The 72,089-nt window shown below is 46.6% G+C and overlaps 1 protein-coding gene across 1 annotated transcript; it reads right to left on the reverse strand.

The window, feature by feature from the left end:
- Window positions 1-23,609: 23,609 nt before the first annotated feature.
- LOC134983838 (gastrula zinc finger protein XlCGF26.1-like) lies at window positions 23,610-42,858 on the reverse strand. Its single transcript, XM_063949461.1, has 4 exons — window positions 42,713-42,858; window positions 40,804-40,995; window positions 38,589-38,799; window positions 23,610-25,072 (listed from the first exon to the last, which is right to left on the reverse strand). Exons 1-4 carry the CDS (start codon window positions 42,818-42,820, stop codon window positions 23,694-23,696), a joined length of 1,890 nt encoding a protein of 629 aa, XP_063805531.1. The 5' UTR covers window positions 42,821-42,858; the 3' UTR covers window positions 23,610-23,693.
- Window positions 42,859-72,089: the final 29,231 nt, after the last annotated feature.

Below are 72,089 nucleotides of genomic sequence, written 5' to 3' on the forward strand. Positions count from 1 at the left end.
GTTTTTGGGTAAGGTGGAACTGGAACAATGACATATGTTCGTTCCAATTTTTGAATAGCTTCCTGTAGGATAGCACTTTCTGTCAGCGAAGCTGGTAAGCCTGATTTGAAGAATCTGTGAGGTGGGAGTTCCTGAAACTCCAGTCTGTACCCCTGGGTATCAGTATCCGTCACCCAGGGATTAGGCATGATGACGCCCAGACGTGACTGAAATCTTTTAGTCTCGCTCCCACCTGCCTGATCTCCAGGTTGAGAGGTCCACCATCATGCTGAATATTTAGAGGAAGCAGAACCTAGTTTCTGGGAACCTGTTGGTGCACGTTTTTTGGATCTTCCCCGACCTTCTCTAAAGAAGGTGGGAGGGGGTTTGGATTTTTTTTTATTTTGCGGTCCAAAAGGACTGCAGTGTAGATTAAGGATAAGATTCCTAGCTGGGGCTGCTGCAGAGGGAAAAAATGTCGACTTACTCGCAGTCGCCGTGGAAATCCACACATCCAATGCGTCCCCAAATAGTGGCTGACCTGTGAATGGCAGGTTCTCCACACTTTTCTTGGATTCTGAATCCGCAATCCATTGGCGTATCCAGAGTCCTCTGCGTGCTGAGACAGCCATGGAAGTAGCAGGCCAATGTCCTTCATGGCCTCCACCATGAAACCTGCAGAATCCTGTATGTGACGTAAAAACAAGTCAATGTCACTCCTATCCATAGTATATAAGTCCTCTAGTAAGGTGCCTGACCACTTTACTATGGCTTTAGAGATCCACGCACAACCAATAGTGGGCCTTAAAGCCATGCCTGTAGCAGTGTATAGTGATTTGAGCGTAGTCTCAATCTTGCAGTCAGCCGGCTCCTTTATGGCGGTTGAACCAGGAACAGGTAAAACCATCTTTTTAGACAGCCTAGATACAGAAGCGTATCAGAGTCGGTATCAGTGTCAGCTTGCATTATCTGGGCAAGTGTACGTTTTTGGGGTATGTAGGTGGGGTTTTAGATGAAGTAGTGGGAGCTGAATACTTCAAACCCACTACAGATTGTCTCAAAACCTGCGTCTCTTCTCAGTATGTGACATCCTTGTTGAAATCTGGGATATCATTCCCCTTAAAGAATCCACCCATGGGGGTTCGGATTCAGAAGGCTGAGACAGCACATTGCAGTCCTGAGTACATGGAATAGACTCCTCAGGAGAAGATACACACTCTGCAGCACAGGACTCAGAGTCCTTAGACATGGTAATGTGGATGTGGATATACACACACACACACACACACACACACACAGGAAAATGTCAGACACAGTTTCCCCCAGAGTACCTTCAGAGAGTCACAGAGTATAAGGAGCAGCCACACTGCGCCCCTGTAGGCAGTTATTATGATAAAAGCCCGGCACTGACTAACTAACCTTAATAGGGAGGGCAGCGCTCCCTGTCAATGTCCTAGTTCCTAAGATCTGCAGGGAGAAAATGGCGCTGGTGAGTGCTGAATCCGCTCTGAGAGGAAGCCCCACCCATTGTAATGGCGAGTGGCTTCCCGCACTAATTGTTTATAGCGGCCTGAGGATTTTAGTGATAACAGGGTATTAGCCCCTGTTATCTGCGTGACCAGTGTAGGGTTTATCCGCGCTGGCTCAGGACGCCCCTCAAAGCGCCTACACTGTGTGTTGCTGAGCCTTCCTGGAGCGCAGCCTGTGAGAGCTGCGCTCCCACCCTTGTGCCGCCATACCCGCTGGTGACCCGCTAACCAGGCCGCCGGCGCTATACTATCCACTTTTCTTTCTTCTGCCTTTGCTAGGTAGTGGCGGACGTGCTGCGGAAGTGAACAGTCACCTCATGGGCTTGCGATCAGCACCCTCTGGAGCTCAGTGCCCTGTCAGTGGAGTAGAGAACCATTAACTCTTCAAGACGTTGGTTCCTTCCCCCTCCCTAAGTCCCACGAATCAGGGAGACTGTTGCCAGCAGCCTTCCTGTAACCTACCTATCTCTAGAAAATAAAAAACTAAGAAAACTCCTAGGAGCTCCCCTAGCTGTGACCGGCTCCTCCGGGCACATTTTCTAAACTGAGTCTGGTAGGAGGGGCATAGAGGGAGGAGCCAGCCCACACTATTAAACTCTTAAAGTGCTAGTGGCTCCCAAAGGACCAGTCTATACCCCATGGTACTAAACGGACCCCAGCATCCTCTAGGACGTTAGAGAATGTAGATTATAACCTAGCAGATGATAATAATAATTACAGGGTATCAAATGGTGTATTGCATGTAAAGTACCTTGTTCCACACGTACTCTGCTGTAGCAATATACCTTATATAAGGGTGAGTAACACATGTACAGGCTTACCAGCGTATGAGCACACACATAAAGGAATGCTACCTTACCAATGCTTCCAGGAGTAACGTTAGGAGACATTTCTCTGATCCATCAGCTCATATGACTGATGTTATTGTTCATCTAGAATCTCCAATTCATACGATATGTTCCCCATCCATTGTTTTACATCGGTGCTGACATAGGACTTGGCGAGTGACTACATCTCCATTTATACTTCATGGTTAGTTACCAGTACAAGAGAGAGATATATCTAAGTCTTATAATAATATTACATTTGTTATTGTGAGTGTTCTCAGGAGGGTGGACACAATGATCATCTGAGACACAATAGTATAAAGCCTTCATTAAAAGTTATGTTTTATTATACACACACATTTACAATTAAGTGTCCCAGAGAGTCATCTCCTCCTATTGTTTACAAGATTAATATTGTTACAGAAAATGTCACGTTTCCGTAATGTATTTTATTTCCAGCAGATGGACACACAAGCAGGAATATCTCAGAAGGACATCTAATGTTATCCCTGGATTGTGACATAAGAGATAATGACAGTAGACAGGATTCTCCAGGAGATAACCCCATTACCCCAATTATACATCCAGCTCTATCAGCTGAGCCCTGTGATCCTGGGAAATGTTCTCCTGATCACTCTGATATTGGTGCATCTGTTCCAGCTCTGACAGTAGATACAGTGTTTCCGTGTTCTATAGATGCCAAATGTTTTACAGGTGAAAGGCCACTGATATGTTCTGAGTGTGGGAAATGTTTTACATATAAATCAGATCTTGTTATACATCAGAGAAGTCACACAGGTGAGAAGCCATTTCTATGCTCTGAGTGTAGGAAATGTTTTGCAAACAAATCAGATCTTGTTATACATCACAGAAGTCACACAGGTGAGAAGCCATTTCCATGTTCTGAGTGTGGGAAATGTTTTACACGGAAATCATATCTTATTATACATCACAGAAGTCACACAGGTGAGAAGCCATTTCTATGCTTTGAGTGTAGGAAATGTTTTGCAAACAAATCAGATCTTGTTAAACATCAGAGAAGTCACACAGGTGAGAAGCCATTTCCATGTTCTGAGTGTGGGAAATGTTTTACACGGAAATCACATCTTGTTACACATCAGCGAACTCACACAGGTGATATATGCTCTGAGTGTGGGAAATGTTTTGCCAACAAACCAGATCTTGTTAAACATCAGAGAAGTCACACAGGTGAGAAACTATTTCCATGTTCTGAGTGTGGGAAATGTTTTACACGGAAATCATATCTTGTTATACATCACAGAAGTCACACAGGTGAGAAGCCATTTCTATGCTCTGAGTGTAGGAAATGTTTTGCAAACAAATCAAATCTTGTTAAACATCACAGAATTCACACAGGTGAGAAGCCATTTCCATGTTCTGAGTGTGGGAAAGGTTTTGCCCATAAATCACATCTTGTTAGACATCAGCAAAGTCACACAGGTGAGAGGCCATTTCTATACTCTGAGAACTAAATCAGCTATTGTTGCACACATTAGACATCACTCAGGTGAGGAACCATTTTAATCTTCTGGAGTATACTTATCATTGCCATACGTTGTTCTTCAATGTTCTTATCTTCTCTTCTATGCTTTTTGCAATATACATGCTACCACAGGGTGAAATAATCAGATGTCATGCCCTCATCTACTACTGCTATGCAAATGACCTGTTTTTTGCTCCGGGTATTGAGAACCCAGTACCGATCCTAAATGGTTGTCTAGCTGAGCTCCAGGTATGGGTGATGCCAGTTGGCTTTGACTCAGTCCTGGTGAAACAGGTCTATGTGGTAAAAGCTCACCAACAAAGGGCAGGGTTACAGCTCAGCTTTGCAAACCAAACTTAACGCTTGGGGGTTCAGAGTTACAATATGCTGATCATGTGCGGAATCTTGGTGTCATGGATGGTGGAGTGACACTTACACATCAGGTACAGCCACAATCAGATCCTCATCTGAGGAACATAGCCAGACTCCAGCACTTATTTCCCTCAGAAGATCTACCTACAGTCATACATGCACTTGTATCGTCACACATAAACTACTGCAATGTCCTCTACCTGGGTCTTCCAGCAAAAGAATTGCACCGCTTGTAGCTTGTACAGAATGCAGCAACCAGGCTGTTACCTAACCTGCCCGTTCCTGCCACATAACACCCATTCTCTGCTCCCTCCACCGGCTGCCTGCCTTGGGCAATATTGTCCACAAGCAGTGCTAAGGTGTCAGAGGGGGAGACAGGGCAGTGGCAGTAGTGGGGGGAATTGGGGCGGTGGCAGTAGTGGGGGGAGACAGGGAGGGTGGCAGCTGTGGGGGAGGACAAGGAGGGTGGCAGTAGGGGGAGGCAGGGTGGGTGGCAGTAGTGGGGGGAGACAGGGCAGGCGACAGTAGTGGGGGAGACGACAGTGGCAGTAGTTGGGGGAGTCAGGGTGGTGTCAGTACTGGGAGGAGACAGGGCGAGTGGCAGTAGTGGGAGGAGACAGGGCAGGTGGCAGTAGTGGGGGGAGACAGGGCAGATGGTCACAGTGCAGTACCAGGGGCTGCTGGAGGCAGTAAAGAGGTGTATGGGTTCCGCACAGAACCAGTTGATAATTAGACTTAATGATGATTATGCTTCCATATTTCTAAATAATCCCTTGTATGTGTTACTGTTATTTGCTGTGATAGTCTTTATGTGTGTTCTGTGTAATAATCCTGAAAGTAGTGCTGCTACCGATCTCATATCATTTGTAGTAACTTGGAAAAGATGACATATGAGGTGCACTCTGGAAGCTTATAGGGGGTTAATCAGAGATGAACGCAGATGTGACATCATGCAGCCCTTGGAAAATGGTCCCGGCCCACCCGCGTTCACCCCTCAGGGATGCGGCCGCAATGTGTGTGTCTGCGCGGCCGCTGCGCATGTGCATATTGCCACCACCAGCAAACTGTTGCGGGCCGCTGTTGCGGCTCGGTCTGATTGACCTCCATAGTGTTTTGGCTCTCCTGCTATGTATCTGTTTTACTTGCCTGCAATACTATAATGTAACTTGAATTGTTTCTGTGATTTAAAGGATATTTTATCCATGTTGTGCAGATTAAAGTATTTTTTAAGTTTAAAATATAGAGAAAAATCTGATCTGTGTATTAAAGATATGAAATAAAGTCGTTTAAAACCAAAAGATTTCCGTTGAGTCTTTTTATGTGTCTGTGTATTATCTTATTGCCAGATAATTGTCGCTATGGTGACAGAAACAATTTCCTGTTAATGTGTCACTTGTATTGTTACTTTTGTGTCCAGTGGGTGGGCTCGGAAATGTTATCCTTTTCCTCGCAGCCCCAGTTGCTGGAGAAAATGAAGGAGGAGCTGTTGACGAGTCACGTTCTGCTTGAGTTAACAATTTTCTCACCAGCAGGTCTTTCCACCTCTGCAGACTTGTGTCTGAAAGAGAGCTACAACGTAGGCTTTAAACCTAGGATCGAGCAAGGTGGCCAAAATGTAGTGCTCTGATTTCAACAGATTGACCACCCTTGAATCCTGGCAAAGCGAATGAAGGGCTCCATCCACAAGTATTTCCAGGGAAGACGATAGGTCCGAGGGACTATGCACAGGCCCAAATGATAATTGTTTTATGATCCTTCTATGTATGAACCAACCGATAGAGGGAATAATCCGATAGTGTTAATACCAAAGATTAGCTAATCTGGTTGGAGGTGCGCCATTAAGCAAATTGCAATGACTGGTTAGGGGGTTTAGAAAAAACGCTAGTGGGCTTATATCTAAAGAAGCCTTAATGTGTAGCGCACTCTTTTTTCTTTATGTTTCATGAATAAATTAAAACATAACTTTAATTATGTTTATTTAAGATAGATTTCTCTTATGTCCTAGACGATGCTGGGGACTCCGTAATGACCATGTGGATAGACGGGCTCCGCAGGAGACATGGGCACTAAGAAAGAACTTTAGGTATGGGTGTGCACTGGCTCCTCCCTCTATGCCCCTCCTCCAGACCTCAGTTTATTACTGTGCCCAGAGGAGACTGGGTGCATTACAGGGAGCTCTCCTGAGTTTTCCCGAAAAAGAAAGTATTTGTTAGATTTTTTATTTTCTGGGAGCCTGCTGGCAACAGACCTACTTTAACGTCAGGCTCTGTTTCTTAGGCTACTGGACACCATTAGCTCCAGAGGGAACAGAACGCAGGTCTCACCCCGCAGTTCGTCCCAGAGCCGCGCCGCCGTCCTCCTTACAGAGCCAGAAGATAGAAGCCGGGTGAGTATGGGAAGAAAGAAGACTTCAAAGGCGGCAGAAGACTTCAGATCTTCACTGAGGTAACGCACAGCGGTACAGCTGTACGCCATTGCTCCCACACAGCACACACAAACGGCAGTCACTGTAAGGGTGCAGGGGGGACGCCCTGGGCAGCAATAAGGAACTCTAATGGTGGCAATAACTTATATACAGGCTCGGCACTGTATATAAGAGAGATCCCCCCGCCATATTTTGAAATTTTAAGCGGGACCGAAGCCCGCCGCTGAGGGGGCGGAGCATGTTCCTCAGCACTCACCAGCGCCATTTTCTCCACAGCACAGCACTAAGAGGAAGCTCCCTGGACTCTCCCCTGCTTATCCATGGTGAAAGAGGGTTTGAAAGAAGGGGGGCACATAATTTGGCGCAAATAAGATATACAAGCGCTATCTGGGTAAACATATAGTGTGTTTTTTCCTGGGTCATTGGCGCTGGGTGTGTGCTGGCATACTCTCTCTGTCTCTCCAAAGGGCCTTGTGGGGGAACTGTCTTCAGATAAGAGGATTCCCTGAGTGTGTGGTGTGTCGGTACGTGTGTCGACATGTCTGAGGTAGAAGGCTCTCCTAGGGAGGAGGTGGAGCAAATGAGTGTGGTGTCTCCGTCGACATCGCCAACACCTGACTGGATGGATATGTGGAATGTTTTAAGTGCAAATGTTAATTTATTGCACAAAAGGTTAGACAAAGCTGAAGCCAGGGAACATGCAGGGAGTCAACCCCTGCCTGCCCCTATGTCGCAGGGACCTTCGGGGTCTCAGAAGCGCCCACTATCCCAAATAGTAGACACTAATACCGACACGGATTCTGACTCCAGTGTTGACTACGATGATGCAAAGTTACAGACAAAATTAGCTAAAAGTATTCAATATATGATTACTGCAATAAAATATGTACTGCATATCACAGAAGACCCCCCTGTCCTTGACACAAGGGTACACATGTATAAGGGAAAGAAAGCTGAGGTAACCTTTCCCCCCTCTCAGGAGCTTAACGAGTTATGTGAAAAAGCTTGGGAATCTCCAGACAAGAAACTGCAGATTCCCAAAAGGATACTTATGTCGCATCCTTTCCCGGCTAAGGACAGGATATGGTGGGAATCCTCCCCTAGGGTGGACAAAGCATTGACACGCTTATCCAAAAAGGTAGCGCTGCCATCCCAAGATGCGGCTACCCTCAGGGATCCTGCGGATCGCAAGCAGGAGGCTACCTGGAAAGTCCATATACACACATTCTGGTACTTTACTCAGACCGGCGATAGCGTCGGCTTAGGTTTGTAGCGCTATAGCAGCGTGGACAGATACCTTATCGACGTAAATTGTTACCCTGGATAAGGATACCATTTTATTAACCCTCGGTCATATTAAAGATGCCTCTTATATATGAGAGATGCTCAAAGAGACATTGTCCTACTGGGTTCTAGAGTCAACGCTATGTCGATCTCGGCTAGACGAGTTCTTGGAGCCGACAGTGGACAGGTGATGCCGACTCAAAAAGGCATATGGAGGTTTTACCTTACAGGGGTGAGGAATTGTTTGGGGAAGGTCTCCCGGACCTGGTCTCCACTGCTACGGCAGGTAAATCTAATTTTTTGCCTTATATTCCCTCACAGCCTAAGACAGCGCCACATTATCAAATGCAGTCCTTTCGATCAAATAGAAATAAGAGAGTACGAGGATCGTCCTTTCTTGCCAGAGGTAAGGGCAGAGGGGAAAAGCTGCAAACCACAGCTAGTTCCCAGGAGCAGAAGTCCTCCCCGGCCTGTAGAAAATCTACCGCATGACGCTGGGGCTCCGCTGAGGGAGTCCGCCCCAGTGGGGGCACGTCTTCGACTTTTAAGCCACATCTGGGTTCACTCACAGGTGGATCCCTGGGCAATAGAAATTGTTTCCCAGGGTTACAAGCTGGAGTTCGAAGAGGTGCCCCCTCGCCGGTTTTTCAAATCGCCCCTACCGACTTCTCCCCCAGAAAGGGAGATAGTTTTAAATGCAATTCAGAAATTGTGTCTTCAGCAGGTGGTGGTCAAGGTTCCCCTGTTTCAACAAGGGAGGGGATATTACTCAACCCTATTTGTAGTCCCGAAACCGGACGGTTCGGTCAGACCCATTTTAAATTTAAAATCCCTGAACCTATACTTGAAAAGGTTCAAGTTAAAGATGGAATCGCTCAGAGCGGTCATCGCCAGCCTAGAAGGGGGGATTTTATGGTATCCCTGGACATAAAGGATGCATACCTTCATGTTCCCATATATCCATCTCATCAGGCGTACCTTAGATTTGCGGTACAAGATTGTCATTACCAATTTCAGACTTTGCCGTTTGGGCTTTCCACGGCCCCGAGGATTTTCACCAAGGTAATGGCGGAAATGATGGTGCTCCTGCGCAAGCAGGGTGTCACAATTATCCCGTACTTGGATGATCTCCTCATAAGGGCGAGATCACGAGAGCAGTTGTTAAACAGCGTGTCACTTTCTCTGAAGGTGTTACAGCAACACGGCTGGATTCTCAATATCCCGAAGTCACAGTTGGTTCCTACGACTCGTTTGACCTTCTTAGGCATGATTCTGGATACGGACCAGAAAAGGGTTTATCTTCCAACAGAGGGACCTATTGAAGCCAAAACAGGTGTCAGTGCATCACTGAACTCGAGTCCTGGGAAAGATGGTGGCGTCTTACAAGGCCATTCCCTTCGGCAGGTTCCATGCGAGGACTTTCCAATGGGACCTATTGGAAAAGTGGTCCGGGTCTCATCTACAGATGCATCAGTTGATCACCCTGTCCCCCAGGGCCAGGGTATCTTTCCTGTGGTGGCTGCAGAGTGCTTACCTTCTAGAGGGTCACAGATTCGACATTCGGGACTGGGTTCTGGTGACCACGGACGCAAGCCTCCGAGGTTGGGGAGCAGTCACACAGGGAAGAAACTTTCAAGGTCTTTGGTCAAGTCAAGAAACTTGTCTTCGCATCAATGTCCTGGAGCTGAGGGCCATATACAATGCCCTTCGTCAAGCGGAGACTTTGCTTCGCGACCTACCGGTTCTGATCCAGTCAGACATCACCGCAGTAGCTCATGTAAACCGCCAAGGCGGCACAAGGAGCAGAGTGGCAATGGCGGAAGCCACCAGGATTCTGCGCTGGGCGGAAAATCATGTAGGCGCACTGTCAGCAGTGTTCATTCCGGGAGTGGACAACTGGGAAGCGGACTTCCTCAGCAGACACGATCTACATCCAGGAGAGTGGGGACTTCATCAGGAAGTCTTCGCACAGATTGCAAGTCAGTGGGGCCTGCCCCAGATAGACATGATGGCATCCCGCCTAAACAAAAAACTACAGAGGTATTGCGCCAGGTCAAGAGACCCACAGGCGGTGGCAGTGGACGCCCTAGTGACACCGTGGGTGTTCAGGTCGGTCTATGTGTTTCCTCCTCTTCCTCTCATCCACAAGGTGTTGAGAAGAATAAGAAAAAGAGGAGTACAGACAATTCTCATTGTTCCAGATTGGCCGCGAAGGGCCTGGTATCCGGATCTGCAGGAAATGCTCACAGAAGATCCGTGGCCTCTTCCTCTATGACAGGACCTGTTACAACAGGGGCCCTGTGTGTTCCAAGACTTACCGCGGCTGCGTTTGACGTCATGGCGGTTGAACGCCGGATCCTAGCGGAACAGGGCATTCCGGATGAGGTCATTCCTACTCTGATAAAGGCTAGGAAGGATGTGACAGCTAAACATTATCACCGTATATGGCGAAAGTATGTTTCTTGGTGTGAGGCCAGGAATGCTCCTATGGAAGAATTCCATCTGGGCCGTTTCCTTCACTTCCTACTAACTGGAGTGAATTTGGGCCTAAAATTAGGCTCCATTAAGGTTCAGATTTCGTTCCTATCCATTTTCTTTCAGAAGGAATTGGCTTCTCTCCCAGAAGTACAGACTTTTGTGAAGGGAGTGCTGCATATTCAGCCTCCTTTTGTACCTCCGGTGGCGCCTTGGGACCTTAACGTGGTGTTGAGTTTCCTTAAGTTGCACTGGTTTAAACCACTTAAAACAGTGGAATTAACATATCTCACTTGGAAATTGGTCATGTTGTTAGCCTTGGCTTCGGCTAGGCGAGTGTCGGAATTGGCGGTTTTGTCTCATAAAAGCCCCTATCTAGTTTTCCATATGGATAGAGCGGAATTGCGGACCCGTCCTCAATTCTTGCCTAAGGTTGTTTCATCTTTTCATATGAACCAACCTATTGTGGTGCCTGTGGCCACGCGAGACTTGGAGGATTCCGAGTCCCTTGATGTGGTCAGGGCTTTGAAAATTTCCGTAGCCAGAACGGCTAGGGTCAGAAAAACAGAAGCACTGTTTGTCCTGTATGCTGCCAACAAGCTTGGCGGCCCTGCTTCAAAGCAGACTATTGCTCGCTGGATCTGTAACACGATTCAGCAGGCTCATTCAACGGCTGGATTGCCATTACCAAAATCAGTTAAGGCCCATTCCACTAGGAAGGTGGGCTCTTCTTGGACGGCTGCCCGAGGGGTCTCGGCATTGCAATTGTGCCGAGCTGCTACTTGGTCGGGTTCAAACACCTTTGCCAAGTTCTACAAGTTTGATACCCTGGCTGAGGAGGACCTCCTGTTTGCTCAGTCGGTGCTGCAGAGTCATCAGCACTCTCCCGCCCGTTTGGGAGCTTTGGTATAATCCCCATGGTCCTTACGGAGTCCCCAGCATCCTCTAGGACGTAAGAGAAAATAAGATTTTAAACCTACCGGTAAATATTTTTCTCCTAGTCGGTAGAGGATGCTGGGCGCCTGTCCCAAGTGCGGACTACTTCTGCAAGACTTGTATATAGTTTTTGCTTACATAAGGGTTATGTTACAGTTTTCATCAGTCTTGGTCTGATGCTGTGTTGTTTCATACTGTTTTCTGGTTCGTATATCCCTAGTTATACGGTGTGAATGGTGTGGGCTGGTATGAATCTTGCCCTTAGATTAACAAATCCTTTCCTCGTACTGTCCAGTCTCCTCTGGGCTCAGTTTCTCTAACTGAGGTCTGGAGGAGGGGCATAGAGGGAGGAGCCAGTGCACACGGTCCTTACGGAGTCCCCAGCATCCTCTACGGACTAGGAGAAAAAGATTTACCGGTAGGTTTAAAATCTTATTTTTTCAATAGACATGACATAAGGCAATTGATTGTCAGCCTGGACAGACAAAAAATGAGTGAAAGATATAAAATAATTTATATACCAGCGCTACCTATGTATAGGTATATGTGTAGAGCAATAATTGATATAAGCAAGTGAAATATAAAAGGGATTTAAACACAGGTTTTATTTATTAAATGTATGAGATCCTTTCACAGCGGGATTGTGATCTCAGAAAAAAAACTCTTTTACAGCTGCGCCCTGCAGAGCGTTACTACTGCATACAACCTAAGTGCTCCCTGCAGAGCGTTACTACTGCATACAACCTAAGTGCTCCCTGCAGAGCATTACTACTGCATACAACCTAAGTGCTCCCTGCAGAGCGTTACTACTGCATACAACCTAAGTGCTCCCTGCAGAGCGTTACTACTGCATACAACCTAAGTGCTCCCTGCAGAGCGTTACTACTGCATACAACCTAATTGCTCCCTGCAGAGCGTTACTACTGCATACAACCTAAGTGCTCCCTGCAGAGCGTTACTACTGCATACAACCTAAGTGCTCCCTGCAGAGCATTACTACTGCATACAACCTAAGTGCTCCCTGCAGAGTGTCACTACTGCATACAACCTAAGTGCTCCCTGCAGAGCGTTAATACTGCATACAATCTAAGTGCTCCCTGCAGAGCGTTACTACTGCATACAACCTAAGTGCTTCCTGTAGAGCGTTACTACTGCATACAATCTAAGTGCTCCCTGCAGAGCGTTACTACTGCATACAACCTAAGTGCTCCCTGTAGAGCGATACTACTGCATACAACCTAAGAGTGCTCCCTGCAGAGCGTTACTACTGCATACAATCTAAGTGCTCCCTGTAGAGCGTTACTACTGCATACAACCTAAGTGCTCCCTGCAGAGCGTTACTACTGCATACAACCTAAGTGCTCCCTGCAGAGCGTTACTACTGCATATAACCTAAGCGCTCCCTGCAGAGTGTTACTACTGCATACAACCTTAGTGCTCCCTGCAGAGCGTTACTACTGCATACAACCTAAGCGCTCCCTGCAGAGCGTTACTACTGCATACACCCTAAGTGCTCCCTGCAGAGCATTACTACTGCATACAACCTAAGTGCTCCCTGCAGAGCATTACTACTGCATACACCCTAAGTGCTCCCTGCAGAGCGTTACTACTGCATACAACCTTAGTGCTCCCTGCAGAGCGTTACTACTGCATACAACCTAAGCGCTCCCTGCAGAGCGTTACTACTGCATACAATCTAAGTGCTCCCTGCAGAGCGTTACTACTGCATACAATCTAAGTGCTCCCTGCAGAGCGTTACTACTGCATACAACCTAAGCGCTCCCTGCAGAGCGTTACTACTGCATACACCCTAAGTGCTCCCTGCAGAGCATTACTACTGCATACAACCTAAGTGCTCCCTGCAGAGCATTACTACTGCATACACCCTAAGTGCTCCCTGCAGAGCGTTACTACTGCATACAACCTTAGTGCTCCCTGCAGAGCGTTACTACTGCATACAACCTAAGCGCTCCCTGCAGAGCGTTACTACTGCATACAACCTAAGTGCTTCCTGTAGAGCGTTACTACTGCATACAATCTAAGTGCTCCCTGCAGAGCGGTACTACTGCATACAACCTAAGTGCTCCCTGCAGAGCGTTACTACTGCATATAACCTAAGCGCTCCCTGCAGAGTGTTACTACTGCATACAACCTTAGTGCTCCCTGCAGAGCGTTACTACTGCATACAACCTAAGTGCTCCCTGCAGAGCATTACTACTGCATACAACCTAAGTGCTCCCTGTAGAGCGATACTACTGCATACAACCTAAGAGTGCTCCCTGCAGAGCGTTACTACTGCATACAACCTAAGTGCTCCCTGCAGAGCATTACTACTGCATACAACCTAAGTGCTCCCTGTAGAGCGATACTACTGCATACAACCTAAGAGTGCTCCCTGCAGAGCGTTACTACTGCATACAACCTAAGTGCTCCCTGTAGAGCGATACTACTGCATACAACCTAAGAGTGCTCCCTGCAGAGCATTACTACTGCATACAACCTAAGTGCTCCCTGCAGAGCGTTACTACTGCATACAACCTAAGTGCTCCCTGCAGAGCGTTACTACTGCATATAACCTAAGCGCTCCCTGCAGAGTGTTACTACTGCATACAACCTAAGTGCTCCCTGCAGAGCGTTACTACTGCATACAACCTAAGCGCTCCCTGCAGAGCGTTACTACTGCATACACCCTAAGTGCTCCCTGCAGAGCATTACTACTGCATACAACCTAAGTGCTCCCTGCAGAGCATTACTACTGCATACAACCTAAGTGCTCCCTGCAGAGCATTACTACTGCATACACCCTAAGTGCTCCCTGCAGAGCGTTACTACTGCATACAACCTTAGTGCTCCCTGCAGAGCGTTACTACTGCATACAACCTAAGCGCTCCCTGCAGAGCGTTACTACTGCATACAATCTAAGTGCTCCCTGCAGAGCGTTACTACTGCATACAATCTAAGTGCTCCCTGCAGAGCGTTACTACTGCATACAACCTAAGCGCTCCCTGCAGAGCGTTACTACTGCATACACCCTAAGTGCTCCCTGCAGAGCATTACTACTGCATACAACCTAAGTGCTCCCTGCAGAGCATTACTACTGCATACACCCTAAGTGCTCCCTGCAGAGCGTTACTACTGCATACAACCTTAGTGCTCCCTGCAGAGCGTTACTACTGCATACAACCTAAGCGCTCCCTGCAGAGCGTTACTACTGCATACAATCTAAGTGCTCCCTGCAGAGCGTTACTACTGCATACAATCTAAGTGCTCCCTGCAGAGCGTTACTACTGCATACAATCTAAGTGCTCCCTGCAGAGCGTTACTACTGCATACAACCTTAGTGCTCCCTGCAGAGCGTTACTACTGCATACAATCTAAGTGCTCCCTGCAGAGCGTTACTACTGCATACAATCTAAGTGCTCCCTGCAGAGCGTTACTACTGCATACAATCTAAGTGCTCCCTGCAGAGTGTTACTACTGCATACAATCTAAGTGCTCCCTGCAGAGCGTTACTACTGCATACAACCTAAGTGCTCCCTACAGAGCGTTACTACTGCATACAATCTAAGTGCTCCCTGCAGAGCGTTACTACTGCATACAATCTAAGTGCTCCCTGCAGAGCGTTACTACTGCATACAACCTAAGCGCTCCCTGCAGAGCGTTACTACTGCATACACCCTAAGTGCTCCCTGCAGAGCATTACTACTGCATACAACCTAAGTGCTCCCTGCAGAGCATTACTACTGCATACACCCTAAGTGCTCCCTGCAGAGCGTTACTACTGCATACAACCTTAGTGCTCCCTGCAGAGCGTTACTACTGCATACACCCTAAGTGCTCCCTGCAGAGCATTACTACTGCATACAACCTAAGTGCTCCCTGCAGAGCATTACTACTGCATACACCCTAAGTGCTCCCTGCAGAGCGTTACTACTGCATACAACCTTAGTGCTCCCTGCAGAGCGTTACTACTGCATACAACCTAAGCGCTCCCTGCAGAGCGTTACTACTGCATACAACCTTAGTGCTCCCTGCAGAGCGTTACTACTGCATACAACCTTAGTGCTCCCTGCAGAGCATTACTACTGCACAGTGCCGTAACTAGGTGTGTGCTGAGTGTGCCTGGCACACAGCGCACTTGCGGTGGGAGCGCATCTTGCGTTGTGTGCTCCCGATTGGCCGCTCTGGCAGATGTAGAGCTGTTCCGCAGTGCAGGCGCGGTGGTGCATGACTTTCTAATTACTATTCTCCCACGCGGCGTTTGTGATGTGCGCGGTTATGTTGACTCACACATGCAGTCACGTACATCCCGGTAACGGCAGGGATACAGAAGCAGGATGCAAAGTGTTAAGCAGGACTGGACGTCCCCGCCTCCAGGCTGCAGCAACTATCTGGTCCCTCCTCGTTCTGCACCCGAGCCGCCCGTACTCACAGCCAACCAGGCAGGTATCAGCAGCACCACAGCAGCGGAGCTTGGGGGCAGAGGCCGCTTTTGCAGGGAAGCAGATCCCGGCTCTAGTGCCTCCTCCTCCTCTCCTCCCAAGACAGCTTTCATTATTTATTTTTTATGAAAGGGGCGTGGTCACGGAGGTCCGTGGTTAGGCCCCGCCTCCGACTTTGCCTGGGCCTCGGTGGGTGTCTGTGTGGCTCAGCCCTGCCTGCTACCTCTGCAGGACCTGGAGGTAACATGAATGCATGTGTGTGTGTTTGGGGGGTGGGAGACTGTAGGGAACATGGTGTGTGTGTGGTGACTGTAGGGACATGCTGTGTGTGGTGACTGTAGGGACATGCTGTGTGTGGTGACTGTAGGGACATGCTGTGTGTGTGTGTGGTGACTGGTGGGGGGGTAACAGGCTGTGTGTGTGTGTGTGTGTGTGTGTGTGTGTGTGTGTGTTTGTGGTGACTGTAGGGACATGCTGTGTGTGTGTGTGGTGACTGGTGGGGGGGTAACAGGCTGTGTGTGTGTGTGTGTGTGTGTGTGTTTGTGGTGACTGTAGGGACATGCTGTGTGTGTGTGTGGTGACTGGTGGGGGGGTAACAGGCTGTGTGTGTGTGTGTGTGTGTGTGTTTGTGGTGACTGTAGGGACATGCTGTGTGTGTGTGTGGTGACTGGTGGGGGGGTAACAGGCTGTGTGTGTGTGTGTGTGTGTGTGTGTGTGTTGTGGTGACTGTAGGGACATGCTGTGTGTGTGTGTGGTGACTGGTGGGGGGGTAACAGGCTGTGTGTGTGTGTGTGTGTTTGTGGTGACTGTAGGGACATGCTGTGTGTGTGTGTGGTGACTGGTGGGGGGGTAACAGGCTGTGTGTGTGTGTGTGTGTGTGTTTGTGGTGACTGTAGGGACATGCTGTGTGTGAGGTGACTGTAGGGACATGCTGTGTGTGTGTGGTGACTGGGGGGGAGTAACAGGCTGTGTGTGTGTGTGTGTGTGTGTGTGTGTGTGTGTGTGTGGTGACTGTAGGGACATGCTGTGTGTGTGGTGACTGTAGGGACATGCTGTGTGTGTGAGGTGACTGTAGGGACATGCTGTGTGTGTGGTGACTGTAGGGACATGCTGTGTGTGTGTGGTGACTGGGGGGAGTAACAGGCTGTGTGTGTGTGTGTGTGTTTGTGGTGACTGTAGGGACATGCTGTGTGTGTGTGTGGTGACTGGTGGGGGGGTAACAGGCTGTGTGTGTGTGTGTTTGTGGTGACTGTAGGGACATGCTGTGTGTGTGTGTGGTGACTGGTGGGGGGGTAACAGGCTGTGTGTGTGTGTGTGTGTGTTTGTGGTGACTGTAGGGACATGCTGTGTGTGAGGTGACTGTAGGGACATGCTGTGTGTGTGTGGTGACTGGGGGGGAGTAACAGGCTGTGTGTGTGTGTGTGTGTGTGTGTGTGTGTGTGTGTGTGTGGTGACTGTAGGGACATGCTGTGTGTGTGGTGACTGTAGGGACATGCTGTGTGTGTGTGGTGACTGTAGGGACATGCTGTGTGTGTGGTGACTGTAGGGACATGCTGTGTGTGTGTGGTGACTGTAGGGACATGCTGTGTGTGTGAGGTGACTGTAGGGACATGCTGTGTGTGTGTGGTGACTGGGGGGAGTAACAGGCTGTGTGTGTGTGTGTGTGTTTGTGGTGACTGTAGGGACCATGCTGTGTGAGGTGACTGTAGAGACATGCTGTGTGTGTGTGTGTGTGTGTGTGGTAATCGGGGGTAACAGTCTGTGTGTATGTCAGTGGCGGATTTAATGGGGTGAGAAAAGGGCGATGTCCCCCCTACACCTGCCTCGCAGATTTGAGAAGCTAGGGTCCACTCCCATACCTTACTTCCGCCCACTGCAACGATCAACCGCTGACCGCAAAGTTCCCACCATTGGTTACAATGGAGCGCAGAGGCGCTACATTGTATCACTGCCGTGTGCCGCCTGTCAGTCACTACAGGAGCACACAGCCAATCAGGAGGGTGCCACAACATGGCGCTCCCTGATTGGCTGAAGGGACCCCCTTAGACAGGAGTCAGGGGGGGGTCCTGGCAGTTGGGGAAAGGGGTCCCATGTGTAAACATGGGGCCCCTTTCAGTGCGTGGTCGGGTGTTCGTTTTTTTATTTTGCCAAGTACGTGGATTTTACAAAGAACAGAAGAGGACCGATGTACACTGGATTATGTGAGTATAACTTTTTCAACAGGTACACCATGGATTCTACATGTAGAAGAGGACCGACCCTCGTGTGAACATAGGTAAGTATGTATGTATGAAGGTGTGCATGTATGTATTAAACTTTTACTTTCAAGGTGTGTGTCTCCTGTTTATATTGGGGTATTTTTTTAGTAGTAGTACTACAGGTACCAGCGGGCCCGGTTTTCCTCCGCATGCTGGTACTTGTGGTTCTCTAAGTACCAGCTTGCGGGGGAGGCTTGCTGGGACTTGTAGTACTGCTACTAAAAACAATATTCAAAATTTTTCAACAAGGCTATCAGCCCCCCATCCGCAGCCCTTGGATGGGGGGACAGCCTCAGGCTTCACCACTGGCCCTTGGGTGGCTGGAGGGGGGGACCACTTGATTTAAGGGGTTCCCACTCCTCCAGGGTACCCCAGCCAGGGGTGACTAGTTAGGTATGTAATGCCAGGGCCGGAGGAACCAAGATGAAAGTGTCCCCCGGCTGTGGCATTATGTACCTGGCTAGTGGAGCCCGGTGCTGGTTTCAAAAATACGGGGGACCCCTACGCTTTTTGTCCCCCATATTTTGTGAACCAGGACCGGCTCAAAGAGCCCGGGGCTGGTTTTGCTTAGGAGGGGGGACCCCACGTATTTTTTTTTAACTAATTTAACACTTTCCCACCCCTTCCCACTGATAAACATGCACGGATCTCATGGATCCGTGCATGCCTATCAGAACACGGTAAAAAAAAGCAGGTCTGTTTTATTTTAGCACTTTTTCACGATCTGTATTTTTTCACGGCAGTGTTTGGCTATTGTCGGCAGTGTTTTACTATTCACTCCCGTAAAACACTGCCAAAAAATACGAATGACATTGACATCGGAAAACACGAAAATGCAGAATACGACAGCTTAGTAAATTAGTCGGAAAAAATTCCAAAAGTTGCACATTTACACTTTCGATGTCATTCGTGATGAATCTCCCTCAAAATCGGTACAAATACGAATTTTAGTAAATATACCCCAATGAGTCCAGACCAGAATTGGTGATTTTCTTCTATTTTTTTATATATAAAGTTTTTGGGTAATTTTTTTTTCTGTTTTTCTTGTTTAATTAATGGTTGTTAATGCAAATGTCATTTTGTGTAACATGTTTGTAAGAATCAGAGGGTCAGCGAGACGTTATGGAGTCAATGTATCATTTACTAATTGCTACTAATTCCCTCAAAACAACTGGACCTCCCAAATGTAAGTAGAAGGGACTGCAGCAGGTATCTCCTGTCGAAGTCAAAAATATTATACCCACACCCAACACGTGCAAACACCACACAGAGTGGCCTCTGGGCGTGTGCGTGTTCTGCCGTGCGTGCGCATACCCGCACGCTGTGTACACTGGCTCGTGAAGCCCTGCGTATTAGCGCGTGGTATGAGTAATTACGGTAGCATACGCATTCGCATGGAAAAGCCACAAAGACATATCTGATATTTAATCCACATAGTACATCATTTACACACAGTCTACACGCACCACACCAGCGAGTTACATTTACTTCAGATATAGAACAATAGAGATATTCAACTTTACAGGATATGAGGGGACAGAACTAGGTTAGGACATGGTGTTTGGTATCCAGATGTACAGTATTTCAAGGGCAATATTCCGATCGCAGTTTGCAGAATGTAGCACGCTCCTGCGCATATTTATGCGCAGGAATACAATATTAATATCTCCCTGTATTTACTGTACTCCTGATATTCGGCGGGAACAAGTGGAGGACATCTGCAAGTACACCTGGACCAGGCATCGCCCACCTATTCAAACTGACCTATGACCCCTCACATACTGTAAATGACCTGCCCTCTGACCTATGAAAGAAGAGCTTATAGTTTCCTTTGTTTCATGCTTTGGACTATTGTATAAAAGCCGGGCCTCCTGGCTGGTCCCAGTCTAATTCTCTGAAGGTCATCTTGCTAGACTGACCGAGGACCGGATCCGGGTGGCGCAGGCGAACAAACGTATGTATCCATTGGTTGTAGCTGTTCTCTTGTATTGTTGTTGCATTTCTGTTGTATCCCATTTTAAGTAAATATTTGTTGCTACGTTGGACCACAACATAACATATACAATTGGTGTTGCATTCCTTTCCTGTTAGGGGTTTAAATGGTATTCAGCCCCATGTGTAGCTACATTGTGCTCACATCGTGTCGGCGTGCTTACGCCATGTGTACGCATTCACAGAGGTTTATCTCACACACTTAGCGGTCACAGAGGCCCGAACACTTGTGTATTAAGGTATTGCTGATTCCTGAAAGTTAAGCGAACTTAACATAAGCATGGTGGTGGTAGTGTCATGGGGTGGGCATGTATGGATGCCAATGGAACTGGTTCCTTGTATTTATTGATAATGTGACTGCTGATAAAAGCAGCAGGATGAATTCTGAAGTGTTTCGAGCAATATTATCTGCTCATATTCAGTCAAATGCTTCGGAACTCACTGGAAGGCGCTTCACAGTGCAGATGGACAATGACCCGACGCATACTGCGAAAGCAACCAAAGCGTTTAAGGCAAATAAGTGGAATGTTATGCAATGGCCAAGTCAATCACCTGACCTGAATCCGATTGAGCATGCATTTCACTTGATGAAGATAAAACTGAAGGGAAAATGCCCCAAGAACAAGCAGGAACTGAAGACATTTGCAGTCGAGGTCTGGCAGAGCATCACCAGGGATGAAACCCAGCGTCTGGTGATGTCTATGCGTTCCAGACTTCAGGCTGTAACTGACAAAAGGATTTGCAACAAAGTATTAAAAAGTGAAAGTTTGATTTAGGATTGTTTAGTTTGTCCCATTACTTTTGGTCCCTTAAAAAGTGGGAGGCACATATAGAAACCGTTTTTAATTCCTACACCGTTCACCTGATTTGGATGTAAATACCCTCAAATTAAAGCGGAAAGTCTGCAGTTAAAGCACATCTTGTTCGTTTCATTTCAAATCCATTGTGATGGTGTATAGAGGCCAAAATATGAGAATTGTGTCGATGTCCTAATATTTATGGACCTGACTTGTGTGTGTATATATGTGTGAACTTGAGCAATCTTTTATATCTCCAAAGATACTTTTTAATATTCTTTGGTTCTTTATATATGTGGTTTTGTGTTATACTTTTTACTGGTGCAAATCTTATTTGATTAAAACATTTTTTTTAATAAGAGCCTCCTTTTAAAACTTAATGACACCATTGGTCGCTTTGAAGCATCTTATCCCCTGCATTTTTTAGATTGTTTTTAAAGCACCTTACCAATGCTTTTTATTTAAGATGTAGCTGACGCCCTAACGTAAGAAAGGGAGTGTCTTTTAAGGAGGATATATTTCAGTTTATTGCACTAGCACTTTGGTCTACATACCAGTACTATTAGTTATCGCTAATTGGCGCTGTTCAGCTTCTTCCTTTTCACACATATATATATATATATATATATATATATATATATACACACACACACACACACGTACACACACAGCAGAAGGGAATATGGAAATGAGAGGAAGTCACATGATGTAATTGCAGCTTCCTGCCAGGCCACTGCCCCCACTCCACATATTCACACTGATATAAAATGTCTGCCACTATTTAGTTACACAGAGACCCCCCTGTAATGTCACCCACTATTCACATGATATGTCACAATCACACATAGCCACAATCACAGGTACATACAGTCACTATTGCTGGTTCTGGGCTCCGCCCAGTTCAAGGGAAATCGCACAGTCACAATGGCAGCGTGTGTACTCACCTTTACACACCAGACGGGATATTAATACACAGCAACACTGATATTATGTGGACACAAAAGTAACAATACAAGTGACACATTAACAGGAAATTGTTTCTGTCACCATAGCGACAATTATCTGGAAATAAGATAATACACAGACACGTAAAAAGACTCTAAACGCCTTTATTTCATATCTTTAATACACAGATTTTTCTCTAAATTTTAAGCTTAAAAAATACTTTACTCTGCACAACATGGATAAAATATCCTTAAAGCACAGAAACAATTCAAGTTACATTATAGTATTGCAGATAAGTAAAACAGATCAGGAGAGCCAAAACCCTATGGGGGTCATTCAGACCCAGCCACAATAGCGGCCCGCTGCCCAGTTTGCTGGTGGTGGCAAAATGCACATGCGCAGCGGCCACGTGGACACACATATTGCGGTCACATTCCTGAGGGGAAAAACGGGCGGGCCAGGACCATTTTCCGGGAGCTGCGTGATGTCACATCTGCGTTCATCTCTGATTAACCCCCTATAAGCTTCCAGAGTGCACCTCATATCTCATCTATTCCAAGTTACTACAAATGATATGAGATCGGTAGCAGCACTACTTTCAGGATTATTACACAGAACACACATAAAGGCTGACACAGCAAATAACAGTAACACACATAAGGGATTAATTAGAAATAAGGAAGCAAAATCATCATTAAGTCTAATTATCAACTGATTCTGTGCGGGACCCATACACCTCTTTACTGCCTCCAGCAGCCCCTGGTACTGCACGGTGACCATCCGCCCTTTCTCCCCTCAATACTGCCACCCACCCTGTCTCCTTCACTACCGCCACCCACCCTGTCTCCTTCACTACTGCCACCCACCCTGTCTCCTCTCCACTACTGTCACCACCTGCCCCACAACTGCCACTGCCCTGTCTCCCCCCACTACTGCCACCCGCCCTGTCCTCTCCCACTACTGCCACCTCCCTGTCTCCCCCAATACTGTCACTGCCCTGTCTCCCCCTCTGACACCTTAGCACTGCTTGGGGACAATATTACCCAAAGACAGTGCCTCCAGCAGCCCCCGCTACAGCACTAGTACCACAACCCTGTCTCATCCCTGGCATCTCAGAACTTCTTGGGGATTTTTGGTACTGCTGGTAATAGTCCATCTGCAGATGGATGCAAGCAGGGCAGTAAGGAGGTAGAAGCTGCTTCTGGTACCATGGTCCCTGGTCATGTAGGGCTGGGAGAGTCAGTAAGATTATGTAATAGTCACCATTTTACAGGCAGCCGCTGAAGGGAGTAGAGAATGGGTGTTATGTGGCAGGAACGGGCTGGTTAGGTAACAGTCTGGCTGCTGCATTCAGTACAAGCTACAAGCGGTGCAATTCTTTTGCTGAGAGACCCAGGTAGAGGACATTGCAGTAGTCTTTTTGTGATGATACAAGTGCATGTATGACTGTAGGTAGATCTTCTGAGGGAATTAAGTGCTGGAGTCTGGCTATGTTCCTCAGATGAGGATCTGATTGTAGCTGATACTTGATGTTTAAGTGTCACTCCAACATCCAGGACACCAAGATTCCGCACAGGATCAGCATTTTGTAACTCTGAACCCCCAAGCATAAGTCTGGTTGGTTTGCAAAGCTGAGCTGTAGCCCTGCCCTTTGTTGGTGAGCTTCTATCATAAGAACCTGTTTCACCAGGACTGAGTCACAGCCAACTGGCATCACCCACACCTGGAGCTCAGCTAGACAACCATTTAGGAATGGTACTGGGTTCTCAGTACCCGGAGCAAAAGACAGGTCATCTGTATAGCAGTGGTATATGAGGGCATGACATCTGATTATTTCACACTGCGGTAACATGTATATTGCAAAAAGCATAGAAAATAGGATAAAAACCTTGAAGAATGCATGGCAATGATGAGTATACTCCAGAAGATTAAAATGGTTCCTCACCTGAGTGATGTCTATTGTGTGCAATAAGAGCTGATTTCTCAGAACATGGAAATGGCTTCTCACCTGTGTGACTTCTGTGATGTATAACAAGATCTGCTTTGTTTGCAAAACATTTCCCACACTCAGAGCAAGAAAATGGCTTCTCACCTGTGTGACTTTGCTGATGTGTAACAAGTTGTGATTTCCGTGTAAAATATTTCCCACAATCAGAGCAAGAAAATGGCTTCTCACCTGTGTGACTTCTCTGATGTGTAACAAGACTTGATTTCTGGGTAAAACATTTCCCACACTCAGAACATGGAAATGGATTCTCACCTGTGTGACTTCCCTGATGTATATTAAGATCTGATTTGTGTGCAAAACATTTCCCACATTCAGAACATGGAAATGGCTGCTCACCTGTGTGACTTCTCTGATGTGTAACAAGTTGTGATTTCCGTGTAAAATATTTCCCACAATCAGAGCAAGTAAACGGCTTCACACCTGTGTGACATCGCTGATGTGTAACAAGTTGTGATTTAGATGTAAAACATTTCCCACACTCAGAGCAAGAAAATGGCTTCTCACCTGTGTGACGATGCTGATGTGTAACAAAATGTGATTTTTGTGTAAAACATTTCCCACACTCAGAACAAGAAAATGGCTTCTCACCTGTGTGACTTCTGTTGTGTCTAACTAGAGCTGATTTGTGTGCAAAACATTTCCCACACTCAGAGCAAGAAAATGGCTTCTCACCTGTGTGACTTCGCTGATGTATAACAAGACGTGATTCAAATAAACAACATTTCCCACACTCAGAGCAAGAAAATGGCCTTTCACCTGTGTGACTTCTTTGATGTGTAACAAGATATGATTTGTGTGCAAAACATTTCCCACACTCAGAACATAGAAATGGCTTCTCACCTGTGTGACTTCGCTGATGTGTAACAAGATCTGATTTGTGTGCAAAACATTTTCCACACTCAGAACACGGAAATGGCTTCTCGCCTGTGTGACTTCGCTGATGTGCAACAAGTTGTGATTTCCATGCAAAACATTTCTCACACTCAGAACATGGAAATGGCCTCTCACCTGCCTTAGCTGGCTGATGGGTAATAAGCTTTGCCTTCTGTGTAAAACATTTGGCATCTATAGAACAGGGAAACTCTGTATCTACTCTCAGAGCTGTAACAGATGCACCAATATCAGAGTGATCAGGAGAACATTTCCCAGGATCAGGGGGATCAGCTGATAGAGCCGGATGTATAATTGGGGTAATGGGGTTATCTCCTGGAGAATCCTGTCTACTGTCATTATCTTTTATGTCACAATCCGGTGATAACATTAGATGTCCTTCTGAGATATTCCTGCTTGTGTGTCCATCTGCCGGAAATAAAACACATTATGGAAATGAGACATTTTCTGTAACAATATTAATCTTGTAAACAATAGGAGAAGACGACTCTCTGGGACACTTAATTGTAAATGTGTGTGTATAATAAAACATAATTTTTACTGAAGGCTTTATAATATTGTGTCTCAGACTATCATTGTGTCCACCCTCCTGAGAACACTCACAATAACAAATGTAATATTATAATAAGACTTAGATATATCTCTCTCTTGTACTGGTAACTAACCATGAAGTATAAATGGAGATGTAGTCACTCGCCAAGTCCTATGTCAGCACCAATGTAAAACAATGGATGGGGAACATATCGTATGAATTGGAGATTCTAGATGAACTATAACATCAGTCATATGAGCTGATGGATCAGAGAAATGTCTCCTAACGTTACTCCTGGAAGCATTGGTAAGGTAGCATTCCTTTATGTGTGTGCCCATATGCTGGTTAGCCTGTACATGTGTTACTCACCCTTATATAAGGTATATTGCTACAGCAGAGTAGGTGTGGAAGAAGGTACTTTACATGCAATACACCATATGATATCCTGTAATCATCATTATCATCTGCTACGTTATAATCTACTTTTACACCCCCATCATCAGTGTCTTACCTCTATTCTCTCAATAGTAATAAGGATGATGTGTGTACGGTTAGTATGAAACAGAGAATTATATATCAGAATCTATACAGCTGCTGCCATACTTCTGCTTCTCATACGTGTGCTACTGGCAGCAGTGAACATCTGAGTGAGAGTGCAGGGAAGACAGCAGAGTCTGATGAGAAAGAGATTGGATCTGCCTTTGCAGGGATGTACCACACCTGTCACCCCTGTGAGTATATAAAATAAGAGGGGCGTGGTCCATCCAGATGTGTTTTCTGAGGTCTCCTCACTAAGTGGCCTCTTATCTACCCTACCTGATAGCTCTCAGCCGCCGCTGGGACTAAGATCCAATCTATTAGGGGGGCGTGGCTTTACAGACATGGAGTAAGCAGCCTTTGATCAGCGCTCTCCATACCAACTATCCTGATTCCATATCCTGGTGTCCCTGCTGTGCCCTGTGCGGCATCTGTGGTGTGGGGGAACTTGCGCTGACCCCGCTGATCCTGCTCCGGACTGTGTACTGCGGCCGCCATGCTAGTGAGGACCCAGAGAGTACTGCGGGGATTGGCGCGCGGGAAGACGCCGCGCCATCAAAGATGGAAGAAGCTGGAGCTGCAGCTGTGGCTCATGCACAGGACAGCGCCGGGTGCAGAAGACGGTGGAGACAGCGGATCAGCGGGGTAAGGTCTGCTATACGCTTGTGCCCTGCTGTTCCTGTTCTCCTGAGCCCCAGCCATGACGCCATTGCCACACATACACCCACCCTGCGGGGGGAGATGAGCGCCTGCTGAGAGCGGGAAGAATACATCTGCCTGAGCCCTATTACTGCCTGCTCTAGCCCCAGTAACTCCCTGCTGATATGTGAACTGCTCTACTGTTTATATCTGCTGGGACCCCTGGATGCTTGTGATCCCCATGCTCTACAGTGATTGCAATGTGAGACATACAGAGGTGGGAAATGCGGCCATTTTACCTCTACAGTGCCTGTGTTTTTTGGAAGTGTGGGCATTTGCTTTTCTATGACCGATGCTTGGTCTGATTTATACCCTGCACAGTATCTCTGCTATTTTATTCTATACTATTGTCCTCTGCCTGAGCACCTCTCCTTGTACTACAGCAAAATGGTGAAACCGCAGCAATCAGCTGCTGCTAAGCTGAAGAAATACTCCCAGTCGTCTAATCCTACCTGTAAAGAGGTGACCCCTGACCGTGACTCCTCTCCTCCGCCTAAATCTCTGCGTGGCTCGGCCGCCTTGGATGCTTCTCCTGATGCTGCCCTACAGAAGGACCTGGAGGTTGTGGCAGCTAGCGAGGCTAGGCTGCCAGATAAAATTGGTCAGTTTCAATCTGACCTGTCTATTATACATCATGACCTTCAGAGGGTCCGGGAACGTGTGGGTGAGGTGGAGGCCCGTACGTCCACCCTTGAGGACTCAGTGAAGCTGCTGGGGGCCAAGGTCACTACCATTATTGCCCAATTAACGGGTGTACAACACAAACTGCTGGATATGGAGGGGCGTTTGAGGAGATGTAATGTGCGATTCGTAGGTCTCCCGCAACGTGAGGAGGGCCAGTCTCCTGAGAAATTTGTGGAAAAATGGCTCACTGACAGTTACGGAATGGAATCCTTCTCGCCCTTTTTCCCCGTGGAAAGAGCTCATAGAGTCCCCTTCCATCCTCCTCCACCTGGGCCGCCTCCTCGTACCTTGATAGCTAAGCTCCTTAATTACTGCGACAGAGATGTTTTGCGACTGAATTGTACTAAGAGCCCGCTGTTGTGGAATGGCTCCCGCGTATCCGTATTGCCTGATTTTGCGGTGGAAGTCCAAAAGAGTAGGGCCCAATTTACCCGTTAAGAGACGTCTTCGTGAGCTGAACATATCTTATGCCATGCTATTCCCCTTCTAAGTTGAGAATTGTGGTGGATGGAGGCGAAATTCTTTTCCACTCCTCGGGAGGCCTCTGTGTGGCTGGACACTGCCAGGCCAGCGAGACGGGCTATGGCTGAGGATTAAGGACGCGTGGCTAACCTTCTGCTGTGGACGCTCTCTTTTACATTTAGACCTAATTTTTTGCTATTTGTAGAGGTGCTAGGGGGAATATATTGAAAGTCGGCCACCTATTTCCACTTTGTGTAACTACTAAGTTCATTGGCTCTGGGTGGTCTCTACAGTGTGTTCCCTTGCTGGCTGGTAGCTGGGTAGGGGTAGTCAGGGGGTCTGACTTAGTCAGTTAGGCATTGAATAGGTTCCACTTAGGGGAATCTCGGGGTTTGGGGCCTTTTAGAGTTTGCTTCATGCCACAATGTTATGTTATATAGAATGTTCTTGCAGTTTCCCTGTGGGGGGATGCCTTAAATGTATGGAGGGCGCTGAGACATGTCTAGTCGCCACTGTATTTTTAGCTCGCCAGTTTGCCATTGGGTATTTAGGATTTTGATACTTTTTTTTCGGTAGAAGGGGGGAGAGGGGCTAGTTTTTGTTGTAGGGATCCAAGTATGCCAATGTTTGGGGTGGTATACAGGGAGGAGGGTGTGGGATTTGGGAGTAAAGGTTTGGGGCGGTAACTGGGGGAGTAGGTACCAGGACTGTTTTTACAACTGTTGAGATGTGTTTTTTTTTCTTCTTCAACTGCATTGTGGTATGTGGGAAATGTGTATTTCTGTGATATTGGGAGTGCAATGTGTTACATGCTGGATGATGTGTGGGCTGGCGGAGTCTCGGTTCTACGACACACTATGGTACTATGACAACTAATTTAATTAAATTTCTCTCCTGGAATATACGAGGCCTCAATGACAAGGTTAAAAGGATGCTGGTCCTTAGACAGCTCAAGCAATTTGGGGCGGGCATCATTTGTCTGATGGAGACCCACCTAGTTGGGGCTAGAGTTCTGTCTTTGAAAAAACCGTGGGAGAGTTGGACTTACCACTCAACCAATACCTCCTCTTCTCGAGGGGTCTCCATCTTGGTCAGGAAACATATTCCGTTCACGATAGAGCAGGTGCAAATTGACCCCTGGGGTAGATCAGTTTTTATGAAGTGCCAGATTCACTCCGTATCTCTTGTGCTGATAGCACTGTTAGGGTCTCCTGCCCTGTGCTGCCACATCGTCAAGGCAACCAGGAGACAAGTGCTAGCAGAGTAACCTGAGCGCAGCTGATACTCCGGTTCGGGTCTTTTGCTGTGCAGTGGTTACAGGCTCTGTGCACGGCAGGGGATCCGGTGCTGGTTTTTGTGCTCACAGTCTGTGAGGTCTGAGTGGGGCGTGGACAGCACCTGCTTTATAAGGCCTCTTCTCAGGTTAAGCAGATGCTGCTGAATCTTTGTTGGTTAGTCAGTTCCTGAAAGTTAGCCAGTACTGTGTAGCTTTTGTATTTGTTGTTGCTTACTGCAAATAGGCCTGGGGATTTGGTACTACACTATGCCAATCCAGACCTAGCAGTAAGACTGGAGTCAGTCATTTAACTTGCTGGGGTTCTTTTGCTAATCTGTGAATTTAGCAAGTTTGTTTAAAAAAGACATTAAAGAGTTTGTTTTTTCGTGTCAGGTCTGTGCACAGCATAAAGTTCCCCGTTCTTTGCCTATTGGTCAACTTATGCCCTTGAATGTTCCTCTTAGGCCATGGTCGCATATCTCCATGGATTTTGTGGTGGATCTTCCTCTGTCAGCTGGATGCCGAGTCATATGGGTGGTAGTGGACCGTTTTAGTAAGATGGCCCATTTTATTGCTCTTCCCCGATTGCCATCTGCCCAGGGATTGGCAGTCTTGTTCCTCCGTCATGTTTTCAGACTCCATGGGTTACCCACTGATATTGTTTCTGACAGGGGTCCACAATTCATTGCACAATTTTGGAAGTCTTTTTGTGCTTCGTTAAAGATGAAATTGTCATTAACCTCCGGTTATCATCCACAATCCAATGGACAGACGGAGCGAGTGAATCAATCCCTAAAACAATATTTGCGTTTGTACTCGGCCAAACTCCAAAATGACTGGTCTGAGTTTCTTCCATTGGCGGAGTTTGCTTATAATAATGCCTGTCATTCCTCCACCAATGTGTCCCCATTTTTTGCAGTTTTTGGTTTCCACCCCAGAGCTAATTCATTTTTTCAACATTCCTCTGTCTCCTCTCTGGCCCTGACCTCTCATCTTAAACTTATTTGGAAAAAAGTGCACCTGGCTCTCAGAAAAGCAGCTTTCAGGGAAAAAAAAATTTCTGACAGGCTCCGGCGGCCGTGCACTTTTAAAGTAGGAGACAGGGTGTGGTTGTCGACTCGCAATATCAAACTTCGACAAACCTCTGCCAGATTGGGTCCTAGATTTATTGGACCATTTCTCATTATCAAAAAAGTCAATCCAGTTGCTTTCCGGTTACAGTTACCAAAAACTTTACGGATCGGAAATACCTTCCATTGCTCTTTGCTCAAACCATATGTTTCTTCTAGCAGATTTCCTCGTAAAAAATCTCAGGGGAGATCACCAGTTAATGTACAGGGTCAGCAGGAGTTCTTGGTTGAGAAGGTTCTCGATTCCAAGTTGTCCCGGGGTCGGCTTTATTTTTTGGTGCATTGGAGAGGTTATGGTCCTGAGGAAAGGTCGTGGGTCTTAGATGAGGACCTTCATGCCCCAAGGCTCAAAAGGGCATTTTTTCAAGAATTTCCTCAGAAACCCGGATTTAGGGGTTCCTTGACCCCTCCTCAAGGGGGGGGGTACTGTTAGGCGCCGGGGTCCGCTCGGCCGTGCGGCCCGGCGCCTAGCAACCAGGGACGCCGGGCGCGTTCAGCCGCCGGCTCCCTGGCAACGCCTAGACGCCGGGCGCACGGAGCCGCTCAGACCCTAGCAACAGGGACGCCACGGTCAGACCGCGTTTCCTGTTGCTGGGTCTTAATTTAATCAGTGCTTGTGTGTTTTGGCCATGCAGCATGCAGCTGCACGGCATCATTATGTAATCACCCTGTCTGGATCAGGATTGGAGGGCTCTCAAATATAAGCACTCCCAGGACTCCTCACAGACGCCGGTGATAGCTTCCTGTTTGCCTGTGTCTGCTACAGAGAGAGTTCCCAGTCCCGGTCTATTCGATTGTTCCTGTTCTCAGTGATCCTGTACTCGGAAGTTACCATCTGTTCCTGGAGTCTGATCGAGCACCTTAACATCTGGTGGCGTTCGTGAGTCGCGGCGCAGCCGTGTGTTGCGGCTTGTCCGCTACTGTTTATTATTTTGCTTTATTGTGTTCTGGAGCTTTTGCGGAGGATTCCGCTTCCACAAGATCCACTCTGGTGTCCGGCGGTGCTGGATAGGAGTGTCGGATCAGTGGATCTTTGGTTGTCCTTTTCCCTGGCGGCTTGTCCGCATATACCTTTTGAATTTGTTAGTTAGCTTGTAACCCCTGGCCTGGTTGTTTAGTCAGAGGGCCCCTTGTTATCACCCTGTCTCGGACTTCCCCTTGTCTCCCATTAAGACCTGCGGGGGCATCGGGGTTGGGCAGACATAATCCGCCCTTCGAACGCGGCTGCCATGGGCTCAAGCAACCATAGTCTCGCAGGGGATTTCTGATAACACGGGCGAGACAACGGAGTTAGGGCGCCAGGGGTTACTAGGCTCTCCAGCTCCCACAACCAGTATATTGTTCCTGTACTCAGATCCCTGTAATAAGATCTTCTCCGGTCTGGAGTACAGGAATCATAACACACACACAGTGACATGATGTGAGGGGAGAGCAGGAGTATAATAGGGGCTGATGTCTCCTGATTGTATGAGATACACCAGAGACCAGAGAGTGTGGGGAGGAGACTGGTCAGATATCTGGGCTGGTAACACACAGTGACATGATGTGAGGGGAAAGAGCAGGAGTATAATAGGGGCTGATGGCTCCTGATGTATGAGATATACCAGAGAGTGTGGGGAGGAGACTGGTCAGATCTCTAGGCTGGAAACACACACAGTGACATGATGTGAGGGGAGAGCAGGAGTATAATAGGGGCTGATGGATCCTGATGTATGAGATACACCAGAGAGTGCGGGGAGGAGGCTGGTCAGATCTCTGGGCTGGTAACACACAGTGACATGATGTGAGGGGGGAGAGCAGGAGTATAATAGGGTCTGATGGCTCCTGATGTATGAGATACACCAGAGAGTGTGGGGAGGAGGCTGGTCAGATCTCTGGGCTGGTAACACACAGTGACATGATGTGAGGGGAGAGCAGGCGTATAACAGGGGCTGATGTCTCCTGATTGTATGAGATACACCAGAGAGTGTGGGGAGGAGACTGGTCAGATCTCTGGGCTGGTAACACACAGTGACATGATGTGAGGGGAGAGCGGGAGTATAACAGGGGCTGATGGCTCCTGATGTATGAGATACACCAGAGAGTGTGGGGAGGAGACTGGTCAGATCTCTGGGCTGGTAACACACAGTGACATGATGTGAGGGGAGAGCAGGAGTATAATAGGGTCTGATGGCTCCTGATGTTGTTAGGCGCCGGGGTCCGCTCGTCGGTGCGGCCCGGCGCCTAGCAACCAGGGACGCCGTGCGTGTACAGCCGCCGGCTCCCTGGCAACGCTAGACGCCGGGTGCACGGAGCCGCACGGACCCTAGCAACGGGGACGCCACTGGCGGACCGCGTTCCCCGTTGCTGGGTCCATGTAAATTAGATAGGCACCTGTTTTCCTGGCCATGCAGCTAGGCAGCTGTATGGCATCTTTCCAATCAGTCTCCAAACAGCTGATTGGAGGACTCCCTGTTTAATACACTTCCTGGGCTTCTCACAGACGCCGGTAATAGCTTCCTGTATGCTGAATCTGTTTGCAGAGAGTGTTCCAGTCCTGTTGTATCCGGTCGTTCCTGTCCTCGGTTGTTCTGTACTCGGAAGTTGTCATCTGTTCCTGGAGTCCTGACCGAGCACCTTTTGACATCCAGTGGTGTTCGTGAGTCGCGGCGTAGCCGTGTGTTGCGGCTTGACCGCTTACTATTTATTATTTGTTATTTATGTTTCGGAGCTTTTTGCGGAGGATTCCGCTCCCACAGATCCACTCTGGTATCCAGCGGTGCTGGGTAGGAGTAACGGACTAGTGGATTTTGGTTGTCCTTTTCCCTGGCGGTTTTTCCGCACATACTTCTGGTTTGTTAGTTAGCTTGTAGCCCCTGGCCTGGTTGTTCAGTCAGAGGGCCCCTTGTTATCACCCTGTCTCGGATTTCCCTTTGTCTCCCATTAAGACCTGAGGGGGCATCGGAGTTGGGCAGACATAATCCGCTCTTCAAACGCGGCTGCCATGGGCTCAAGCAACCATAGTCTCGCAGGGGATTTCTGACTACACGGGCAAGACAACGGAGTTAGGGCGCCAGGGGTTACTAGGCTTTCCTGCTCCCGTAACCAGCATTCCCTTCCAGTACCCTGGCCATTGTCGTAAGATCTCCTCTGGTCAGAAGTACTGGAATCATAACATTATTACCGGCCACACCAAAACTTAAAATTAAAACAGGGTTTGATTTTTTCCTTATTCAGTTTTGTTGATTTTTCGGCCTCATGAATCCCACAGGTTTAGGGCCAAATCCTGGCCAACTCCTAGTCAGCCAGATTCAAGAACTTACTCAGATGGTTCAGGATCTTTCCCTTCGGGTGAAGTCACAGGAAGATCTTTTACGAACTTCCCCGAGGGTAGTCCCTGAACCAAAAATGCATTTACCTGACCGTTTTTTCTGGTGATAGGAAGGAGTTTTTTAATTTTAAAGAATCCTGTAAACTTTATTTTCGTTTAAGACCAATCTCCTCAGGGACTGAGTTTCAGCGGGTCGGAATTATTATTTCTTTGCTCCAGGGGGATCCTCAGACCTGGGCTTTTGGTTTAAAAGCAGAGGATCCGGCATTGTTGTCAGTAGATGCCTTTTTGGGGTCTTTAGGGCTTTTGTATGATGACCCTGATAGAGAGGCATCTGCAGAGAGTCAGTTGCGTGCTCTCAGACAGGGTAGAAATCCTGCAGAGGTTTATTCTACGGAGTTTCGCCGTTGGTCGAACGACTGTGGCTGGAATGACCCAGCCCTGCGTAGTCAGTTTCGCCTCGGCTTATCTGAGTCTATAAAATACAGTCTCCTTCAGTATCCCGCTTCTGAGACTCTCGATAAACTCATGGAACTTTCTATTAAGATTGATCGTCGTCTCAGAGAGCGGAGGGCTGAAAAAGGAGCACCGGTCAGGTCTAATCCATGTGTATTTTCCATTCCTGAGGACATAGAGGAGCCCATGCAGATGGGTCTCTCCCGGCTGTCTCCAGAAGAAAGAGCCAGAAGGCAAAACTCTGGTCTTTGTTTGTATTGTGGGGGTAAGGGACATTTTGCCCGTAATTGTCCAAACAAGTCGGGAAACGCCTCGACCAAGTGAATTGTGAGGGGGTTCACTTTGGTCTGCAGCTTATCTCCTCGAATAATTCCCTTTTAGTCCCAGCTAAAGTTTCCTGTGGCAGCCTCAGTTCTTCTGTGTCAGCTTTTGTTGACAGTGGAGCGGCAGGGAACTTTATGGACTTAACGTGGGCCAAGGCCTTAGGTATTCCTCAGGTAGCCTTGGGTAGGTGTATCACCATGCATGGTTTAGATGGGAGTCCCTTGTCCAATGGGGTTATTTCCCTCTGTACACCCCCTGTACTACTTACGGTAGGAGCTCTTCATTCCGAAAAGATTGAGTTTTTCCTTACCCATTGCCCGGCAGTTCCAGTGGTTCTGGGTCATCCTTGGCTGGCCTTTCATAATCCCATCATTGATTGGCAGTCGGGGGAGATCTCACAATGGGGTACAATCTGTAATAAGGAATGTATTACGTTTCCCGTCAGAAGAGCTGCTGCCATTCCCGAACCCATTCCTGTGGAATACCAGGACTTTGTTGATGTATTTTCCAAGGGCAATGCGGACATTCTGCCTCCCCATCGGCCTTATGATTGTGCTATTGAGCTAATTCCTGGTGCCACATTGCCAAAGGGAAGGTTATATGCATTGTCCGGACCAGAAACTGCAGCCATGAATGAGTATATTAAGGAGAGCCTAGGGAAAGGATTTATCAGGCCATCCAAATCCCCGTTAAGTGCAGGCTTCTTCTTTGTGGAGAAGAAAGATGGATCACTCAGACCGTGCATTGACTTTAGAGCCCTGAATAAGATCTCAGTTAAAAATACTTACCCTCTGCCGCTGATTTCTGTCCTTTTTGATCAGCTGCGTTCGGCTGTGATTTTTTCTAAAATTGACCTGAGGGGAGCGTATAACCTCATCCGAATCAAGTCAGGAGATGAGTGGAAGACGGCTTTCAGTACTCAGTCGGGTCACTACGAGTATCTGGTGATGCCGTTCGGCTTGTCTAACGCTTCGGCAGTTTTCCAGGATCTCATTAACGATGTGCTCCGTGATTTTCTTGGAAGATTCGTGGTCGTTTACTTAGACGACATCCTGATCTATTCTGACTCTATTGAACAACATGCTACCCAGGTGCGTCAGGTTCTTAAAAAATTACGTGAAAATCACCTATATGCCAAGCTGGAGAAGTGTCAGTTTCATGTCACGGAGGTATCCTTTTTAGGGTACATTATTTCCCCTCGGGGATTCTGCATGGAACCTAAGAAGCTCCAAGCCATCCTTAGTTGGGCGCAACCCACCAACTTAAAAGCAATTCAGCGCTTTTTAGGGTTTGCAAATTATTATAGAAGATTTATTCATTCTTTTTCCGACCTGGTTGCTCCCATTGTGGCACTGACTAAGAAGGGAGCGGATCCAACCAGCTGGTCACCTGAAGCGGAGTTATCTTTTCAGGCCTTGAAACAAGCTTTTGTCTCGGCTCCAGTCCTCAGACATCCCAACCCAGAATTGCCCTTCATTGTTGAGGTTGATGCCTCGGAGGTTGGAGTAGGGGCTATCCTATCTCAGAAGGATCCGGACTCTCTGGAACTACATCCTTGTGCCTTTATGTCCAGGAAAATCTCATCTGCTGAATCCAACTACGATGTTGGTAACCGGGAGTTACTGGCTATTAAATGGGCTTTTGAGGAGTGGAGGCATTGGCTTGAGGGAGCAGCACATACCATTTCAGTATTGACTGACCACAAAAATCTTCAGTACATCGAATCAGCTAAGCGGCTGAATGCCCGGCAGGCTCGTTGTGCTTTATTTTTTACTCGTTTCAAGTTCATTATCACCTTTAGGCCAGGTTCCAAGAATACCAAGGCGGATGCCCTGTCACGCAGTTTTCTTCCCGTTCATAATAACAGTCCTGTTACTCCCATACTTCCGTCTTCAGTCATTTGGGCAGGCCTCACACAAGATTTATTTACCCAGTTAAAGCAGCTTCAACATCAAGCTCCTGGAAATACTCCTGCTGGTCGTCTTTACGTCCCTGAGTTTTTGAGAGCTACTGTTTTGACTGAGTTTCATGATAGCAAAGTTGCCGGGCATCCGGGGATCGCTAAGACTTTGGAATTAGTCTCCCGCTCAGTATGGTGGCCTGGTCTTTCTAAAGACATTAAAGAGTTTGTTTTTTCTTGTCAGGTCTGTGCACAGCATAAGGTTCCCCGTTCCTTGCCTATCGGGCAACTTATGCCCTTAAATGTTCCTCTCAGGCCGTGGTCTCATATTTCCATGGATTTTGTGGTAGACCTCCCTCTGTCAGCCGGATTCTGAGTCATATGGGTGGTAGTGGACCGTTTTAGCAAGATGGCCCATTTCATTGCTCTTCCCAGGGATTGGCAGTTTTGTTTCTCCGCCATGTTTTCAGACTTCATGGGTTGCCCACTGATATTGTTTCTGATCGGGGTCCACAATTCATTGCACAATTTTTTTGTCTTCTTTAAAGATGTCTTTTTGTTCTTCATTAAAGATGAAATTGTCTTTAACATCCGGCTACCATCCCCAATCCAACGGGCAGACCGAGCGAGTTAATCAATCATTAAAACAGTATTTGCGTTTGTACTCAGCCAAACTCCAGAATGATTGGTCCGAATTTCTTCCTTTGGCGGAGTTTGCTTACAACAATTCTTGTCATTCCTCCACTAATGTGTCCCCATTCTTTTCAGTTTTTGGTTTTCACCAGAGAGCGAATTCTTTTTTTCAACACTCCTCTGTTTCCTCACTAACCTTAACCTCTCATCTCAGAGTCATTTGGAAAAAAGTGCACCTTGCTCTCTGAAAAGCGGCATTTCGAGAGAAAAATTTTTCTGACAGGCTCCGGCGTCCTTGCACTTTTAAGGTGGGAGATAGGGTATGGTTGTCGACGCGTAACATTAAACTTCGACAAACCTCAGCTAGATTGGGCCCCAAATTTATTGGACCATTTCATATTATTAAAAAAATCAATCCAGTTGCTTTCCGGTTACGGTTACCAAGAGCTCTCCGGATCGGAAATACGTTCCATTGCTCCCTGTTGAAACCATACGTTTCTTCCAGTAGATTTCCTCGGAAGATCTCTCAGGGGAAATCACCAGTGGATGTACAGGGTCATCAGGAGTTCTTGGTGGAGAAGGTTCTCGATTCCAAATTGTCCCGGGGTCGGCTTTATTTTCTGGTGCACAGGAGAGGCTATGGTCCAGAGGAAAGGTCTTGGGTCCTGGATAAGGATCTCCATGCCCCGAGGCTCAAGAGGGCATTTTTTCGGGAATTTCCTCGAAAACCTGGCTTTAGGGGTTCCTTGACCCCTCCTCAAGGGGGGGGTACTGTTAGGCGCCGGGGTCCGCTCGTCGGTGCGGCCCGGCGCCTAGCAACCAGGGACGCCGTGCGTGTACAGCCGCCGGCTCCCTGGCAACGCTAGACGCCGGGCGCACGGAGCCGCACGGACTCTAGCAACGGGGACGCCACTGGCGGACCGCGTTCCCCGTTGCTGGGTCCATGTAAATAGCTTCCTGTATGCTGAATCTGTTTGCAGAGAGTGTTCCAGTCCTGCTGTATTCGGTCGTTCCTGTCCTCGGTTGTTCTGTACTCGGAAGTTGTCATCTGTTCCTGCAGTCCTGACCGAGCACCTTTTGACATCCAGTGGTGTTCGTGAGTCGCGGCGTAGCCGTGTGTTGCGGCTTGACCGCTTACTATTTATTATTTGTTATTTATGTTTCGGAGCTTTTTGCGGAGGATTCTGCTCCCACAGATCCACTCTGGTATCCAGCGGTGCTGGGTAGGAGTAACGGACTAGTGGATTTTGGTTGTCCTTTTCCCTGGCGGTTTTTCCGCACATACTTCTGGTTTGTTAGTTAGCTTGTAGCCCCTGGCCTGGTTGTTCAGTCAGAGGGCCCCTTGTTATCACCCTGTCTCGGATTTCCCTTTGTCTCCCATTAAGACCTGAGGGGGCATCGGAGTTGGGCAGACATAATCCGCCCTTCAAACGCGGCTGCCATGGGTTCAAGCAACCATAGTCTCGCAGGGGATTTCTGACTACACGGGCGAGACAACGGAGTTAGGGCGCCAGGGGTTACTAGGCTTTCCTGCTCCCGTAACCAGCATTCCCTTCCAGTACCCTGGCCATTGTCGTAAGATCTCCTCTGGTCAGAAGTACTGGAATCATAACAGATGTATGAGATACACCAGAGAGTGCGGGGAGGAGGCTGGTCAGATCTCTGGGCTGGTAACACACAGTGACATGATGTGAGGGGGGAGAGCAGGAGTATAATAGGGTCTGATGGCTCCTGATGTATGAGATACACCAGAGAGTGTGGGGAGGAGACTGGTCAGATCTCTGGGCTGGTAACACACAGTGACATGATGTGAGGGGGAGAGCAGGAGTATAATAGGGGCTGATGGCTCCTGACTCCCCTACTATGCAAATACAGTTCCCTAATTTCTACTGACAGAGGAGGGTGTAGGATAAGAGATTGCTGTAGTGACTGAGAAAGGAGAATATGTGACTCTTTTCTGTAATAATTGTTTACTACTCACCTGTGCTGATAACTGTAGGGATCTCCTCCTCCTTACACTGCTGATCACTCCTCACATACGTCTCTTCTTCTCCCTCTATATCTTCTGCCTTTATATCAGTCACATACTTCTCTTCTTCTCCCTCTATATCTTCTGCCTTTATATCAGTCACATACGTCTCTTCTTCTCCATCTGTATCTTTGACTTTAATATTATTTAATTGTGCTTCACGCTATGTAAACCATTAATAAAATATTGTAAAATTGTTGATTTCAGTAATAGATTAAACAATACAAATATAATGTCCCATTCTCAGCAGTCACTTCTCCAGTCATCCCCCAGACACTTCCCCCGGTGATACTATATAATGCCCCATTCCCAGCAGTCACCTCTCCAGTCTTCACCCAGACACATCCCCTGGTGTTACTGTATAATGTCCCATTCCCAGCAGTCACCTCTCCAGTCATCACCCAGACACATCCCCTGGTGTTACTGTATAAAGTTCCATTCCCAGCAGTCACCTCTCCAGTCATCATCCATACATATCCCCCGATGTTACTGTATAATGTCCCATTCCCAGCAGTCACCTCTCCAGTCTTCACCCAGACACATCCCCTGTTGATACTGTATAATGCCCCATTCCAAGCATTCACTTATCCAGTCTTCACCCAGACACGTCCCCTGGTGTAACTGTACAATTCCCCATTCCCAGCGGTCACCTCTCCAGTCTTCACCCAGACATGTCCCCTGGTGTTACTGTATAATGTCCCATTCCCAGCAGTCACCTCTTAAGTCATCCCACAGACACATCCCCTGTTGTTACTGTATAATGTCCCATTCCCAGCAGTCACCTCTCCAGTCATCATCCATACACATCCCCCGGTGTTACTATAGACTGCCCCATTCCCAGCAGTCACCTCTCCAGTCATCTACCAGACACGTCCCCTGGTGTTACTATATAATGCCCCATTTCCAGCAGTCACCACTCCAGTCATCACCCAGATACACCCCCCGATGTACTGTATAATGTCCCATTCCCAGCAGTCACCTCTCCAGTCTTCACCCAGACACATCCCCTGTTGTTACTGTATAATGCCCCATTCCCAGCATTCACTTATCCAGTCTTCACCCAGACACGTCCCCTGGTGTAACTGTACAATTCCCCATTCCCAGCAGTCACCTCTCCAGTCTTCACCCAGACATGTCCCCTCGTGTTACTGTATAATGTCCCATTCCCAGCAGTCACCTCTCCAGTCTTCACCCAGACATGTCCCCTGGTGTTACTGTATAATGTCCCATTCCCAGCTGTCACCTCTCCAGTCATCACCCAGACACAACCCTGGTGTTACTGTATAATGTCCCATTCCCAGCAGTCACCTCTCCAGTCATCACCCAGACACATCCCCTGGTGTTACTGTATAATGTCCCATTCCCAGCAGTCACCTCTCCAGTCATCACCCAGACACATCCCCTGGTGTTACTGCATAATGTCCCATTCCCAGCAGTCACCTCTCCAGTCACCACTCAGACACATCCCCTGGTGTTACTGTATAATGTCCCATTCCCAGCAATCACCTCTCCAGTCATCATCCAGACACAGCCCCCGGTGCACCTGTATATACCCCATTCCCAGCAGTCACCTCTCCAGTCATCACCCAGACACATCCCCTGGTGTTACTGTATAATGCCCCATTCCCAGCAGTCACCTCTCCAGTCATCACCCAGACATATTCCCTGGTGTTACTGTGTAATGCTCCATTCCCAGCAGTCACCTCTCCAGTCATCACCCAGACACGTGCCCCGGTGTTACTGTATAATGCCCCATTCCCAGCAGTCACTCTCCAGTCATCACCCAGACACATCCCCTGGTGTTACTGTATAATGTCCCAATCCCAGCAGTCACTTCTCCAGTCATCATCCAGATACATCCCCCAGTGTTACTGTATAATGTCCCATTCCCAGCAGTCACCTCTCCAGTCTTCACCCAGACACGCCCCCCCCCGGTGTAACTGTACAATGCCCCATTCCCAGCAGTCACCTCTCCAGTCTTCACCCAGACATGTCCCCCGGTGTTACTGTATAATGCCCCATTCCCTGCAGTCACCTCTCCAGTCATCACCCAGACACGTCCCCTGGTGTTACTGTATAATGCTCCATTCCCAGCAGTCACCTCTCCAGTCATCGTCCAGACACGTCCCCTGGTGATATTGTATAATGCCCCATTCCCAGCAGTCACCTCTCCAGTCAGCAGCTGAATGATCTTGTTGGTGAGTTCCAGGATCTTCTTGTCATTGTGTCTCTCATGTGTCAGTGAGTGAGGTGGAGGCACCGTGATTGGACTCTGGGTTCTACTCAGTCCTCCTGATACACGGGGATGGCTGCTGGGTGTCTTATACTCATTGGATGTCTTCTTCACTATTGTGTAATCCTGTGTAATGGAGGAGACATCATATATCAATATATACACTCCCAGATCTCCTCACCTCCCCAGTCATGTCCCTGTATTATTACTATAGATTTAAGTAATGTCACTGTGACACTCCCAGATCCCCTCACCTTCCCAGTCATGTCCCGGAATTATTACTATAGATAATAGTGATTGTCACTGTGACGCACCCAGATCGCCTCACCTCCCCAGTCATGTCCCTGAATTATTACTATAGATATATGTGATGTCACTGTGACACTCACAGATTCCCTCACATCCCCAGTCATGTCCCTGTATTATTACTATAGACAAAAGTGACATCACTGTGACGCTCCCAAATCCCCTCACCTCCCCAGTCATGTCCCTGTATTATTGCTATAGATATATGTGACGTCAAAGTGATGCTCCCAGATCCCTTCACCTCCCCAGTCATAACCTTGTATTGTTTCTATAGATATAAGCAATGCCACTGTGACACTCCCAGATTCCTTCACCTCCCCAGTTATGTCCCTGTATTATTACTACAGATATAAGTGACATCACTGTTCCGCTCCCAGATCCCCATACCTCCCCAGTCACGTCCCTGTATTATTACTATAGAAATAAGTGATCTCACTGTGACGCTCCCAGACCTCCTCACCTCTCCAGTCATGTCCCTGTGTTATTACTATAGATATGTGACATCACTGCGCCGCTCCCAGATCCCCTTACCTTTCCAGTCATGTCCCTGTATTATTACTATAGATATAAGTGACATCACTCTGACGCTCCCAGATCCCCTCACCTTCCCAGTCATGTCCCTGTATTATTACTATTGATATAAGTGATGTCACTGTGACGCTCCCAGATCCCCCCACTTCCACAGTCAAGTCCCTGTATTATAACTATAGATATAAGTTACTTATCAGTAACGCTTCAAAATCCTCTCAACTCCCCAGTCATGTCCCTGTATTATTACTATAGATATAAGTGATGTCACTGTGATGCTCTAAGACCTCTCACCTCCCCAGTGACATCCCTGTATTATTACTATAGATATGTGACCTCACGGTGACGCTCTGATTCCCTCACCTCCCTAGTCATATCCCTGTATTATGACTATAGATATTAGTGATGTCACAGTGACGCACCCAGATCCCCTCACCTCCCCAGTCACGTCCCTGTATCATTACTATAGATAAAAGTAATTTCACTGTATAGCCTCAAGAGCCGCACACCTCCCTAGTCATGTCCCTGTATTATTACTATAGATACAAGTGACATCACTGTGACATTCGCAGATCCGCCACACCTCCCCAGTCATGTCCTTGTATTATTAATTTAGATATAAGTGATGCCACAGTGATGCTCACAGATTCCCTCGCCTCCCCAGTCATGTCCCTGTGTTATTACTATAGCTATAAGATCACAGTGATGCTCACAGATCATATCACCTCCCCAGTCATGTCCCTGTATTATTACTATAGATATAAATTATGTCACTGTGACACTCCCAGATCTTCTCACCTCCCCAGTTATGTTCCTATATTATTACTATAGATATAAGGTCACAGTGATGCTCCCAGATCCTTTCACCTCCCCAGTCATGTCCTTGTTTTATTACTATAGATAAAAGTGATGACACAATGATGCTCCCAGATCCCCTCACCTCCCCAGTCATGTCCTTGTTTTATTACTATAGATATAAGGTCACTGTGACGCTCCCAACTCCACTCACCTGCCCAGTCAGTAGGTAGATGATCTCCAGAGTGATTTTTATTATACTCTCAGTCCTGTGACTCCTGTCCTTGTCCATCCTCGGTGAATCAGAGAGAATACAGAACATGTGATGTGTAATAAAGACTCCGTTCCTCACAGCTGGAATTCCTGGAATAAATATAATACATAAAACATATTGCACATGTAACATAGTAAATGTGGAATAGAGTGGTCATTAAGTCTCCTATTTCCCCACAGCCATAGAGTCCTGGTTAGTGTCTCCGAGGTTCCTGTGACACAGCCCCATAAGGCTGTACTGCATAGTGGGACTGATCTAGATTGTAGCGCTATTGTGGGTGGAGTCACAATGAACTGATGTTCGGTACACCGCTCATGTGCACAACCCGTACGGAGCATGTGCTCTAGGTGTCCTGAGTTGTCAGACAAGTATGGCTGCAGCCATGAAGTGGTGTAAGGGTGAGAATTGGTTGTGAAGGGACAGGGTCTCCTGATGGAAATTTCATGGCCTCATTCATGGAGCTGCGGCGTACAGTCTCCGTGACCTTAGGTTTCACACATCCAGCCGATGGTGTAGCAAAGGTGGCAGGAGACAGGCAAGGGGGTGGCAGGAGACAGGCAGTGGAAAGGCGGCAGGAGACAGGCAGGGGAAAGGTTGCAGGAGACAGGCAGGGGAAAGGCTGCAGGAGACAGGCAGGGGAAAGGCTGCAGGAGACAGGCAGGGGAAAGGCTGCAGGAGACAGGCAGGGGAAAGATTGCAGGCGACAGGCAGGGGAAAGGTTGGGCAGGGGAAAGGCTGCAGGAGACAGGCAAGGGAAAGGTTGCTGGAGACACGCAAGGGAAAAGGTGGCAGGTGACAGGCAGGTGAAAGGTGGCAGGTGACAGGCAGGTGGGCAGCAGGGTGCCGGTGGCAGGAGATAGGCAGGGGAAAGGCGGCAGGAGACAGGCGGCAAGAGACATTATTTGTTCTCAGGAGATTAAAAAAATTCTTAATCATTTGTAATAAAAGTTACGTTTTATTCTTTGAGAATATCTCATTATTTCTTCACAAGAGTGCGCTCACAAAGAAGTCTACTTTCTTTCTCTTGTCACTGTGGCAGTCCCAGGTCCTCCTCACCTCCCCAGTCATGTCCCTGTATTATAACTATAGATATTAGTGATGTCACTGTGACATTCCCATATCCCCTTACCTTCCCAGTCATGTCCCTGTATTACTATAGATATAAGTGATGCCACACTGACGCTCCCAGATTCCCTCACCTTCCCAGTCAAGTCCCTGTATTATTACTATAGATATAAGTGATGTCAAAGTGACACTCCCAGACCCCCTCACCTCCCCAGTCATGTCCTTGTAATATTACTATATATATAAGTGACATCAGAGTGACTATCCCGGACCCCCTAACCTCCCCAGTCATGTCCTTGTATTATTTCTATATATATATATATATATATATATATATATATGTGACGTCAGAGCGACTATCCCAGACCTTCTCACCTCCCCAGTCATGTCCCTGTATTATTACTATAGGTATAAGTGATGTCACAGTGACACTACGAGGAGTGTGATATACATTTGCTTCATACTGCTCCAATTATCACCTGTTACACATGCCAGGGATATTATGGGCCTTGCTTTAATATATCCTAGAATTTGAGCAATATTTTCAATCCCCACAATTACATATAATAAAATTAATAACAATAATAATAATAATAATAATAATAATAATAATAACAACGACACTAAAGGCTGCACCCCAGTATAAAAATAACACTAGCTACTCGTTCTTTATAATATTAATAATAGGACAACAAAGGTTGCTCCTCCTGTATAATAATAATAATAATAATAGTAAAAGGACACCACAGGCTACTCCCCCTGTATTATAATATAGTGTTCACTCTAGGATATTTTTAGGGCAGGGTGCTGAGCAGTGAAGAGGGCACATTTTTGTTTTGAAGGGCACATTATTGATGTGACACTTTGCACACAAAGCATAGCGCATATGTTTATAGTTTTTGTACATACATTTTGCCTTTAGTAAATAATATACCCATACATACATATAAGACCCCTAACATCTATACTGAGAAACATACTGTATATGTCCAGTCTTCTATGTGTTATAAAACAGAAAAATTAAACAATGGGTTAAAATATATAGGAAAAAAATAAGTCTGTTCTACTGGGGAAATACTGTAAGCAGAACATGCTCACTGCTTACCCTGTTCTTTTCCTCTTTATCAGAGTGCTGTGTTAGTTACAGTGCCTCCTCTGCCATCCAGTTCACTAAGGATAGAAATTGTGTTCCAATTTCAGAGGTGGGCAAGGAGCAGACGACAACATTGTAACCTGCACTCTGACTGCTGCATTCTGTATACAAGGGGCGATTTATGGTCCTGCAGGGTGCACCGAGACAGGGCAGGGGGCCGCACCCTGCTGAGACAGCCTAGAAGGAACACTATAATAACAGGACACCACAGGCTGCTCACCCTGTATAATAATAATAATAATAATAATAATAACAGGACACCACAGGCTGCTCACCCTGTATAATAATAATAATAATAATAATAATAATTACAGGACACCACAGGCTGCTCACCCTGTATAATAATAACAGGACACCACATGCTGCTCACCCTGTATAATAATAATAATAATAATAACAGGACACCACAGGCTGCTCCCCCTGTATAATAATAACAGGACACCACAGGCTGCTCCATCTGTATAATAAATAACAGGACACCACAGGCTGCTCACCCTGTATAATAATAACAGGACACCACAGGCTGCTCCATCTGTATAATAAATAACAGGACACCACAGGCTGCTCACCCTGTATAATAATAACAGGACACCACAGGCTGCTCACCCTGTATTATTATAATAATAATAATAATAATAATAATAATAATAATAATTACAGGACACCACAGGCTGCTCACCCTGTATTATAATAATAATAATAATAATAATAATAATAATAATTACAGGACACCACAGGCTGCTCACCCTGTATAATAATAACAGGACACCACAGGCTGCTCCCCCTGTATAATAATAACAGGACACCACAGGCTGCTCACCCTGTATAATAATAACAGGACACCACAGGCTGCTCACCCTGTGTAATAATAACAGGACACCACAGGCTGCTCACCCTGTATAATAATAATAATAATAATAATAACAGGACACCACAGGCTGCTCACCCTGTATAATAATAATAATAATAATAATAATAATAATAATAATAAAAGGACACCATAGGCTACTCCCCCTGTATAATAATAATAATAATAATAATAATAATAATAATAATAGGACACCACAGGTTGCTCCTCCTGTATAATAATAATAATAATAATAATAATAATAATAGGACACCACAGGTTGCTCCTCCTGTATAATAATAATAATATTAATAATAATAATAAAAGGACACCACAGGCTACTCCCCCTGTATTATAATATAGTGTTCACTCTAGGATATTTTTAGGGCAGGGTGCTGAGCAGTGAAGAGGGCACATTTTTGTTTTGAAGGGCACATTATTGATGTGACACTTTGCACACAAAGCACAGCGTATATATGTTTATAGTTTTTGTACATACATTTTGCCTTTAGTAAATCATATACCCATACATACATACATACATATAAGACCACTAACATCTGTACTGAGAAACATACTGTATATGTCCAGTCTTCTATGTGTTATAAAACAGAAAAGTTAAACAATGGGTTAAAATATATAGGAAAAAAATAAGTCTGTTCTACTCGGGAAATACTGTAAGCAGAACATGCTCACTGCTTTCCCTGTTCTTTTCCTCTTTATCAGTGTGCTGTGTTAGTTACAGTGACTCCTCTGCCATCCAGTTCTCTAAGGATAGAAATTGTGTTCCAATATCAGAGGTGGGCAAGGAGTAGACGACAACATTGTAACCTGCGCTCTGACTGCTGCATTCTGTATACAAGGGGGCGATTTATGGTCCTGCAGGGTGCACCGGGACAGGGCAGGGGGCAGCACCCTGCTGAGACAGGCTAGAAGGAACACTATAATAACAGGACACCACAGGCTGCTCACCCTGTATAATAATAACAGGACACCACAGGCTGCTCCCCCTGTATAATAATCACAGGACACCACAGGCTGCTCACCCTGTATAATAATAACAGGACACCACAGGCTGCTCACCCTGTGTAATAATAACAGGACACCACAGGCTGCTCACCCTGTGTAATAATAACAGGACACCACAGGCTGCTCACCCTGTATAATAATAATAACAGGACACCACAGGCTGCTCACCCTGTATAATAATAACAGGACACAACAGGCTGCTCACCCTGTGTAATAATAACAGGACACCACAGGCTGCTCACCCTGTATAATAATAATAACAGGACACCACAGGCTGCTCACCCTGTATAATAATAATAACAGGACACCACAGGCTGCTCACCCTGTATAATAATAACAGGACACCACAGGCTGCTCCCCCTGTATAATAATAACAGGACACCACAGGCTGCTCACCCTGTATAATAATAACAGTACACCACAGGCTGCTCACCCTGTATAATAATAATAATAATAATAACAGGACACCACAAGCTGCTCACCCTGTATAATAATAATAATAATAATAACAGGACACCACAGGCTGCTCACCCTGTATAATAATAATAATAATAATAATAATAATAACAGGACACCACGGGCTGCTCACCCTGTATAATAATAATAACAACAACAACAACAGGCTGCTCACCCTGTATAATAATAATAATAATAATAATAACAACAACAGGACACCACAAGCTGCTCCATCTGTATAATAATAACAGGACACCACAGGCTGCTCACCCTGTATAATAATAATAATAATAATAATAATAATAATAACAACAGGACACCACAGGCTGCTCCATCTGTATGATAAATAACAACAACTAAAACAGGACACTACAGACTGCTCATCCTGTATAATAATAATAATAACAGGACACCACAGTCTGCTCCCCCTGTATTATAATAATAATAATAATAGGATTTTAATACCTACCGGTAAATGCTTTTCTCTTAGTCCGTAGAGGATGTTGGGGACTCCGTAAGGACCATGGGGTATAGACGGGAGCCACAGGAGACATGGGCACACTATAAGACTTTGAATGGGTGTGAACTGGCTCCTCTCTCTATGCCCCTCCTCCAGACCTCAGTTAGAAACTATGCCCAGGGAGACGGACATTTCGAGGAAAGAATTTATTGTGTAAACACGGTGAGTGTCATACCAGCTCACACCACGAACGTACCGCAGAACGTGGCATTCAATAGAACACCAGCCAACGGCATGAACAATACACAGCCACATGCTGAGAGAATATGTAACACAACCTGTGTGTCAACACAACCAATAATCAGACACCGCATGCCATGGCATGCACAACGTCAGCAATGGCCTGACAGAGAAGAAACACCACAAGAGTGTAACCATAACCAATAACTGCAGATACAGTATGCACTGGGACGGGCGCCCAGCATCCTCTATGGACTAAGAGAAAAGGATTTACCGGTAGGTATTAAAATCCTATTTTCTCATACATCCTAGAGGATGCTGGGGACTCCGTAAGGGCCATGGGGTTTATACTAAAGCTCTAGACCGGGCGGGATAGTGCGGACGACTCTGCAGCACCGATTGAGCACACATGAGGTCCCCATCAGCCAGGGTATCAAACTTATAGAGCTTAGCAAGTGTTTGAACCCGACCAAGTATCCGCTCGGCAAAGTTGAACCGCCGAGACTCCTCGGGCATCCGCCCAAGAAGAGCCCACCTTCCTAGTAGAATGGGTCACCACCGAATTCGGTAACGGCAATCCAGCCATAGAACGAGCACGCCGAATCGGATCACAGATCTAGTGTGTAACCGACTGCAGAGACGCAGGCGCCCCAATCACGCTGGGAGCATACCGGACAAACAGAGCCTCTGTTTCCCCAATCTGAGCCAAATTGGCGACAAAAATATTCAAAGCCCTGGCTACATCGAGAGACCTTGAATCAGCCAATGCTTAAGTAACCACAGGCATCAAATAGGCTGGTTTCTGCGAAACACCGAAACCACTTTTGGCAGAACTATTATCAGAGTTCTCAATTCTGCTCTATCCACCTGGAAGATCAAACAGGGGCTCTTGTGAGACCCAGCCGCTACTTCCGACACCCGCCTTGCGGACGCCAAAGCCAAAAGCATGACCACTCTCCAAGAAATACATTTTAACACAACCTTTCATAAACGTTCCAATCATTGTGACACAAGAAAATGCAACACCACGTCAAGGTCCCACGGTGCCAATGGGGGCACAAATGGAGGTTGGATGTGCAGTACTCCTTCCACGAACGTCCGAACTTCCAGAAAGGTCGCCAGTTCTTTCTTGAAAGAAAATGCATAAGGTCAAAGCCGCACTTGAATGGAGCCTAACTCTAGGCCTGCACCCACACCTGCTTGCAAAGAATGGAGAAGAACGACCCAGCTGAAGCTTCCGTAGTAGCTTTCTTGGATTCACACCAACACACATATTTTCTCCAAACACGGTGGTAAGGCTTAGCTTCTTTTCTAGCCTGAAGAAGATTGGCAATGACGTCACTGGGAATCCCCTTTCTGGCAAGGATATGGCATTGAATCGCCACGCCGTCAAACGCAGCCACTGTAAGTCTTGATACACGCCCGGATCTTGCTGTAACAGTTCCTCACGTAGAGGAAGAGGCCAGGGATCTTCTATGAGTAAATCTTGAAGAACTGGATACCAAGCCCTCCTTGTTTAGACTGTAACGATGAGGATCGCCTGAACCTTTGTTCTTATTACGTTTATCACCTTCAGAAGAGTGATAACGGACGGGACACATAGACCGACTGAAAAAACCCAAGGTGTCCCGAGGACGTCCACTGCTATAGCTTGATTGTCCTCTGACCTGGAACAATATACCTGAGGTCTCTCGATGAGGTGAGATGCCAACATGTCCAAGTGAGGCACTCCTCAAAGACTTGTCGCTTCAGCGAAACTTCTCGATGACGACAGTATTTCTCCCGGATGGAGATCGCGTCTGCAGAGGAAACTATTTCTCCATCGTTCACATCCGGAACTAAGACTGCTAATATAGTGTTTACCAGTCTTTCCACCCAGCAGAAAACTTTTACGGCATCTGCCATTGCTGCTTTGCTCCTTGTTCCGCCCTAGCGGCTTACTAACACCACTGCTGTCAAGTCGTCCAACAGAATTAACACGTGCAGATAACTAAGCATATGTTCACTGAAAATAGCTCTTAATTCAAGAAAGCTTATTGCAGACAAACTTCCCAGCATGTGCAGGTGAGATTCAGACCACATTTCCAACTGGCCCCGTGAAATCCACTCTGGCATTTGACCTGCTCACCGAAAAGCCTCTTAGGCTGCACCATCTTCTTCATCAACGGAACATATTGATGGATTGTCACTGCAAATCTGACCCGACTCCGGATTCGCAGACCTATTTCCACAGGAAAACACAGAGAACTTCAACCGTTTCGTATCTACCCTGATACCCACCTCCGACGTCTACGTCGTTGGGAAAACAGCCATTCCCTGTGTTGAAGAACACTCAGAGAGAAACAACGATTTGCACTTGTGTCTTGACCTCGCCTTAATCAGGAGAGTGTCCCAGTACAGAATAACAATGGCTCTCACTAGTGAAAGAATACCATCCTACTGCCATCACTCCGGTGAAATGGCAAAGACAGTCCTGGATATCAACCCAGGTAAGCTAAATGCGGAGAACAATGTATTTAAAACCCCTTTCTACCTTTACGCACTGGAGCTCCCTGGCCTGAGAGATTCCATCCTGTAGTTCAACTTCGTAAGGAGAAATCTCTGTTTTCCCCCTTTTTTTTTTTTTTTACCAGGAACTGCAGGACAATGCCCTTACCTTGAAGCAACTCTGGTATGGTGTCGCGTACTACCTCCCCTTCCAGAGGGGAAACGGCAAGATCTATTTGAAAAATCAGTGAGGGAATCCATCTATAAACGCCAGTATGTCCCCCTTTGGATTCCATTATTAACTCACAGGTCCAAGTCCATTCCCGGACTGACTGAAGAGTAGTAGACGAGTTCCCACCGGAGTGGCCTCCAGCCAGATAGACCCAGCGACATGCGGTGGATGTGGTAGAAACAGAAAACGACATCCGCTTCTGCGAACCTGACAAGGCTGCAGAACTCTTACCATTTCACCTTCCACAATCTGCACCGAAAGGGAAAAAAGAACAGTATCGAACCGGTTGAAATGACTGCATCCCACAGCAGAATGCGTCACCAACCGTTGTGAGGGAATCTAACTCACAAAGTTAGACTTACCAGTGGTATCCACCGAGAGTGACTGAACTGAGGCCTCCCCAAACAGCGGTACTCCGTCCCAGGGAAACACTCCAGTATCTCTCGTAGTCAGCCTCAGCATTTCTTCTGCAGTCGCACGGCAGCCTGCCACCATGTTATAGAGCAGAATCAACATAAGACACACACCCTCTCTCTTTAGGGTAATTCTATTGGATGCCTTTCCGAATACAAACACACCCCCATGCGCATGTAATGCAAATAACTCCAAAGTATAGAATAAACTATCACGTAGCTTCCTGCGTACGATCCTTTGTGACAGGGCCCCGTGCAGACCAGGAGTTGACTTTTACAGTATTCTGTGGGAAAAAGAATAAACATTCGGACTCCTTGTGAGGATCTGAGACCAACTCGTCACGGCTGACCTAGAGCTTTATTAACAGAGCGACCAGCACATGAGAAGGAATAAGAGATAGTATTCAGAAGCTAAGAGATAGTATTCAGAAATTCCTTGAAGTCAATAAGATCATTAAAAGGAATCAACATGGGTTTATGAAGGACAGATCCTGTCAAACCAACTTACTTGGCTTTTATGAAACAGTAAGCGCAAACCTAGATCAGGGTAAAGACGTGGATGTAATCTTTTTAGTCTTTGCCAAAGCGTTCGATACTGTACCACACATGAGACTTATCTACAAGCTACAAGAATCAGGGCTAGGAAGCACAATATGCACTTGGGTCAAAAAGTGGTTAGATAATAGGGAGCAGCGCGTTGTGGTTAATGGATATTTTTCAAGTTGGACTGAAGTGCTAAGTGGTGTGCCGCAAGGCTCAGTATTAGGACCGCTATTGTTCAATATTTTCATTAACGACCTAACAGAAGGTCTAGAGAACATGGTGTCAATTTTTGCAGATGATACCAAATTGTGTAAGGCTATAAATACAGAGGAGGATGCCGAGTCTCTTCAGAACGACTTAGTTAAATTAGAAGAATGGGCAGCCAAATGGAGAATGCGCTTCAACACAGACAAGTGTAAGGTAATGCACTGTGGTAACAAGAACACAAATTACACCTACCTACTAAATGGGGTAAAATTAGGGGATTCTGTACTGGAAAAGGACTGAGGTGTCCTCATAGATAGCAAGCTAAGCAGTTGTACCCAAAGTAGGACTGCAGCAAAGAAGGTTAATAAGATATTAGCATGCATAAAACGGGGTATTGATGCTAGGGACGAGAGTATTATACTCCCGTTATATAAATCACTAGTGAGGCCACACCTTGAATACTGTGTACAGTTCTGGGCACCGTACTACAAAAAGGATATCCTGGAGCTTGAAAAGGTACAGAGGAGGGCGACCAAACTAATTAAGGGCACGGAGACGATGGAATACAAGGAAAGGCTTGAAAGACTAGGCATGTTTACATTGGAAAAGCGGAGACTAAGAGGGGATATGATCAACATCTACAAATATATAAGGGGACAATACACAGAACTTGCGTGGGACCTGTTTTTGGTTAGATCAACACAGAGGACTCGTGGACACTCGCTCAGGTTAGAGGAGAGGAGATTCCGCACAATACGGCGTAAAGGCTTTTTCACGGTAAGGACAATACGTGTTTGGAATTCCCTGCCCGAGGGAGTTGTAATGGCGGAATCTGGCAACACCTTTAAGAATGAGTTAGATAAATTCCTAGTGGATAAGGATATCCAGGGGTATGGTGCATAGTCATGCATTATAGTTACTATAAATAGGGATAAAATGCAACAGCTGACAGCAGCATCAGTCAGAAATTTTAGTCAAATCATCATGCAGAGGACACCACAAATAGGTTGAACTCGATGGACAATTGTCTTTTTTCAACCTCAGCTACTATGTTACTATGTAATACTTTTACTTCAGCATTCATTAAAAATCATAATATGAATATACATAATGTAATACACACATATCATATATATATATATATATATATATATATATATATATATATATATATATATAATCTTTAGAGAGGATACGGCACTCCAGGACTTGTAGAAACTGCCATCAGCAACCTTGAAAAAAGCTGTCCAAACAGCTTGATGAAGTCAACGTTTCATTTAATGTAATTAAATTTCGTCAGGACAATATACAAACAACATATACAGAGGCTTACCTTAAATACCACACCACATACAGATCCGTCCAAACAGCACGAGCGGGTCCCGGACGGGGACTGATGACGTCACCACGCGGCGACGCGCGCTCTCCAGCGCCGTTGTCATAGTAACCCGCCGGGCTACACCGCACCAATGCTGAGAGTCAAAACATAATAAAGACATTGAAGTGCTTGTGCATAAACGTAGATATGTATAAAGAAATAAACATATAATCTACAATAGGGCAAAAGAGAGCAAAATACTTTGGTTTGTATAAACAGTAGTATGTTAATAATTACTAACAAATCTTATGCTAATAATTATACAGATGTATACCTATATACACTGGAAATACACCCATCGCATTAAGAGGATCTACCATTCAAAAGATGCACATAAAAAAGTGTGCTAATAATTATGCAAATGTATATCTATATACATTGAAAAAATCACCCATCACATTAAGGGGATCTACCATTCAAAAAATGGACATAAAATACATGAGCGCACAACCTGAAAGGATTAAACGAATAAAGAATAAATCAAGAGAAAATATATAATATTTAAGGAAAAATATATACTAATGGAGAAAAAGAACAGAAAATCATAGAAAACATCCTAAATGATTAGATTCATTAAGCCCATTTGGGGCCAAAGTGCGTAGTTCAAATATCCAGCGGGCCTCTTTTTGAAGTAACAGGGTACCTCGGTCACCTCCTCGGATATTGACAGGAACATGGTCGATGACTTTGTGCTTCAAACTTGCCAATGAATGTTTAGCCTCACGGAAGTGGCGGGCCACCGGTTGTTCCTGTGGCTTACCCTCCAGGGCTGAACGTATGGCCTGGCGATGTAATGCCATTCTCTCCCTGAATTGGCGGATGGTTTTGCCTATGTAAAATAGGCCACATGGGCATTTAATGTAATAGATGACATATGAGCTTTGACAAGATAGAATATGTTTTATTCTAATCTTGGTACCAGAGTGGGGGTGATTGAAAGTAGCACCACATTCCATGGATCTGCAGGTGGTGCATCCCAAGCACTTATAGCAGCCTGGTTGCCGGGTAAGAAAGTTCTTGGAGGTTACATCATCCATGAATGAAATATCATTTCTTACTAACATATCACGGAGATTACGTTTACGTTTATAACTGGGCATAAGTCTGCTGTGCTTGATAGATGGTAGATCTGGGTCAGAGGTGAGTATGGGCCATAGACTTTTGCCCATTCGCATGCTCCTTTCATTAAATGGGTGATATTCCTGAACAAAAGGAATTTTATTTTCACTGCTTACGTTGGTATTCTTGATAGAAAGTACTTTCTGTCTCGGTATAGCCAGGACCTGTTCTTTAGTTGATAATAACTGGGTGATGTCATAACCACGAACAACAAAGTCCTGTACCATTAGGTCAATGTGTTTCTCCGCCTTATCCAGGGTATCACAGGTACGGACCGCCCGTAAAAATTGGGATTTGGGTAGACTACGGGTGACAAAACCCGGATGTTGGCTGTCCGCCCTTAAAAGCGTGTTGCGGTCTGTGGGCTTCTTGTACAGATCTGTAGATATCTTGCCATTAAGTAAAGAAACCTCAACATCCAAATAATGGACCATACTATCACTGCTCTGATAAGTAAACTGAATATTGTCATCCATAGTATTGATTTGTTCCATGGCCTGGCTAAACTCATGGCTGGTGCCAGTCCATATGACGAACAAGTCGTCTATGTATCGAGTTAGGTACAGGATCCGTGATTGTGTGTAGGGATTCAATAGAAAAAGGTTCCTGTCCAGCTCAAACATGAAGATGTTAGCCAGGGACGGTCCTACACAAGAACCCATTGCACAACCTCGCTGTTGCACATACCAGTGCTGGTCAAATAAAAAATAGTTTCGAGTTAAAGACAAAGTCAACAGTTCACAAAAGAAATCTATATCAGGACCCCGGTATGCCAGGTTACCTGGGCACTTCATTCTACAAGATTTATAGGAGTGCCGGTCCTTGCCTCTTTGTTTATATATATATATATATATATATATATATATACACACACACACACACACACACACACACCATACATATAAGCGGATTGTCCGGAACCGTCGGGTCCCTAGTGACATCAATGTGTTCTGAATGTGTATGACCATGTACTGAATGCCCCAGTTGTGGATCTGACAGGAAACCTTATGGTTGACAGAAAACCTAGCAATCGTCGACAGCAGGGAGAAGAAACCAGGCAACATAACATTCTTGCGACCCCGAGGGGTCAGAGGGAAGTACACATATATCATTTTTTCATAACACTCCCCCACAAATACTACCATGTCTGTGCTCGTCTACAGGCTCATGGAACAGTACCATACATATACATATAAATATTTATACAGGTTAGTTACAGCATGTTCATTTTCACCCGGTAATATCAGTTGGTGCCGACAGGGTCACCCACCTACTACTGTGTCTCCCCTACACCCACATACTACTGTGTCTCCCCTACACCCACATACTACTGTGTCTCCCCTACACCCACATACTACTGTGTCTCCCCTACACCCACATACTACTGTGTCTCCCCTACACCCACATACTACTGTGTCTCCCCTACACCCACATACTACTGTGTCTCCCCTACACCCACATACTACTGTGTCTCCCCTACACCCACATACTACTGTGTCTCCCCTACACCCACATACTACTGTGTCTCCCCTACACCCACATACTACTGTGTCTCCCCTACACCCACATACTACTGTGTCTCCCCTACAGCATAATACTACCGACCTGCTGACACTTCATCTACTGAATCAAGTATCAACAGGAGTCGGCGATGTCGACAGAGTGAATCGCATAGCTGTTTGCGACCTAGCACTCACACATGTCGACACATGTACTAAAAAGCTATAGTGGGTATCTGACAGGGAAAACACAGACACATATGCACAACACAATGATTACATGCCCATTATCTAGGATAGTGCTATATTTCATACTATATTACACTAATCACTGTGCCCCCCCCTTCGGTTACACTGTACACTGTTTTGGCGGGGACATGTAGAAAATGGCGCTGAATCATGTTGTGAGGGCTAAGCCCCGCCCCTTCTCGGCGTGCTTCAGCCCCGCTAATATTTTAGCTTTTTATGCTGGCAGGGGTCCGTATACAGAGCCTATGCACTCTATACGTGTTTAACCAGGCTTAATGGAGAGGATATTGCTGCCCAGGGCTCCCCCCCCTGCGCCCTGCACCCTTGTAAAGCCGTTAGTGTGTGGGAGCAATGGCGCGCAGTGCGACCGCTGTTTTATACTGGCGGGGGTATCGTACACGGTGCCCGGGACCCGACTCTTGCCAGTGAAAAGACCCTCAGTAACTGCTGCCCATGGCGCTCCCTCCCTGTGAGTGCCGTTGGTGTGTGGGAGCATGGAGGGCAGCGCTACCGCTGCACTTACTTCCGTTACTGAAGTCTTCTGCCGTCTGATGTCTTCTGTTCTTCTCATACTCACCCGGCTTCTTTCTTCTGTCTTCTGTGAGGGGGGTGACGGCGCGGCTCCAGGAACAAGTAGCTAGGCGCACCAAGTGATCGAACCCTCTGGAGCTAATGGTGTCCAGTAGCCTAAGAAGCAGAGCCCTTGAACTGAGAAGAATTAGGTCTGACTTCTCTCCCCTCACTCCCACGATGCAGGGAGCCTGTAGCCAGCAGGTCTGCCTGAAAATAAAAAACCTAACAAAAGTCTTTTTCCAGAGAAACTCAGTAGAGCTCCCCTAGTGTGTGACCAGTCTCTCCTGGGCACAGAATCTAACTGAGGTCTGGAGGAAGGGCATAGAGGGAGGAGCCATTTCACACCGATTCAAAGTCTTAATAGTGTACCCGTGTCTCCTGCGGATCCCGCCTATACCCCATGGTCCTTACGGAGTCTCCAGCATCCTCTAGGACGTATGAGAAAATAATAATAATAACAGGACACCACGGGCTGCTTCTCCTGTACAAAAATAACAACAAGACACCACAGGCTGAACCCCTGTATAATAATAATAATAATAATAATAATAATACTAATAAAATGACACCACAGGCTACTCCCCCTGTATAATAATAACAGGATACCACAGGCTGCTTCCCCTGTATAATAACAAGACACCACAGGCTGAACCCCTGTATAATAATAATAATAATAATAATACTAATAAAATGACACCACAGGCTACTCCCCCTGTATAATAATAACAGAACACCACAGGCTGCTTCCCCTGTATAATAATAATAATAATAATAATAATAATAATAATAATAATAGGACACCACAGGCTACCACACTGAATAATAATAACTGGACACCACAGGTTGCTCCCCCTGATTAATAATAATAACTGGACACCACTGGCTGCTCCTCCTGTATAATAATAATAACAGGAAACTACAGGCTGCTCCCCCTGTATAATAATAATAATTACAGGACACCACAGGCTGCTCCCCCTGTATAATAATAACAACAGGACACCACAGGCTGCTCAACCTGTATTATTATTAACAACAACAACAACAACAACAACAGGACAGCACAGGTTGCTCCCCCTGTATAATAATAATAATAACAGGACACTACTGGCTGCTCCCCCTGTATAGTAATAATAACAGGACACCACAGGCTGCTCCCCCTGTATAATAATAATAACAGGATACCACAGGCTGCTCCCCCTGTGTAATAATAACAGGACACCACAGGCTGCCCCCCCTGTATAATAATAATAACAACAGGACACCACAGGCTGCTCCCCCTGTATAATAATAATAACTGGACACCACAGCCTGCTCCCACTGTATAAAAATAACTGGACACCACAGGCTGCTCCTCCTGTGTAATAATAACAGGACACCACAGGCCGCTCCCCCTGTGTAATAATAATAACAGGACACCACAGGCTGCTCCTCCTGTGTAATAATAATAACAGGACACCACAGGCCGCTCCCCCTGTATAATAATAATAATATCAGGACACCACAGGCTGCTCTCCTGTATAATAATAACAGGGCACCACAGGCTACTCCCCCTGTATAGTAAGACGCCATTACCTGATTTCCACGGACACTGGGAGGCTGCAGCAGTCGATGAAAACTCACTTCCTGCATGTGGACCGCACAGTCCGGAAGTAAGGTGGAACGCACAGGCAGGAAGTAGGGCATGATTGGCAAAGGCTGCTTACTGGTTACTGGGTTCTCCCCTACTACACCCCGCCCACAGCCCAGGCCTATGTAGTGACTATTACCATACATGTCCTCAGTGCAAGAGGCCGGCGGCCATTTTCTTGTAGACCAGTCCGGCAGCAGCAATAGGTTCCCTGGCCGTGTAGTGACGTCAGGAGCGGCGGCCATTTTCCCCTGGTCTGAGCTCCGCCTTCCTTCTATCATTCCCACAAGGCAGCAGGAACAGAGAGCAGCCATTGCTGTGTCTGGCAGCAGGTAATGATATTATTATTATTATTCTATAGGCTGAGCAGCTCTGGTGTCAGGTTCTGTACTACAGGGGGAGCAGCCTCTGGTGCCTTGTTATAGTGCAGCTGGAGCAGCCTCTGGTGCTGCATTATCCCTGTACAGGTGGCTGACACTCTAGTGTCCTATTACTGTAATACAGGTGGCGCAGACCCCGCCGTTACCATAATACAGGTGGCGCAGACCCCGCCGTTACCGTAATACAGGCGGCGCAGACCCCGCCATTACCATAATACAGGTGGCGCAGACCCCGCCGTTACCGTAATACAGGTGGCGCAGACCCCACCTTTACCGTAATACAGGTGGCGCAGACCCCGCGGTTCCCGTAATACAGGTGGCGCAGACCCAGCCGTTCCCGTAATGCAGGTGGCGCAGACCCCGCCTTTACCGTAATACAGGTGGCGCAGACCCCACATTTACCGTAATACAGGTGGTGCAGACACCGCCATTACCGTAATACTGTGGCGCGGACCCCGCCGTTACTGTAATACAGGTGGCGCGGACCCCGCCGTTACTGTAATACAGGGGGCAGGGACTCCGCCGTTACCGTAATACAGGTGGCGCGGACCCCGCCATTACCGTCACACATGTGGCGCAGACCCCGCCGTTCCCGTAATACAGGTGGCACAGACCACGCCTTTACCGTAATACAGGTGGCGCAGACCCCGCCGTTCCCGTAATACAGGTGGCGCAGACCCGGCCGTTCCCGTAATGCAGGTGGCGCAGACCCCGCCTTTACCGTAATACAGGTGGCGCAGACCCCACATTTACCGTAATACAGGTGGTGCAGACCCCGCCATTACCGTAATACAAGTGGCGCAGACCCCACATTTACCGTAATACAGGTGGTGCAGACACCGCCATTACCGTAATAATGTGGCGCGGACCCCGCCGTTACTGTAATACAGGTGGCGCGGACCCCGCCGTTACTGTAATACAGGGGGCAGGGACTCCGCCGTTACCGTAATACAGGTGGCGCGGACCCCGCCATTACCGTCACACATGTGGCGCAGACCCCGCCGTTCCCGTAATACAGGTGGCACAGACCACGCCTTTACCGTAATACAGGTGGCGCAGACCCCGCCTTTACCGTAATACAGGTGGCGCAGACCCGGCCGTTCCCGTAATACAGGTGGCGCAGACCCGGCCGTTCCCGTAATGCAGGTGGCGCAGACCCCGCCTTTACCGTAATACAGGTGGCGCAGACCCCACATTTACCGTAATACAGGTGGTGCAGACCCCGCCATTACCGTAATACAAGTGGCGCGGACCCCGCCGTTACCGTAATACAGGGGGCACGGACCCCGCCGTTACCTTAATACTGTGGCGCGAACCCCGCCGTTACTGTAATACAGGTGGCGCGGACCCCGCCGTTACTGTAATACAGGGGGCAGGGACTCCGCCGTTACCGTAATACAGGTGGCGCGGACCCCGCCATTACAGTCATACATGTGGCGCAGACCCCGCCGTTCCCGTAATACAGGTGGCGTAGACCCCGCCTTTACCGTAATACAGGTGGCGCAGACCCCGCCGTTCCCGTAATACAGGTGGCGCAGACCCGGCCGTTCCCGTAATACAGGTGGCGCAGACCCCGCCTTTACCATAATACAGGTGGCGCAGACCCCACATTTACCGTAATACAGGTGGTGCAGACCCCGCCAATACCGTAATACAAGTGGCGCGGACCCCGCCGTTACTGTAATTCGGGTTGCGCGGACCCTGCCGTTACCATAATACAGGGGGCACAGACTCTGCCGTTATCGTTATACAGGTGGCGCGGACCCCACCATTACCGTCATACATGTGGCGCGGACCCCGCCGTTGCCGTAATACAGGTGGCGCAGACCCCGCCGTTACCATAATTGTATACACGGGACATTACAGGTGTTGTGTCCTGTGACATTGTGCTGTACAAGGGGAGCGGCCTGTGTTGTCATAGTATACAGGAGGAGCAGCCTGTGTTGTCATAATATACAGGGGTAGCATCCTGTGCTGTCATAGTATACAGGGGGAGTGGCCTGTGTTGTCATAGTATACAGGGGGTGTGGCCTGCGTTGTCAGTATACAGGGGTAGCATCCTGTGCTGTCATAGTATACAGGGGGGTGGCCTGTGTTGTCATAGTATACAGGGGGTGTGGCCTGCGTTGTCAATATACAGGGGTAGCATCCTGTGCTGTCATAGTATACAGGGGGGTGGCCTGTGTTGTCATAATATACAGGGGGTAGCATCCTGTGTTGTCATAGTATACAAGGGGAGTGGCCTGTGTAGTCATAGGGTAACATCTTGTGTTGTCATAGTATACAGGAGGAGCAGCCTGTCGCATCCTACTCTACAGGGGGAGCAGCCTGTGGTGTCCTGTTGTTGTTGTTATTATTATTATTATACAGGAGGATCAGCCTGTGGTGTCCTGTTATTATTATACAGAGGGAGCAGCCTGTGGTGTACCGTTATTATTATATTAATTATATTTATTATACAGGAGGATCAGCCTGTGGTGTCCTGTTGATATTATATGGGAGGAGCAGCTTGTGGTGTCCTGTTATTATTATACAGAGGGAGCAGCCTGTGGTGTACAGTTATTATTATTATTATTATTATTATTATTATTATTATAATACAGGGGGAGCAGCCAGTGGTGTCCTATTATTATTATACAGGGGAAGCAGCCAGTGGTGTCCTATTATTATTATACAGGGGAAGCATTATTATTATTATTATTATTATTATTATAATACCGGGGGAGCAGCCTATGGTGACCTGTTGTTGTTATTGTTATTATTATTACTATTATGCAGGGGGAGTAGCCTGTGGTGTGCATTGGTGTTGTTGTTATAATTTTACAGGGGTGCATCCTGTGGTGTCCTGTTTTTATTATTATTATTATTATTATTATTATTATTATTATTATTATTATTATTATTATACTGGAGGAGCATTCTTTGTTGTCCTATTATTACTATTATAAAGAAGGAGTAGCCTGTAGTGTCCTGTCATTATTATTATACAGGGGAAGCATGCTGTGGTGTTCTGTTATTATTATTATTAATATTATTATTATACAGGAGGAGCAGCCTGTGGTGACTTGTTATTATTATTATTATACAGGAGGAGCAGCCTGTTGTGTCCTATTATTAATATTATAAAGAAGGAGTAGCTAGTGGTGTTCACTTATTATACAGGGTCAGCAGCCTGTGGTGTCCTGTCATTATTATTATACAGGGGTAGCAGGCTGTGCTGTCCTGTTGTTGTTATTTATTATTATTATTATTATTATTATTATTATTATACAGAAGGGAGCAGCCTGTGGTGTCATTTTATTATTACTATAAAGGGAGAGCAGAATGGGGTGTCCTGTTGTTATTAGTATAATATGGGGCAGCAGGTTTTTGTGTATGGTTATTATTATACAGGGACAGCAGCTTGTGGTGTCCTGGTATTATTATTATTATTATTATTATTATAATACATTGGGAGTGGTAGTGATGTCACAGTGATTTCACTTATATTAGTAGTAATAGAGGGACATGAGTGGGGGAAGTGAGGGGGATCTGGGAGCATCACAGTGACATCACTTATATCTATAGTAATAATACAGGAACATGACTAGGGAGGTGAGGGGATCTGGGAATGTGACATCAGTTATGGCTATAGTAATAATACAGGGACATGACTGGGAAGGTGAGGGCATCTGTGAATGTCACAGTGACATCACATATATAGTAATAATACAGGGACATGACTGGGGAGGTGAGGGAATCTGGGAGCGTCACATTTACATCACGTATAACTACAGTAATAATACAGGGACATGACTGGGGAGGTGAGGGGATCTTGGAATGTCACCATGACATTACTAAATTCTCATACGTCCTAGAGGATGCTGGGCACGCTTTAAGAACCAAGGGGTATAGACGGGATGCGCAGGAGACATGGGCACTTTAAGACTTTGAATGGGTGTGAACTGGCTCCTCCCTCTATGCCCCTCCTCCAGACTCCAGTTTAGATTCTGTACCCAGTGAGACTGGTCACACACAGGGGAGCTCTACTGAGTTTCTCTGAAAATACTTTTTGTTAGGTTTATTATTTTCAGGGAGCACTGCTGGCAACAGTCTCTCTGCATCGTGGGACTTAGGGGAGAGAAGCAGACCTACTTTTGTGAGTTTCAAGGCTCTGCTTCTTTGGCTACTGGACACCATTAGCTCCAGAGGGTCTGATCGCTAGGTACGCCTAGATGCTCGTTCGCAGAGCCCGCCGTCACCCCCCTTGCAGAGCCAAAAGTCCGATACTTTGCCCAGTTACTACTCCTGGAGATCGACACGAATACTGTTTCTTATGTCGACTATAATGTTTCCTGACTAGATCCACAAAATCGGCATTCAGTACATGTTTCATACACATTAAGAACGTATTAACGTCACTAGGAACCCTGCTGTTCCTGTCAAAAGGGATATTTATATATATATATATATATATAATTGTGTGTATAGCTGTATTTAAAGGTATATATATATATATATATATATATATATATATATATATATATATATATTATATTTCGATCGCAGATCCGCATTGGCTCATATAGAAACAGATGTTGTTAAATTCTACGCCAGGTGGGGAACATACATTGCCTCACTTCCTTGTCCCACGCAAACCCACATATCCATGGTCTTTGAATCAACTGAATGGTTCTTACTCCGACAAATTTCAATGCAGTCTCCACCGCCATGACTGATCACCGGATCTTATATCTCCTCCCCCCCTCATTTCCCTTTCTCTACCCCATATGTGTGTCACCCCCCCTCCCCCTCCCCCCCCTCCACACAAGACGTGTTTTGCTACATCTGTTTGAAATACCAGGTATACTGTCAACTGGAATAACTCAGGCGGACCCATTGTCGACAATCAGAGGTGGCCACATTCCAGGTTCAAATTACTTTGATAAGCCAAATATCTGTTTGATGGTCTCCACACTGTATAAAATATTACAAGAACATGGTTTGTTGTTATCACCCCTATTACTTCTTCAGAATGTTTGACATCTGCCCTTCACTTCTGATATATAATTTGTACCTGACGATTCTTCATTTTGTTGTATTGTAAAACCTCAATAAAACAGATTTATAAAAAAAAAAAAAAAGGTGTGTATATATATATATATATATATATATATATATATCAATGGAAGAAAAGGACTGCGGGACGTTTTGAAAAATCACTGTATTACGTTCACTACATCATTGCATCGACGTTTCGGGGATTTTAACCCCTTCCTCAAGATGCGGTAGAGACATCTACCGCATCTTGAGGAAGGGGTTAAAATCCCCGAAACGTCGATGATGTATTGAACGTAATACAGTGATTTTTCAAAACGTCCCTGAGTGCCGCAGTCCTTTTCTTCCATTGATGTGCATTCGATTCTGAGGGCACCGGGGCATTTTTCAACTCTTTAGTACAATGGAGTGCCGGGCTGTTGTTACCTATATATATATATATATATATATATATATATATATATATATATATAAAATGTATAATGAATGCTGAGGTAAAGTTATTCCTTCTCATGTGCTGAGTGGCCGTGACCAGATATTTTCAAATCCTCAAGAGGATTCCGAGTGTTTATTCTTTTCCCGCCGTGGATAGAATAAAGTGAGTCACCCCCTGTTCTGTACGGGGCCCTGTCACAAAGGATTGTATGCAGGAAGATATGTGATACTCTAATTATGTGTCCGCGTGTACGTTGATTATACTTGCATTACGTGCGCATGGGGGAGTAGTTGTATGCAGGGTATTCCTGAAGTTGGGTAATATCTATAACATTGCAGCAGACTGACGTGCGACCACAAGGGATATAGGACTCTTGGGTTAGCGGGCCAATTCCATGGTGGTCTCGACTAGGAGGGCGTTGTGGATTCACCAATGGAATGCTGAGGCTGACTCCGAGAAGAGCTGGAGTCTCTTCCCTATGAAGGTAAAACCTGGATTGGGGATGGTCTTGTTAAGTTGATCTCGGCAGATACCACTGGTAAGTCTACCTTCTTGCCCTATGTTCCCTCACAATGGTTGGTGACGCATTATTGTAGGATGCAGTCATTTCGACCGAATAGATACGGATTTCCCTTTCTTTGCAGGTAGAGTAAGGTGAAAAGGTCAGAGGTCAGCAGTCTTTTCAAGTTTGCTGAAGCAGAAATCCTCCTCTGTTTCTGCCACATCCACCGCATGATGCTGGGTCTATCTTGTGGGAGCCCACACTGGTGGGACCACGTATAATACTCTTCAGTCAGTCCTGGAATGGACATGGACCAGTGAATTTAAGAATAGAGTCCCAAGGGGGACATACTGCAGTTTCCAGACGTTTCCCCTCACCGATATTTCAAATAGACCTTACCGATTCTCCTGTGGACGGGGAGGTAGTATGCAACGCCATACAAGAGTTGTGTCAGGATCAGGTCATTGTCCTGCTGTCCCGGTCATAAAAACAAAAAAGCTGTTATTCAAGCTTTTTCGTGCTCCCGAGTCCGGACGGCTCGGTCAGAACAATCCTATATCTAAAATCCCAAAAATTTCTACTTAAGAAGTTGAACTACAAGCTGGAATCACTCAGGGCAGGGATCTCCAACCTGAAAAAGGAGAAAGGGGGTCTAATTACGGTTTGTTCCGCATTAGGCTTACATGGGTTTGCTATTCAGGATTGTCATTACCAATTCACTGGAGTGATGGCGGTATGATGGTTTTCCTTCGATAGTAAAAAAGTAATTATTATTCTGTACTGGGACGCTCTCCTGATTACGGCGAGGTCAAGAAACCAAGTGGTGCAAAACGTTGCATTCTCCAAAGTGGTTGGCTCCTGAACTTGCCAGAATCACTGTTGATCCCAACGACGCGGTTGTCGGCGTTGGAAATACTGTTATATACAGAACTGTTGAGAGTTTTTCTTCCAGTGGAAAAAGCTCTGAGGATCCTGTCGGGTCAGATCTGCAACAGGGTCAATCCATCATTACATTCCATTAATGAAAAAGATGGTTCCGGCCTACAAGGCCATTCAGTGAGCAGGTAAATGCCAGAGTGTTTTTAGCGGGACCAGTTGGACAAGTGGTCCGGTTCCCACCTGGGATTATCCTGTTTTTTCAAGACCAGAATTTCACTCCTGTGGTAGCGGCGCAGTTCTCATAAGCCCAGATTCGGGTTCCAGGACGGGATCCTATGGACCACGGATGCATGCCTTCGAGGCGGAGGAGCTGTCACACAGGAGGAAAACTTCCAAGGAAGAGGGTCAAGTTAGGATACTTTCCACCAGATTAACGGTCTAGAGGTAAGGGACATTTATAACGGTTTTCTACATACAAAAACCGAAGGAGCAATGGCAGAAGCCAGAAAGATTTTCCGCTGGGCGACGAAATCATATGTGCGCTCTGTCAGCAATGTTCGTTCCAGGAGTGGACAACTGGGAAGCAGGCTTCCTCGGCAGACACATTCTCCATCCAGGAGAGTGGTGTCTTCATCCAGAGGTTTTCACAGAAGTGACAAGTCGTTGAGGGATTCCTAAAATTGACAAGATGATGTCTCGCCTCAATAAAAAGTTTCAGAGATATTGTTACAGGTCAAGAGACCCTCAAGCAATAGCAGTGGACGCCCTGATGACTCAGTGGGTGTTTCAGTCGGTCTATGTGTCCCCTCCACTTCCATTTTTCCCCCAAAAATGCTAAAGATCATAAGAAGAACAAAGGTTCAAGTGATCCTCATTGTTCCAGACTGGCCTAAGAGGACCTGGTATCCGGATCTTCAGGTGAACGCCGGATCCTAGCCCAGAGGATATTTCCAGTGAAGTCATCCCTACTTTCGTCAGACCAGTAGAGGAGTAACGTAAAAACATTACCACCGTATTTGGAGAAAGTATGTGTCTTGGTGCGAATCCAAGAAGGCTTCTACGGAAGATTCCAGTGGAATCGTTTTCTCCTTTTTTCACAAGGTGGTGTGGATGCGGGTCTTAAGTTGGGCTCGATTAAGGTTCAGATTCAGTCTTATCGGTTTTATTCCCAAAACAATTGGCCTCCTTTACAAAAGTTTGAACTTTCGTAAAAGGAGTGTTACACATCCAACCTCCCTTTGTGCCCCCCTGGAGCTCCATGGGGTCTTAACGTGGTGTTGTAGTTCTGGCAGTCTCATTGTTTTGAACCTTTACGTAAGGTAGAGTTGTAATTCGTCACTTGGAAAGTGGTCAGGCTGTGGGCCTTGGCATCCGCAAGGCGGGTGTCTGAATCAGTGGCTTTGTCCCACAAGTGCCCCTATTTAATCTTCCATACGGATAGAGCGGAGTTGAGAACTCATCAGCAATTTTCTGGCAAAAGTGGTTTCATCGTTTCACATGAACCAACCTATTGTTGTGCCAGTGGCTACTGAAGTCTTGACGGAATAGAAGTCTCTCAATGTGGTCAGAGCTTTGAAAATTTATGTCGCCAGAACGGCTCAGATTAGGACAACAGAGGCTCTGTTTGTCCTGTAGGATCCCAACAAGATTGGGGCTCCTGCTTCCAAGCAGACTATTGCACGCTGGATCTGTGATACGATTCAGCAGGCTCATTCTACGGCTGGATTGGCGTTACCGAAATCGGTGAAGACCCATTCTACCAGAAAGGTGGGCGCATCCTGGGCGGCTGCCCGAGGGGTCTCGGCATTACGACTTTGGTGAGCAGCTACTTGGTCGGGTTCAAACACCTTTGCAAAGTTTTACAAGTTTGATACCCTGGCTGATGAGGACCTCTTGTTGGGCCAATCGGTGCTGCAGAGTCATCCGCACTCTACCGCCCGTTCTAGAGCTTTGGTATAAACCCCATGGTTCTTGAAGCGTCCCCAGCATCCTCTAGGACGTATGAGAAAATAGAATTTAAATACCGACTGGTAAATGTTTTCTCTTAGTCCGTAGAGGATGGTGGGCGCCCGTCCCAGTGCGTCCTGTATCTGCAGTTATTGGGTATGGTTAGACACATGGGGGTAAATTTACTAAGGTGGGAGATTTTTAGAACTGGTGATGTTGCCCATGGCAACCAATCAGATTCTACTTACCATTTATCTAGCTGCTTCTAGCAGATAGTAGATATAATCTGATTGGTTGCTATGGGCAACATCACCAGTTCTAAAAATCTCCCACCTTAGTAAATTTGTGTGTTGCGTTTAAGTCAGCCTGTTGCTGACGTTATTCATGCTGTGGCATGCGTTATGCTATTATTGGTTGTGTTTACCCACAGGTTGTGTTATGCTTTATGTCAGCATATTGCTTCATATTCTTCATGCCGTCGGCTGGTGTTCTATTGAATGGAACGTTCTGCGCCATACTGGAGGTGTGAGCTGGTAAGATGCTCACCGTGGTTTAACAATAAATTATTTCCTCGTAATGGCCGTCTTCCTGGGCACAGTTACTTAAACTGGAGTCTGGAGGAGGGGCATAGAGGGAGGAGCCAGTTCACAGCCATTCAAAGTCTTAAAGTGCCCATGTCTCCTGCGGATCCCGTCTATACCCCATGGTTCTTGAAGCATCCCCAGCATCCTCTACGGACTAAGAGAAAAGGAATTACCGGTAGGTATTAAAATCCTATTATCTATAATAATACAGGGACATGACTGGGGAGGTGAGGAGATCTGGGAGTATTTACAGTGATATTGATGTCTCCCCCATTTAGCAGGACTACACCATAGTGAAGAAGACATCTGGTGACCGTGAGACCCCCAGCAACCATCCTCGTGTTGCAGGTGGACTAAGCAGGACCTAGAGCAGTGCCTCCACCTCACTCACTGACTCACTGATAAATAAGAGACACAATGACCAGAAGATCCTGGAACTCACCAACAAGATCATTCAGATGCTGACTGGAGAGGTGACTGCTGGGAATGGGGTATTATACAGTAACACCAGGGGATGTGTCTGGGTGATGACTGGAGTGGTGACTGCTGGGAATGGGACATTATACAGTAACACCAGGGGACGTGTCTGGGTGATGACTGGAGTGGTGACTGCTGGGAATGGGACATTATACAGTAACACCGGGGGATGTGTCTGGGTGATGACTGGAGAGGTGACTGCTGGGAATGGGGCATTATACAGTAACACCAGGGAATGTGTCTGGGTGATGACTGGAGAGGTGACTGCTGGGAATGGGGTATTATACAGTAACACCAGGGGAAGTGTCTGGGTGATGACTGGAGAGGTGACTGCTGGGAATGGGACATTATACAGTAACACCAGGGGATGTGTCTGGGTGATGACTGGAGTGGTGACTGCTGGGAATGGGACATTATACAGTAACACCGGGGGATGTGTCTGGGTGATGACTGGAGAGGTGACTGCTGGGAATGGGGCATTATACAGTAACACCAGGGGACGTGTCTGGGTGATGACTGGAGAGGTGACTGCTGGGAATGGTGCATTATACAGTAACACCAGGGGACGTGTCTGGGTGATGACTGGAGAGGTGACTGCTGGGAATGGGACATTATACAGTAACACCAGGGGACGTGTCTGGGTGATGACTGGAGAGGTGACTGCTGGGAATGGGGCATTATAAAGTAACACCAGGGGATGTGTCTGGGTGATGACTGGAGAGGTGACTGCTGGGAATGGGACATTTTACAGTAACACCAGGGGATGTGTACGGGTGATGACTGGAGAGGTGACTGCTGGGAATGGGGTATTATACAGTAACACCAGGGGATGTGTCTGGGTGATGACTGGAGAGGTGACTGCTGGGAATGGGACATTATACAGTAACACCGGGGGACGTGTCTGGGTGATGACTGGAGAGGTGACTGCTGGGAATGGGGCATTATACAGTAACACCAGGAGATGTGTCTGGGTGATGACTGGAGAGGTGACTGCTGGGAATGGGGCATTATACAGTAACACCAGGGGATGTGTCTGGGTGATGACTGTATCACTGTGTGTGTCAGGTGTCTATAAGGTGTCAGGATGTCACTGTCTATGTCTCCATGCAGGAGGGGGAGTATATAGAGGAACACAGGGGTCTGTACAAGGACGTGATGATGGAGAATCACCGGCCCCTCACATCACTGGGTAAGAGGAGACTGTCATGTATTGTACAGGGGAGAGCAGGTATGGGGGCCCCTATATACACACATCATCTGATAATCACATATATACACTGTACTCAGTCACTGTGTGTCTCCTACAGATGGGCCCAGTAACAGAGATACCCCAGAGAGATGTCCCCGTCCTCTGTATTCCCAGGACTGTACAGAGGAGAATCACAGGATCCCACAGGAGGATCAGGTAGGTGGAATCAGTGACTGTCACTATATGATCTGTAGAAGAGCTGTGTGTGTATTATACACTGATATTATACTTTTTTTTACCTCAGTCTAATCTGACTGTATGTAAATGTCATTATAGTTTTTTGTTGTTGTTTTTTTAGGTAGACCATCTGTCTGATATTAAAACAGAAGATATAGAGGGAGAAGGAGAGACATATGTGACTGATATAAAGGTAGAAGATACAGAGGGAGAAGAAGAGACGTATGTGACTGATATAAAGGCAGAAGATATAGAGGGAGAAGAAGAGACGTATGTGACTGATATAAAGGTAGAAGATACAGAGGGAGAAGAAGAGACGTATGTGACTGATATAAAGGCAGAAGATACAGAGGGAGAAGAAGAGACGAATGTGACTGATATAAAGGCAGAAGATACAGAGGGAGAAGAAGAGACGTATGTGACTGATATAAAGGCAGAAGATACAGAGGGAGAAGAAGAGACGAATGTGACTGATATAAAGGCAGAAGATATGGAGGGAGAAGAAGAGACGTATGTGACTGATATAAAGGCAGAAGATACAGAGGGAGAAGAAGAGACGAATGTGACTGATATAAAGGCAGAAGATACAGAGGGAGAAGAAGAGACGTATGTGACTGATATAAAGGCAGAAGATATAGAGGGAGAAGAAGAGACGTATGTGACTGCTATAAAGGCAGAAGATACAGAGGGAGAAAAAGAGACGTATGTGACTGATATAAAGGCAGAAGATACAGAGGGAGAAGAAGAGACGTATGTGACTGATATAAAGGCAGAAGATATAGAGGGAGAAGAGACGTATGTGACTGATATAAAGGCAGAAGATACAGAGGGAGAAGAAGAGACGTATGTGACTGATATAAAGGCAGAAGATATAGAGGGAGAAGAGACGTATGTGACTGCTATAAAGGCAGAAGATATAGAGGGGGAAGAAGAGACGTATATGAATGATATAAAGGCAGAAGATATAGAGGGAGAAGAAGAGACGTATGTGACTGCTATAAAGGCAGAAGATATAGAGGGGGAAGAAGAGACGTATGTGACTGATATAAAGGCAGAAGATATAGAGGGAGAAGAAGAGACGTATGTGACTGATATGAAGGCAGAAGATACAGAGGGAGAAGAAGAGACGTATGTGACTGATATAAAGGCAGAAGATACAGAGGGAGAGGAAGAGACGTATGTGACTGATATGAAGGCAGAAGATATAGAGGGAGAAGAAGAGACGTATATGAGGGGTGATCAGCAGTGTAAGGAGGAGGAGATCCCTACAGATATCAGCACAGGTGAGTAATAAACACTTTTCTCTATCGTCCTAGTGGATGCTGGGGTTCCTGAAAGGACCATGGGGAATAGCGGCTCCGCAGGAGACAGGGCACAAAAGTTAAGCTTTAGGATCAGGTGGTGTGCACTGGCTCCTCACCCTATGACCCTCCTCCAAGCCTCAGTTAGGTTTTTGTGCCCAGCCGAGAAGGGTGCAATCTAGGTGGCTCTCCTAAAGAGCTGCTTAGAAAAGTTTAGTTTAGGTTTTTTTATTTTACAGTGAGTCCTGCTGGCAACAGGATCACTGCATCGAGGGACTTAGGGGAGAAGAAGTGAACTCACCTGCGTGCAGGATGGATTGGCTTCTTAGGCTACTGGACATTAGCTCCAGAGGGACGATCACAGGTACAGCCTGGATGGGTCACCGGAGCCGCGCCGCCGGCCCCCTTGCAGATGCCGAAAAGAGAAGAGGTCCAGAAATCGGCGGCAGAAGACTCTTCAGTCTTCTTAAGGTAGCGCACAGCACTGCAGCTGTGCGCCATTGCTCTCAGCACACTTCACACGGCAGTCACTGAGGGTGCAGGGCGCTTGGGGGGGGCGCCCTGGGCAGCAATGGAAACCTGTTATTTGGCAAAAAATACCTCACATATAGCCTCCGGGGGCTATATGGAGATATTTAACCCCTGCCAGAATCCGTTGAAGAGCGGGAGACGAGCCCGCCGAAAAAGGGGCGGGGCCTATCTCCTCAGCACACAGCGCCATTTTCCCTCACAGAAAGGCTGGAGGGAAGGCTCCCAGGCTCTCCCCTGCAC

This window comes from Pseudophryne corroboree, assembly GCF_028390025.1.
Source record: "Pseudophryne corroboree isolate aPseCor3 chromosome 3 unlocalized genomic scaffold, aPseCor3.hap2 SUPER_3_unloc_26, whole genome shotgun sequence".
Classification (NCBI taxonomy): domain Eukaryota; kingdom Metazoa; phylum Chordata; class Amphibia; order Anura; family Myobatrachidae; genus Pseudophryne; species Pseudophryne corroboree.

What these genes read in the sequence shown, in the direction of transcription:
- LOC134983838 (XM_063949461.1), bottom strand. Translation starts at nt 42,820, where the DNA reads ATGTTCTGTATTCTCTCTGATTCACCGAGGATGGACAAGGACAGGAGT. An exon ending in TCTACCTACTGACTGGGCAG is followed by an intron (nt 40,996 to 42,712) that starts GTGAGTGGAGTT and finishes TCCATTACACAG; the next exon opens with GATTACACAATAGTGAAGAA. An exon ending in CCCTACAGTTATCAGCACAG is followed by an intron (nt 25,073 to 38,588) that starts GTGAGTAGTAAA and finishes TATTTCCGGCAG; the next exon opens with ATGGACACACAAGCAGGAAT.